This window comes from Delphinus delphis, chromosome 2, assembly GCF_949987515.2.
Source record: "Delphinus delphis chromosome 2, mDelDel1.2, whole genome shotgun sequence".
In the NCBI taxonomy this organism is placed as follows: domain Eukaryota; kingdom Metazoa; phylum Chordata; class Mammalia; order Artiodactyla; family Delphinidae; genus Delphinus; species Delphinus delphis.
The window spans coordinates 105,512,316-105,570,303 of record NC_082684.1 but is presented as its reverse complement, the minus strand read 5'-3'; the positions used below and the strand labels follow the sequence as shown (position 1 = coordinate 105,570,303).

General features: G+C 45.1%; 2 protein-coding genes and 1 non-coding gene across 12 annotated transcripts in view; 2 read left to right on the top strand and 1 right to left on the bottom strand.

Annotated features, from left to right (window-relative positions):
* The window catches only part of ZNF774 (zinc finger protein 774), a 6,751-nt gene extending 2,820 nt beyond the window's left edge, over nucleotides 1-3,931 (bottom strand). The window contains exons 1-4 of one of the 7 annotated variants that reach the window (XR_009518234.1): nucleotides 3,645-3,931; nucleotides 1,941-2,053; nucleotides 1,689-1,725; nucleotides 1-279 (exon numbers count right to left, since the gene is read on the bottom strand). The exon at nucleotides 1-279 is cut by the window's left edge and continues 96 nt beyond it. Coding sequence is in view for 2 of the 7 variants with exons in the window: in XM_060003619.1 (XP_059859602.1) it covers nucleotides 1,941-2,047 (107 nt within the window). In the remaining 5 variants the exon portion in view is untranslated. Of the gene's footprint in view, nucleotides 280-1,688; nucleotides 1,726-1,940; nucleotides 2,054-3,644 lie in introns of those variants that run through there. The other 6 variants (XR_009518235.1, XR_009518233.1, XR_009518236.1 and 3 more) reach the window with 6 other exon arrangements.
* A 9,466-nt stretch (nucleotides 3,932-13,397) lies between these two features.
* TRNAW-CCA (transfer RNA tryptophan (anticodon CCA)) lies at nucleotides 13,398-13,470 on the top strand. Its single transcript has one exon. It is a non-coding gene; the product is annotated as a tRNA-Trp (tRNA).
* A 17,390-nt stretch (nucleotides 13,471-30,860) lies between these two features.
* LOC132420705 (zinc finger and SCAN domain-containing protein 2) lies at nucleotides 30,861-51,182 on the top strand. Of its 4 annotated transcripts, none has more exons than XM_060005375.1 (4): nucleotides 30,861-30,945; nucleotides 32,993-33,505; nucleotides 48,452-49,910; nucleotides 50,465-51,182. In XM_060005375.1, the coding sequence occupies exons 2-3, from the start codon at nucleotides 33,103-33,105 to the stop codon at nucleotides 49,891-49,893; spliced, it is 1,845 nt and encodes a 614-aa protein (XP_059861358.1). In that variant the 5' UTR covers nucleotides 30,861-30,945; nucleotides 32,993-33,102; the 3' UTR covers nucleotides 49,894-49,910; nucleotides 50,465-51,182. The 4 variants fall into 4 exon arrangements, with proteins under 4 accessions (XP_059861358.1, XP_059861355.1, XP_059861357.1 ...); XM_060005374.1 differs by adding an exon at nucleotides 31,145-31,272 and having other exon boundaries at nucleotides 30,877-30,945; nucleotides 48,452-51,182; XM_060005372.1 differs by having other exon boundaries at nucleotides 48,452-51,182.
* Nucleotides 51,183-57,988: the final 6,806 nt, after the last annotated feature.

The following is a 57,988-nucleotide window of genomic DNA, read 5'->3' as shown; positions in this document are numbered from 1 at the left end:
CTCATTGTGGTAGCTTCTCTTGTTGTGGAGCACGGGCTCTAGGCATGTGGCTTCAGTAGTTGTGGCTCGCGGGCTCTAGAGCGCAGGCTCAGTAGTTGCGGCGCACGGGCTTAGTTGCTCCGCCGCATGTGAGATCTTCCCAGACCAGGGCATGAACCCGTGTCCCCTGCATTGGCAGGCGGATTCTTAACCACTGCGCCACCAAGTAAGCCCCATGTTTACTTTTTAAATTTTCCCAGAAGGGCAGGAGTCGGTATTGCCATGAGAAAAAGACAAACACTTGTAAGAAAAAACAAAAACAAAAAAATGGACAAAGAACATGAATAGGCAATTCAGAAAAGAAAGAAATACAAGCAGCTTATAAATATGTGGAAAACTTTTAACCTCAACATTAACCAAAGAAATTCAAATTAAAACAATGATACACTTAGGCAATATAGTGTAGAGGTAAAGAGTGCAAACTCAAGAGTCATATTGCCTGAATTTGAATCCTAACTCTGCCTCTTACTAGCTGTGTGACCTCAGGAAAGTTACTTAAACTCTCTGTGTCTCAGTGTCTTCATCTATAAATTAGGGATAATGATAAAACCCACCTTACAGAGTTGTCGTGAGGATTAAGTGATTAAGTCCTCAGTAAATGTTAGCTATTACTATTATTTTATCCAGACTCTTAGATTATGATACCTACCATGATAGAATATGAAGAAATGGACACTTTCATACAATGCTAACAGAAATAAATAGCTTGGTTCAATCTTTTTGGAAGGCATTTTTCAAAAACACCAAATACCTTAGAAATCTATTCTCAAACCCAGCAATTCTAATTCTGGGAATTCTAAGGAAATGAAAAAAAGTAAAAAAAAAAGAAAAGAAAAGAAAAAGAAAGAAAGTTGTGCAAAAGATATATTAGCTAATTATTAACTCATTATGCTTCAATAAACAATACTTTCAAAAAGACAATTAGCTAAGAGATCATCATCACAATATAGCTGAAAATTTGAAATAACCTAAATGTCCCTCAACGAAGAAATAATTACATTTGATTGAGCCATATGAAATTGGCAGTTTATAGGTAAAAAGTGGTCAAAAAATGGTCACATATATGGTTCAATTTAATGTAATTGCTGTATTCCATAAAACAAAATACTAAGTGGTTATTTTAAGTAATGTACAGATATTTATTGTCAAAATATATTCACAATACAATGTGTAAGAAAGTAAGATTTACAACTGAATATTCAGTATGATCCCAATTTTTTTCTTTTCTTTTCTTTTTTTTTTAATTGTATATATGCTTAGGAAAATGGCTGGAAGGATCGTAACTCTTCAGCAGTGGGATGGATGACTGTTGTTTTCATTTTGCTTGCCTTTTTTTGTGAGTACGTATCACTTGTGTATTAGATATGAAGTAAAGCAGGGAGAAGGCATTGCCATGGTATTTTTTCCCCCTTTTTTCGTTTTTTTTTTTTGGCCACACGGTGCAGCATGCAGGATCTTAGTTCCCTAACCAGGGATTGAACAGGCGCCCCCTGCAGTGGGAGCATGGAGTCTTATCCACTGGACGGCCAGGGAAGTCCTGCCACAGTATTTTAGAAAGAGCACTGGAGGGTTTTTTTTTTTTAAGTGACAGGAAAAAAGCCATGGGGAGAGCTCCCCCTTTTCCACAAAGACCTGGGTTGAACTCTCACCTCTGCCACTTAACTTTTTGAGTCTCAGGATCCTGAGCTGGAACAGGGGGATGAAAATATATCAAAGAGTTATGGTGAGATATCAGTAAGACAATAAATATCAAATAAATCTGGAAACTACTAAGTGCCATAAAAATGGAAGTCATTCTTTTTCTGCCAGGGAGGTAACAATTACTCTCACAGAGATCTGAAGCTCTAAGAGACCAACAACCCTCTCAAAATATCTAAGATAAAGGAGAGTAGCATCCTTACCCTTTGAGAGCCCATTCTTCTAACTGTGCTGGGTGGTATCCCTGAAGAGGACTCTCTAAGCAGTGTCCAGGTAATCCACTCGTCCCTGAAGTCCCCAGCCACATCATCAGTTCCTACAGCAAGAGACCTCAGTATGCATCAAGAGCTCTTTAGATATTCTCACCATTGTCTCAAAACCAAAATACAGCCACTATGGCCCCAACATACCTAAAGAAAACCCGCTGACCAGAATAGATAGCTCTGAGGTAAATGCTGTCAACCACAGAAGGGATGCTTTCCTTATTCTGTTTTAACATAACCTTTCCTTTGGCCAACTTTCTCATCACAAAATGAGTCCTGGACCTCCCAAACACATCTGCAGAACGCTCAGTCTTTTGGAGACATTAACTTTTTGAGGAACAAATTGTCCATGATGGACAAGATAAACAGAGGAGAGAGTGCACAGGTATAACTCAATTTCTGGAAAGCTTTGGATTCTCTCCAACTACATTTTCCTCAGCTAGGTAGGAAATTGCGGACTTCATTAGACTCATATTAGTTATGAGAATAGCTGACTTTTCCTGGCTTCTAGATTTAGTGTCAACTTCAAGGGACAAACTATGCAGAAGCCCAAAAGGAACTGCCCTAGGTATCATTCTATTTCAAGGTTTAATGCAGTCAGAAATGGGACTTAAAAAGACATGGATTTTAAAAAACAACATGGATAAGCTGTAAAATTAAGTGAAATTCAATGGCAATAAGCACAAAACAAAATGCTTGGGGGCTGAAAACAATCATTAACACATTAATAAAATTAACATCACTATCATGAAAAAATTATTTGGGGGGAGATGGTCAGGTTACTGGATGGATCAGTAATTTATTCAATAATTAATATTCTGTTAGGCATTAGGAGTCACAAAGTAATATAGGATAATGTTTGTTTTTTTGTTTGTTTTCCCCCTTGAAGAGTTTCCACTAAAAACAAATATAGTCAGCCAGCTGACTGAATAGATGAACCTTCTACAAAGAATTCTGCATTTCAGTGGAGGATGGATCATACCGGGGTGAGGAACTTTTACTCTTTCACATCTTTTGTCTCACCAATCAGAGCACCTGTGCATTACTAGAATACACACACTTTTCATGGAAACATTTATGCATTCACACATATTGCTATTGGTCACTTATAAAGTACTGGGTTTTTAGGAGCCTAAAAGCCGTGGGAATACATTTCATCTCTCTGGTTTAAAACCTTAACAAACAAAAATAATGACATTAGGAAGTGAAAACTGTAATGAGTTTTGAGCATACATTTTATTTCTCCATTCATTACAAAACCCAACAGCAGGGCCCACCTGCAGGAGACAGCGGGATGGAGAGTTCTCAGCCAAGGTTAGAGAAACCCTGTTTCCCACCCGGTCTCCTGCCACCCGGTCTCCTGCCCCCCCGTACAGGAGACCTCAAAGGCCCTAGACCGCTGAGGTGCTGTGACTAAGTGCCATTGTGAGAAGCACTAGTTTGTTCACAGGGTTTATTAATAGGAACATGACCGCACGGGTAGGGCCGACACCCATTCTCCTCCCTCGCGGTGCTGTAGGCCCTAATCTAGGTGCAGCGGTCAAAGGGTCGCAAAGCTAAACTGAAACCAGAGGACCACCACCGAGGAGCAAAAAAATTAAGAGGATGAGCTATCCCGACGCCGGCAGAGAAAAGCGCAGCTACCTCTCCCCACTCCTCAGCAAGACCCGCGGGCTCGGAAAGGCGAGCGCGAGGACCCGGCAGAGACAACGCCGGGGCGGCGGGCGAGCCCCATCCACGCCCCTCAGCGGCGCCCGGGCTGCAGCCGCAGTCTCCTTCCCCGGATCACTCACCGCCCCGGGGCCCAGCCCGGGATGGAGCACGAAGTGAGAGTCCTCCACCGCCGAGCCGCACCCGGCCCGCAACGCCGTGGCAGTCCCGCCCAGAACCCGACTGGGATTCGTGACAGGGCTGTGGGGACACAGGTGGGACTCTGGACAAGACAGCCAGCAGCCGGAAAATACCGCCCCCGTCCTCTTGCCATTGGCTTCTCAGTTTCTGGGATGAGAAGTCTCCCCCGTCCATAGGCTGATAGAGCTTTCAATCACCGCGGAGCCTTTTGGGAAATGTAGTCCTGAGCAAGACCTAAAAGGACTGGGAGTCCCGGGACACCCAGTTCCGAGCGGTGACAAGGGCTAAACCCAGTTCACCCGAGCTACCCGACCGCTGGAACCGCCTCTTCAGAGCTGAGAAGAGGATCCAAAGACTGTACACCCAAAGATGGATCTGCAGATGCGAACCTCCAGGCCTCACCTGACTAGCGCCGAGCAGCCTTTACCAACCACAGCATCTCCCGCGCTCTGGCACCTTCCAGAGCGTGGAGCAGCTCAGCGCTATAACCTTGCGGTGCAGTCGCCTCTGCTGGGTCCCCCGCCTTACCCCGGGGCGGCCAGAGCCGCGGCCAAGTTCCAGGTCAATTCAGACTGGGCATAACAAACCCCAATCAGGAGCCGTTAGTGGAAAACAGACGTTCTGCTTCCTTCTATTAGCAGCACAGTTCCCAGGCATATCCCTTTTCCATTATAGCCAGAGGAGGCCTGCGAGGGCGTCAAGTATTCTAGGAAATGTGGTGTTGGGTTCCAAACTGCGGAGACTCCTGGATCTTACGTGAGAGCCAGTGTTGGCTCTCTTTGCGGGAGTGCTGGGGCAGAACCTAAAAAATAATAAAAGCCTTTCCTCACAATGAAAAAAACATGCCTGTCTACTCTTGATTCACTCCAACTGAAAAAAGGAAAGTACATTTTGCGATGAACTGTAAAAAGCTTAGAATTACCAGCCAATGGGCTAATGTATTAGACTCCTTTGATGCCAATTCAACCATTCCTTCAACAAACATGTATGGTGCATCTTCTAACAAATATTCACTGGGAATGTTCTGTACTCAAGACTGTTCTGGGCACTGTGGTTACCCACAGGAATCACACGTGATCCTTGCTTTCATGAAGCTCACAGTCCAATAGGGGAGATAAACCATAAAAGACACTAAATATGAAGTAATATTTTGTCTTTTCTTCTTTTTTTTATATAACCAGTGGCGTCTCAGTATTTGCTATATAATTGTAGTCATCTGTGAGATAACCACAATCGCAGTTTAGGGAATTCTGTCCACTATAAACAAATGTCTGGTCTTGCTTTGCAGGAACAGCAAGGAACGTCCAGGAAACCTAGAGGTTTCCAGGCCTCATGTGACTGGAACATAGCTCAGGCCCTAGAGAATCAAAGGTATCTCTAGGCCTCTCAGAAATCTTTCTGGTATTCTGCCATCAGGGGAGATTCTGTAGTTCTTCAATCAATCAGCAGGGAATGTGGAGGGAAGATGAATGAAGAATCACAGAGTCTGGCTGATGCCTATCACCTGCCCCTTCTCTCTCTCTCTCTGGCTTATTTCTTTTGCCTCAGTCTCTTATTTACCATTATCAGGTGTGTGGGGAGAAGGTGGAAAGGGTGGGAAGGGGGGCAGAGAAGCTTGGTTTCCACAAGGAAGTCAGTAGAGAAAACAAGACCATGTACCTCAGGTGGCCACTTGGAGAGAGGACCATAACCTGTTTTTGTTTTGTTTTGATCTTTATTTTATTTTATTTATTTATTTTTACTTTTTTTTTTTTTTTTTAAGGACCATAACCTGTTGGGATTTGGGTGCTTAAGAGTGTGGCAGAGAGGAACTTCCTTAGTGGTCCAGTGGGTAAGACTCCGAGTTCCCAATACAGGGGGCCTGGGTTTGATGCTTGGTCGGGGAACTAGATTCTGTATGCATGTGTGCCACGGCTGGGAGTCTGCATGCCACAACTAAGAAGTCTGTGTACCGCAACTACGACCTGCCGAAGCCAAAATAAATAAATAAATATTTTTTAAAAAAAAAGAATGTGGCAGAGAGGAGGAAGTGGGGGAGGGAGCGAAACTGTGAAAGGACCTCCTGGAGAATGAAAAGAGAAAGATTTTTGGCAGGTGCTATAACTGAAATTTTTATGAGAGGGAGTATATTCGTTATCTTTTGTTGCATAACAAATTACCCCCAAACTTAGTAGTTTAAAACAACAAACATTTATTATCTTACAGTTTCTGTGAGTCAGATTAGCTGAGTGTCTCTAATTGAGGGTCTCTCATGAGGTTACAGTCTGGATGTCAGTTGGGGCTGCAGTTATCTGAAGGCCCTACTGGGGCTAGACCTGCTTCCAAGATCACTCATATGACTGTTTCCTCACGCAGGCCTGTCTTCATAACATGGCAACTGGTTTCCCCAGAGTGAGTGATCTATGAGAGATAGGAACCTCATCTTGGTAGGGATACGCCACCCCTCTGCCGTATGCTCTTGGTCACACAGACCAACCCTGGTACAGTGTGGGAGAGGGCTACACAAGGACATGAACACTAGGAAGCAAGAGTCATTGTGGCTGGCTCCCACAGGTCTAAAGCAGATTTTAGGACATTTTCCTTGTGACATAATGTCAAACTCCTGTGACACCTCTTTAATGAAACTTATAGTAGAGATCTATATGTATGGGGAACTTGGGGTTGGGGGGAGTCACAATGCATACACTATGAGCCAAATGTACAAAAATTTTAAAAATATCTCTATAATTGAACTTAGATTTCTCAGGAGATTCTCTTTACTGGGCAGTTCTTCAGCTTACCAGTTAACAGTCTCTTCTGGGTTAAAAAAAAAAAAGTCTACTTTTGGGTAAATCTTAGTCAATTTGAAATTCATATTCCCTCTGAAACTGTCTCCTCCAAAGATCTTCCCTCCACTTATTCCCTTCCCAAGATGTTATTTAGGTGCAAGGAGAAAGGACCCTAGTTCTCCAGCTGATCTTCTCCACCAGCTCCTGCTCACTCCACTTGAGGTGCAGCTCACGCCTAACCAGATCTCTGCTCTGGCCTCTGTACTGGTCGCATCCCCTCCTTCCCCATTCAAGCCTGGTGGTCTTTTTTCTCTGGTGCCTTCTTTGTCTGCTACCCAGAAGCCTTGGGTCACATGGTGACGCTTTGGGATGCTTCCTAGCTCCAGCTTCAGCTACTTCCATCCCTCTCACTGGGAGCTCTTAGGGACTTCTGGAACCCTTCATGCTACCTAGCATCAGAGAAGCCTTGGGTACTACCTCTAACCCTCTTTCTGCTCAGTTCAGCTGTGGCTGCCATTTCCACCCTGCTGTAACTGCCTCAGGTTGACTCAGGGATGCTTTATGGGTCAGTTTCCTTTAATAGTTCAAAAAAAAAATAGGCTGTACTTTCCATTATTTCGGTTTCCCTTTCAACCTCTCTGGGGTTTTTATCATCACTGCCATCCCCCTTCACTGATGATAAATTTCCTGGCCTACTTTTAATGGCTGCCTGGAAGTACATTTATAGGGAACAGCACTTGACCACTGTGGTTTAGCCAAATCAGGTGTTATTTTTCTCAGGTATCAAGAAGTGTAGGACTTCCCTGGTGGTGCAGTGGTTAAGAATCTGCTTGCCAATGCAGGGGACGAGCCCTGGTCCGGGAAGTCCCACATGCCGCGCAGGAACTAAGCCCGTGCGCCACAACTACTGAGCCTGTGCTCTAGAGCCTGCGAGCCACAACTACTGAGCCCATGTGCCACAACTACTGAAGCCCGCGCACCTAGAGCCCGTGCTCTGCAACAAAAGAAGCCACCGCAGTGAGAAGCCCATGCACTGCAACAAAGAGTAGCCCCCGCTCGCCGCAACTAGAGAAAGCCTATGCACAGCAACGAAGACCCAACGCAGCCATAAATAAATAAATAAATGTATTAAAAAAAAAAAGAAGTGTAGGGCTGGACTTCCCTGGCGGTCCAGTGGTTAAGACTCCGTGCTTCCAGTGCAGGGGATGCCAGTTCATCCTTGGTCAGGGAAGTTCCACATGCCCTGAGGTGCGGCCTAAATAAATAAATAAATAAACCAAAACCCAAAAAACAAGAAGAAGTGTAGCGCTGGTGCAGCGACTCTGAGATGATATCAAGAATCTAGGCGTCCTCTCTTCCTGCTCTGCCAACCTCAGTGTGTGGGTCTTGTCCTCATGGTCACTTCCAGTTGTCATGTTTGCATTCCAGAATAGAACACTATTCTGCCATTATATTCTATTATCATTGAAATTATGTTGTAGAACATGGAAAAATGAAAATTTTTTTATTAGTCACAAAACAGTTACTGAAATATAATCCCATTTGTATGTAGTGAGTATCTGTCATTTGTCTACCAGCACACTATCCTTCTAGGGACAATAGCACCCGATCTTTCTTTAGGAAACAACACCCAGTGGTTCAGATGGGAACTGCCATCTGATTACGTGACCGTCCCTCTGTCACAGGGTTTGGATTAGAGGTGGCCCTTGACCAACACTGAGGCAATCACAGAACTGGGCCAACTTGCCCATGACAATTTGTCAGGGAGTATGCGAGTAACCCAAGCTGAGCCTATCAGGGACCTTCCCGGGGACTTTTTAAGCTAGAAGCAAAGGAAAAAGACCTTTTCCTTCTTGGAAGTGAAAATGGGAAGAGGTGAAGCTGCAGGCTGCTGGCAGCCTTGTTTCCCACCAGCCGAACTGCAGTCTGAGAGAATGAGATGAACGCAGAGGAGGGAAGCAAAGAGCAGAAGCCAGGAGGCAGCCCCGAGAATACTTGAGTCTTTGGTCACTGAGGCCAGAAATAACCCTGACTTTTCTTAGGTTTGTTTTACAAGTCAATAAATATTCTTTTCTTGACTAAGCCAGTTTGAATGGTACAGTTCAGGCACTCAAAATTTTAAAATTCCCCACTAATGCACCATTTCTATTAAAAAACATATCCAAGCGTCTGTACGCACATACACACAGACACACACACGTGTATACACATAAACATAAAAATACTTTTTGCTCATCTGTATTTTAAATATTCCTCAGTGAACACGTTTTTTTAATGCCATATTTTAGAATGACCCATTTAAACTTAGTGAAAAAGGTTCAGATAACTCACATAAAAGGGAATAAAATTAGAAACAAAATGAGAAACTTAAATTAACTTTGTTAATAATAAAGAATAGTAAAAAAATTTTAAGCCCTTTTAAGCCGAATCACTTCTAGGATAATTAACCAATTCAAATCCTTGCTAGAGATTCAAAACAAAGCATCTAGTGCCTAGGTCTACGTGATAAAAAGGATCAGGCATGGATTCTCACCAATTGGTGTAATAATGGGGTAGTTCTCTTAAGAACCCGCTCTTTTACTGAAGATAGAGTTCAGCATGTCCTCATTTAGAGGGAAGCCTGAGATTTCTAGAGGGCCTCCCCACCCCACCTCCTGCCAAGATCTGGGAACCAACCTCATTTCCTGTCTCTGGTAACCCTACATCCCATATAAAAGACTTTTCTGTGTACTGTGAACCGTATGAGGAGGGCTTTGTTACCCTCAGAGGCCAATTTTTGCAAGACAGAAATTCGCTACTTAAAAATGTATGTTGAAAACACATATTCCATCATCATGGGGAGTTTCTTATTTCCTCTAACAAAACACTTTATTTTTATGAGTATATAAGTAATATGCATTCATTCATTTTTGAAAAACTAGAAATATAGATAATTAGAAAGAAGAGAGACATCCTATCACCCACTAAAAAACTACTGTTGATATTTTATTGCATGTCAGAGTGTGTGTGGGTGTGTGTGTGTGAGATAGAAAATTTTAGCTGGGCAGAAGCTAGAGTTCAGATATCTCAGGGGAGAAGAGGAGACTCCTCCCTTTCTTTCCCTACTCCATTGCTTATTAAGCGTGTGGGCATCTGGTGTCTTTTCCTTTTTTATTTGAAGGAGGAGAGAGGAGTGTTTTGATGCAGAGGTGCCTGGGGAGGAGGAGAAGAGAGGAAGACAATTTAGGGAATAGCGAGGTGTCTGCCTTATTTTTTCTGCCACTCTATCATGACAGTAGACTGAGAAACAGAGAACCATGTTCCACAGAGGCTGACCTTGACCTTGGCCACTGGCAGTGCTCTTCAGGGCACAGGAGAAGCCATACAATCCAGACCTGGAGCAAGGACGGTCCTCTCCTAACCCGTGGGCGATGGTAATGCTGCCTGGTGGAGCAGCTCTCTGACTCAGGGCTGTTGCAGACAGGCCAGGGGTAAGAAGGAGGACGTGGGATGCGCAAAACAAGTGAAATAGTGCCACATCTGGGGATTCTGAGGAAAAAAAGGAAGAGTTTTCCGGGTGAGGGTGGGGAAGGACACTGAGGTCTTGCAGTCAAGGAGATGGGATTTAGAGCAATGTTTTCAAACTTGAACAGGCATATGAATCACCTGGGGATTGAGTTTTTTTTTTTTCATTTTTAAACACCTTTTATTATTTTGATCATTTTTCCTTCAATGACGTTACGACAGCACTCTACTTATGGGGGAATTTTACTTTACATTCACTTACATGGAGGATCCAAAATAAATCCCAAAGGTTTCTAAGTTGTACTACTTGGGGAACAATAAATATCAGATGGCATTTCTTTCTAACATAATGATTTAAGCAGCATTTTCTTTTCCTATCCTGTGCGAATAAAAGGAAGCAATATATGATTTTTTTAAAAGGTTGCAGGCAATGTGCTACATTTGGCTTCATTTTTAACACTTTTTGGAGGTAAAATTTATGTAACATAATATTCAAAAAATTTAAGTGTACAACTCAGTGGTTTTTAGTATATTCACAATGTATAGTATATTCACAATGTATAGTATATTCACAACTATCACCACCACCTAATTCCCAAATATTTCCATCACCCCCAAAAGAAACCCCTTACCCATCAGCAGGAACTTCCAATGCCTCCTTTCTCTCATTCCCTAAGCAAACACTAATCTACTTTCTGTCTTATGGATTTGCCTATCCTGGACATTCATATGAATGGAATCATACAATCTGTGGCCTTTTGTGTCTGGCTGCCTTCACTTAGCATAACGTTTTCAAAGCTTATCCACATCACAGCATGTATCAGTACTTCATTCCTTTCTATGGCTGAATAATATTCCATGGTATGGATATACCACCATATTTTGTTTATCCACTCAGCAGTTGATGTGGGAGCTTGCATTTTATTTTATTTATTTTAATTGATTAATTTGTTTATTTTGGCTGCACTGGGTCTTTGCTGCGGCACGCGGGCTTCTCTAGTTGCAGTGTATGGGCTTCGCTAATTGTGGTGCGCCGGCTTAGTTGCGGCATGTGGGATCTTAGTTACCCGGTCAGGGATCGAACCTGGGCTCCCAGCAATGGAAGCACGGAGTCCTAAGCACTGGACCACCAGGGAAGTCCCCGTGAGCTTGCATTATTTTTAAATACATATTTGGATTCAGCAGGTCCAGAGTGGGGCCTGAGATTCTGCATTTCTAGCAATCTCCTGGGTGTTGTCCAGTACTGCTGGTTCAGGGACTGCACTTTGAGGAGTGAGGATTTAGTCTCTAAAGACTACACTTTAGAGCATCACAATTTGGGATGTTAATATAAACACACACCTGGAACATAATGGTTAAACACACTCATACACACTTTTAAAAAAAAAAGAGTGGAGTCATGTTGTCACACTTCTTTTGTCAAGGCTAATGAGGTATTTATTAATCTTTAGCATGGAGTTCTGCCTTCATTAAAGCCATTACTCACCATGAACACATGAAAGAACTTCTGTTTCACAGCTCGGACTTGACCTAAGCAAACATTTTCAGGCACGGATACCTATAAACAACGAATGGTCATATTAACCATAAGGACAGTTTATTAATCGACAATGGAAATTCGAGATCCCTGATTTATGAATTTGCTAATTGCTCTTCCCTGTTAAGGGTCTTTCCCATAGGAAGTGGGAGTGCCTCTTTTGTGAGAACATTTCTGGTCCCAGGGTATCAAGAGACGCATTGATACACATCAGCCTAAAGAAATTAATGTATTTCATCTAACCTGCCACTTATGTACTACCAAGAAAGGGAACAAAACTGCTAGTTACACTCAGACATGCTGTCAATTGTAAGACGCATCCTGATTTCAATGATGCTAAAAGGTTATAAATGTACATCCCAGGGTCAGTGAAATATGGCAATGTTCCCACCTGTATCAGACTCAGTTTATGTGCCATTACAAGTCCTGCATTTGCCTTGCTTTCTGGCCAGAACACTAACAATGAATGACTTGCTCTGTGGCGGCTGTTCCATGTTCCTCATGTGACATGAGGGCATGAAACAACAATGCCAGGCCTCATACCAGCATCTATGCTTCTATCCTCTGCCGTGTGGGTTCCCTACTGCTGCTGATGTAAGAGACCCAGGGGACCACCTCAGAATCCACGGATGCACACTGACTCACCTGCAGAGTGGCACTGGCCACAGAGCCTGACCCTGCTGTCTTGGGTTCTAGCTTTCTCTGTGGCTGCCCGAGTAGTGCAGCTCCACTCATAAGAGAGGAAGAGTTGACACAATGAGGGGCAAACTTTGACCAGTGGGAGACGGCAGCCTATCGATCAGTTTATCCCTCCTCCTTGCCCCTCCTCCACAGGGTGCCCCCCACAGAATGCTCAGAGATGCAGAAGCTTTACCTGGCTTCTCAAAGATGTCCTGTGATTCCCAGGAAGCAAACTGTGCTTGCAGAATCAGTGGCTAGTACGGCGCTAACACGTGCTCTTCTATTTGCTCTTCCTCGTTCCTTCACCCCCTTTCCCCTTCACCCCTGTTTCCCTGGGATACACACCCTCATAAGGTGCCGGTATAAAAACTTTGCCTCAGGCCCTGTTTTCTAAGGAACCCAGGCTGAGACACCATCTCAGTGTCAGTTGAGGGATGGAATTGAGGAACTTTGTGGGAATGGAGTCATGTGCCACTGTGAACAGGGAAAGAAGGAGGGTGTGAAAGGAGAGAAGTAGCAGAGGCATCCTAGAATTTTCCAAGAGGTCAGCACCAGGACTTAATGACTTTTTCCTCACAAAGGGCACAGATATAGATCTCTTTATGCTTAGGTGAACAGCTACTATCTGCCTTCAGAAAGGAAGAGTGGATCCAACATCTGACTTCTTAGAGATTAATAATAGTAATAATAATAATAAAAGATAATAATAGCTCCGTTGACCCAGTATTTCTACATCTAGGAATTTATCCTACAGACACACTTATGAATATGCACAAAGATGTGTATACTAGATAATATTATATTGTTTGCCATAATGTTTCAATTAACCAAAGACTAGAAACAACCCCAATGTCAATCAGTAGGAGATTGGCTAAAGGAATTATAAATCCCCAGACCAGGAAATACTATGTAATCATTAAAAATAACGAGGCAGATCTAAATGTTCTGGTGTGGAATGCCTTCCAAGATAGAGTATTGCATGAAAGAAAATGTTATCAGCAGAACAGAATGTGTAGTCTACTAACATTTATATTTAAAAAAGGATCAGTTGGGACTTCCCTGGTGGTCCAGTGGTTAAGACTCCATGCTCCCAATGCAGGGGTCCCAGGTTCAATCCCTGGTTAGGGAACTAGATCCCACATGCATGCCACAGCTAAGAGTTTGCATGCCACAACTAAGACCTGGCACAACCAAATTAATAAATAAAATAAATATTTTTTAATAAAAAAAAGATCAGTATACATATTCCTATAATTCACAGACTATCTCTAGAAGGATACACAAGAAACTGTTAAGAGTGGTTACTTCTGGGGAGGAGACCTGTGTCCTGAGGGATAGAGGTGGGAGTGAGATTTTTCTCCGTTCATTGTATTTCTACTTTTTAATCATGTGTATGATTACCTAATTGCCTACTTTATTGAGTGCTCACTAAGTGCTTATCTCACTCTATGAGGTGGGAAATATTATTATTCTCATTTTACAAGGAAGAAACTGAGGTGTAAGAGATAAAGTGACTTGCCCAGTGTCACACAGCTATAGCAGCTGAGCCAGGATTCAAAACCAAATCTAACTCCAAAACCTAGGGGGCACAACTCATCCTGATTTGCTTAGAATTTTCCCAGTTTGAGGAGTGATTATCCCCCATCCTGGAAAACTCTTAAAAACTATCCTGGTTTTAAAACTAAAAGCCCAAATTTTGGGGAAACCGGGAGAGGTGGTCCCCCTACCAGAATACCAGATCTTGGCTACTTCGCTCTGCTATCTCCCTGATGAACTAACATGTTCTATCAGATCCAGCATTTATAGGGCCTGTAAACGTGTAACTTGCAGCTGCAACTGTGGAGGCTTTTTGAGGCCCCTCCCCAGGTCACACCCTCCATCTCTGAGACATGCCCTCCCTGCTGCGGTGGGGCCCGGGAGCCAGTTATGCACCAGGGGATCGCATTTTTCCCTTGACAGGTGGCTGAACGGGGAGAGGATATTTGGTCCAGCTCAAGAACTCACTGGCCACGGTCGAATTCTCTCTCCCAGAAATACCACTTACCAGACTCCTACTCGAGGGTGCAAGAGGCCACAGAAACCCCAGGCGTGAGCTGAAGAAGCAGGCTTACCAAGGAGAAGAATGAATCAAGTGTCAGAAAGCAGCAGATTCAGGAGGCCAAGGAGGCTGGCTCTGGGGCCAGGCCACATGGCTTTTAGCATTTACTTCTAGTCCCCTGTGGGCCTGGTTTCATTGCTGCCGCGGGATGCTACCAGATTGCTCCTTCCTACCAAATCCTCCTTTGGTCTAGAGCTGTTTTTTTTTGTTTGTTTGCTCTTGGTCACCCGGCATGTGGGATCTTAGTTCCCCGACCAGGGTTGGAACCGCACCCCACTGCATTGGAAGCGCAGAGTCTTAACCACTGGACCGCAGGGAAGTCCCGGTCCAGAACTATTTTGAGTGGGTTTATATTGCTTGAAAACAAACATTCTCTAAATAAGTAAAACAATGGTAACTTAAAAAGCAAGTTAGAGGCACTTCCCTGGCGGTCCACTGGTTAAGACTCTGGCTTCCAGTGCGCGGTTGGGGTGGGGGGGGGAGTGCAGGTCCCATCCCTGGTTGGGGAACTACATGCCACATGCCATGTGGCACAGCCAGAAACTGAAGAAAAAAAAAAAAAAGGGAAGTTAGAAATACAGATACAATCTTTGCAATCTAAGGCAGAGGGCACTAATACTGCCCAACCTCAGGGGCCACAGGAATAATACTCAGCCCTTTAATTCATAGGGCTTTTTTCCCTTTTAAAGTAGATAATATATAACTATACTTTCATGGCCAAGGTCTCAAACAATACAGAAAAGATGAAGACCCACCCCCTGCCTTCAACAACGTTATTCTTTTCCTCTACCCCGAGGTAACCACTGTGAATGGTCTGGTGGATGTGTATCTTTTCAGACATTTTTTCTGTTTATATCTGTACTTTTCTCATACATACTACCCCACACTGGGGAATACAATCTGGCAGCTTGTAGGCCAAATGTAGCCTATAATGGGTTTTGTTTGACTCACATAGAATTTTTTTAAATTTGAAATAAGTTGTCAACATTTTAAATTGGGATATTTCATGAAAATCCTTTCTTTTTTTTTTTTTAAGATTTATTTCTATTTATTTGTTTAGGCTGGGCCGAGTCTTACTTGTGGCATGCAGCCTTCTTAGTTGCAGCATGTGAACTCTTGGTTGTGGCATGTATGCGGGATCTAGTTCCATGACCAGGGATTGAACCCAAGCCCCCTGCATTGGGAGCAAGGAGTCCTACTCACTGGACCACCAGGGAAGTCCCATGAACATCTTGAAAACCTGGAAGATAAGGCATCACACTTCTTCTACCGGGAAAAAATTGACTATCAGTGAGCAGTGGGCTGCCTCCTGCAGGTGGGATGAGCTCTCCTCTTCCCCAGTCTCCACTCTTCCCAGATGTCTTCCCCGCGCCCACCTCACCATTTTACATTACCTGCATGGCTCTTTTAAGCATTTGCTTTTTTCACCTTTATACATGTTGTTCTGAAACTCTTTTTTCACTTAAAAACATACCATGGGCATCCTGCTAAGCAAATACAAACTGATCTATCTTATTCTTTTTTCAAAAAAAAATTTTTTTGGCTGAGCCAGTGCAGCATGCAGGATCTTAGTTCCCCCACCAAGGATGGAACCTGCACCCCCTTCAGTGGAAGGACTGCCAGGGAAGTCCCTATCTTATACTTTTTAATAGGTACAGTTCATCCTCATTATCTACAGATTCCATATTTGTAAATTTGCCAACTCTTGAAAATTTATTTGTGACTCCAAAATCAATACTCATAGCACTTATGGGGTCATTTGCAGACACGTGCAGAGCTGCAAAAAATTTGAGTTGTTTGATGAGCGTATTCCCAGCTAAGGTTGAACAAGGCCATGCTCTGCCTTCCAGCTTCAGCTCCAGCTCTCGTACTGCAAATGAGTGTCCTTTGTGTGGTCTATTTAATGCCAGGTTTGTGTGTGTGTGTGTGTGTGTGTGTGTGTGTGTGTGTGTGTGTGCTTTTTGTTGTTGATTTCACTTTTTAAATGGCCCCCAAGCATAGTGCTATAGTGCTATGTAGTGTTCCTAGGATCAAGAAGGCTGGGATGTGCCTTATGGAGAAAACATGTGGGTTAGATAAGCTCCCTTCAGGCATGAGTCATAGTGTCCTTGGCTGTGAGGTCTGTGTTAATGAATCAACAATACCTTACACCTAGAAAAAGGAAGCGGAATTTGGCCAATCTGTACATGAGTCTGCTCCAAAAAGTGCTAAAGTATCATTTATAGTGTGTGATGAAGCTATGGAAAAGATAGACAAGTAGTTAAATTTATAGATTCATGAGATGACAAGCAATAAAATAGCATAATTGACAGCATTGTTGTGAGGCTTGAAAGACAAAGCAATTTATAGTCACGTTGAATCAGGAAAATGTTAAATCCTTTCAGCAAATGATGGCTGGTTGAAACATTTCAAAGGCAATAGGGCATGTTGCCTATTGCCTAAATGTTAAATTCACAGGCAAGGCTAGTTCTGCAGATCAGGAGGCTACGGAAGAATTTTTTAAAAACCTGCTAAATGTTATACAGCAAAAAGGTTATGTGGAAGAGCAGGTTTACAATGCTGATGAAAATGGCTTGTTTTACAAGGACGTTGGCAAATGAGCCCGTATAACTCAAATAGCCTCAAAAGCTCTGCCTCTAAATCATTGAAAGACTATGCAACCAATTATTTGTAAGAAATATATATTTAATAAGGTGTCTTTAAATAGAAACACACATAAAACAAGGTTATATGTTGATTAGTTGATGAAAATGTTGTGACTAGAGGCTCCAAGGAACCTAACCCTGTATTTCCGGTAGGAGAGATGGTTCTATATTTGCTAATTCAGTGTTTGCAGTGGCTTTTTAGAACATAATGACTGTTGTTAAGAAACAAAATTTGACTGAGTAAATCTTTTTTTTTTTTTAATTTATTTATTTTTGGCTGCATTAGGTCTTCCTTGCTGCGCACAGGCTTTCTCCAGTTGCGGCGAGCGGGGCTACTCTTTGTTGCGGTGCGCAGGCTTCTCACTGCGGTGGCTTCTCTTGTTGCGGAGCACGGGCTCTAGGCACGCAGGCTTCGGCTCCGTAGTTGTGACTCGCGGGCTCTAGATTGCAGGCTCAGTAGTTGTGGCGCATGGGCTTCCTTGCTCTGCGGCGTGTGGGAACTTTCCGGACCAGGGCTTGAACCCTTGTCCCCTGCATTGGCAGGCAGATTCTTAACCACTGCGCCACCAGGGAAGCCCTGATTGAGTAAATTTAAAAATCAAATTGGCTTTATTCAATGATGGATGAATCAAGCAGCATCCCATCTAGCAAACAGAAAGGAGCTCCAAAGAGCTGCTGAAAAAGAAAGGTTGTTATAGACAAAAGGGGGTAGTGACAAGGAAAAAAGTGGATGACCTTATCTTTCTCGGGGATGGAAGGGGTCTACCAGGAGATTACCACACTACTGTTGACCAGGAAATTCCAAGAATTAATTAAATTCTTAAGACTGACCAGTTAAGATGACATTTCCGTGGGAGACTGAAATTGCAGTTAGGTTTGGTACTAAGTTTTGGCTTGGTGACTTGGGCTTAGCACAAGTAACTCCATTTTGGGTCTCTTTTTTAATACTGTAAATAGTGAGAATCGACTGTACTTAGAATCAAACAATATGCCTCTATCATAATCAAAGTAATCACTCCACTATTGAACAATATTTAGGTGGATTCCAGTTTTTTTTATATTACATCCAGTTTGTACATGTCTTTATATGCATGAATATTTTCCTATGATACCGAGAAGTCCAAAGCTGATTGAAGGGTTCTGCCCATTTAAAATATTGATAGATACTTGCTAAATCATATTCCAAAGGCTCGCTCAATTTATACTTCTACCAACTGTCTATGAAAGTGCTTGTTGGGAGTTCCTTGGTGGCCCAGTGGTTAGGGCTTGGTGCTTTCATTGCTGTGTCCCGGGGTTCAATCCCTGGTTGGGAACTAAGATCCCGCAAGCCGTGTGGTGTGGCCAAAAAAAAAGTGCTTGTTTTTCTGAATCTTCATCAGACTGGGTATTACCAACATTTTTTTTTTTGTCCAATATTATTGTCACATAATGATATTTCGTTTTAATGTGTATATTTGGATTATTGGTGAATTTGCATATCTTTTCATATGCTTAGTGACAAATTCATAAGGCTTTACTTGAAAAATGTAATAGCTGGATTCTCATATAATATCCTGACATTACAGACATTATAATAAACCTACATATTTATTGAACCATACACCTCACCTTACCCAGGGCTGACATGATCTTGCATTGGTCTTAAGGAAGCTCCAAGTTTGGCACAAGCAGTGGCTTACTGATGTCATCAAAGACCTAGGTTCTTTCTATTTTTCTGCTCTGTCATCTCAGGCTGGCTTCCCCTTTTGCCACAACATGGCTGCAACAGTTTCATACATCACATCAGCTATAGAAAAGTCCATAGATAGAACGGGACCATCTCTCCAGAGTATGGAAACCGTTCCCAGGAGCCCCCATGCCGATTACATTTCTCATCTCACAGGTCAGAATTGCGTCACTGTTCACCCCTTAAACCAGTCGCTAGAAAGGAAAATAGGACCACCACAATTAGCTTAGAGTCTTCAAATAGGCCAGGCCCTTGCACTTACAGTCTTCTGCCTGGAATGCTCTTCCTTCAGATATCAGCAAGGCATGGTCCCTTTCCTCCTTCCAGTCTTTTCCCACTTCTCACCTTATCAGCAAGGCCTTTCTTGACCATCTTGTTCACAATTACACCTCCAGCACCCTCCATTTCTCTCCTCTGTTTTAGTTTATTCTAACATACCACGTGCTTTACTTATTTTTTAAAATTTATTGTCCATCTCTTTCAACCAGAATGTAAGCTCGATGAGGGTAGGGGTTTTGCTATTTTATTCATTGCTGAATCATTGGCACATCCTGGCACATATAAATAATACTCAATAAATATTTGTTTTGCAAATAGGTTCATCTGTACCATTTTTCTATATGCGTTAATATGAAATATTGTTTTTCTCTTTCTGACTTACTTCACTCTGTATGACAGTCTCTAGATCCAACCACGTCTCTACAAATGACCCAACTTTGTTCCTTTTTATGGCTGAGTAATATTTCATTGTATATATGTACCACATCTTCTTTATCCATTCACCTGTCAATGGGCATTTAGGTTGCTTTCGTGACCTGGTTATTGTAAGTAGTGCTGCTATGACTATTAGGGTGCGTGTGTCTTTTTTTTTTTTTTTTTTTGCTGCATGTGTCTTTTTGAATTATGGTTTTCTCAGGGTATATACCCAGTAGTGGGATTGCTGGGTCCACAGACACAGAAAACAAATGTATGGACACCAAGGGGGGAAAGAGGGAGTGGGATGAATTGGGAGACTGGGATTGATATATATACACTATTACGTATAAAATAGATAACTAATGAGAACCTACTGTATAGCACAGGGAACTCTACTCAATGCTCTGTGGTGACCTAAATGGGAAGGAAATCCAAAAAAGAGGGGATATATGTATACATAGAGCTGATTCACTTCACGGTACAGCAGAAACTAACACAACATTGTAAAGCAACTATACCCAATTTAAAAAAAAAAGGAAAAGAAAAGAAGCCTAGAAAAAGATAACTAAAAAATATTTGTTGAATGGGAGTAATCCATCTGAATGAACTCCTCCTGAATCCATCTCTCAATGAATGCTAAACTCAGGTGAGGGAAAGAGGGGAGTCGTTTACTGACCTCCCCCAAACTCCAGCAATAGTTACATATCAGCAGGATGGCTACACGGCCTCTCCATTGTCACCCACCAATCTTTGCCCCCCCCCAGCACTGCCATCTAGATTTGGGGTTGCAGCTGCTCCATGGATGGTGGCACAAGTCGGCTGAAGCACAGCTCCTGATGCGGGTTGTGCTGCCCCAACATTCCCCTCAAACTGATCTCAGGCGGCCTCGTCCTGCAGCAGCTTGAAGCAGAATTTTGGTTCCCAGCCAGAGATTGAAGTCAGGCCACGGCAGTGAGAGCGCTAAATCCTAGCCGCTAGACCACCAGGGCCCAGTGGCCAGTGACAAAGCCCTGGCCCATCAGCTGTGTAGAAATGAATTTCCACGTAGAGACAGAAAGTAGTGAAACAAGTAAAGTGTTTATTAGAAGGAAAAAGAGTATGTGTGGATAGACACATGGGTGGGCTCAGAGAGAGAGGCGTGCCCTCATGGTAGTTTGAATCACTTATAGGGGGCATTTCTTCCAGGTTTCCTTTGGCCAATCATCTTGCTTTGCCTGATTCTGAGTCCATATTTGATTTATGTCAGGGTCCTCCCATGTGTGCATGCATCTCTTAGCCAAGATGGATTCTAGCGAAGAGGCCTAGGGTAGGTTGACATCACTTACTATGGGGTGCTGCCACCTCCCTTTTGACCTCCAAGGAACCTTTCTGTGCATGTGTAGTCGGGAATGTCTCCCTGACCTCAAGAATGAAAAATATGTGCTCTTTTATCTCTTATCTGGGCAGGGGTCATCTCCTCTCTCGCTCTTCTTTTTTTTCAGTATCTGTCCACAGGGGAGAAACTCCAGCTGCTCAGCATGGGGCCCATCTATCTCCTGCCTCAAAATGACCACACCATGCCTGGGCGCCACACCTTAGCTGAGAACCTCTGCTCCTGGCCTCTCTGCGGCCTTCGCTGATGGCTTTGGGACCTGGCTAGCCGGCTCCTCTCATCCCAGTGTCTTGCCCTCATCCTCAGTGACCTCAGATGCATGTTGATGACATTTCCACCACCTGTGCTCATGGTCCCTTGGCCTCCACTGCTCCAGTGACTTCCACCTCCTTCTACTCAACCTCCAAAGGCCTGGCCGCATCGCACCCTGCTTCCAGTTCAGGACCTCACCTCCGTTCTCCTTATTCCATCTCTCCCCCACCCTTATGATAACTGGGACCTCTTTTGCTTCCTTGCTTATTGTTCCCTTGCTGCCTCTTACTCAGTCTAGACTCTGGTCGGCTTTTTAATCATGTTCTTGCTAGTGCCCTGGAATTCCTGTTTTTCAACTTTCTAATTCACCCACATGCAGGGGGTTTCCTGCCTTTACTTGTGCAGCTCTCAGTCTGGCAGAAGTGGCCTCCACACTGCCTAGCCAGAGGGGCTTGTCTTCCCACCCCGGTTCCATCTGTCACTCTTTTTCCTCCTGTTGTGCTGGGTTCTACCATCTGACTTGCCTGGGGAGTGGGACAGAGATGGGGAAGACAAGGGAGGGACAAACATCTGGGCCTAGTGCCCTGGGCTGTCCGCCTGGGGGGTGTGGGGGGAGAATCTCCTTCCTCCTTGAGGCCCATCTGATTCCGTTACATAAAAACTTTCACATCATTAGGGAAATTGCTTAATTTCACAAATGTTTTGAGTCAACTGGGAGCTCATTACTAGATATGAATGAAAATAGTGCTTGCCTTCCAGGAACTCCCCAACGGCTCACTAGAGTTTTAAGCCCTTGAGAAGAGGCTGGGGTGAGAAACAAAAAACAAACAAACAAACAAAAAAGACTACAGTGTATGGACTTCACCTTGTTTTATTGGAAATTTGGAAATGTACATGAATACATTTCTTTATGTTTTCTAAGCACAAGAAGGAATTCTAGCTTTTGGTGATGATTCATAGTTATGAACTGTTAAGTCTTGTCCTAGCCTTTTTATTTTATTTTATTTTATTTATTTATTTTTTGGCTGCGCAGCACGTGGGATCCTAGTTCCCTGACCAGGGGTGGAACCCACACCCCCTCCAGTGGAAGTGTGAAGTCTTAACCACTGGACCACCGAAGAAGTACCTGTCCTAGCCTTTTTAAGACTCAGTTTGACCTTGAAAATAAACTGTCTCCAGAATGAATCCAGGCCATAACCTATTAACCCATGCCTTGAATATGGGTGATGTTTAAAGATAATTTTTTAAAGAGGATGGGCTTCCCTGGTGGTGCAGTGGTTGAGAGTCCACCTGCCGATGCAGGGGACACGGGATCGTGCCCCGGTCCGGGAAGATCCCACATGCCATGGAGCGGCTGGACCCGTGAGCCATGGCCGCTGAGCCTGCGCGTCCGGAGACTGTGCTCCACAACGGGAGAGGCCACAACAGTGAGAGGCCCGCGTACCCCCCCAAAAAAAAAAAAAAAAAAAAATCAAAGACATGTACATCAAGGCATATATACTTGTTGAAACTCTTTGTCAAGCAGCATCTTTATTTTTTTTTATTAGATATCGGATCTGTGCCTTTCATTGTATATAAATTTTATCTCAGTTGAAAATATTTTTTTAATCTTAAAAAATTACAAATTGAGAAAACTTGTGGACATTAAAAATATTGTTAATAAAATTAAAAATTAAGCAATACACTGAGACTGGTGGGGCCTGAAAGGGCTGGAACTAAGAATGAAGGCTTGGGAGCTGGTAAAAAACTCCTGAGGGAGTGGAATCCCCTAACAGGCCTGTCTGAAGGACTGGCCTGCAGGGTCACCTTGGTGGGAACCTGCACGGGCATCGGAGAGCGACACCTTGTGGTGGTGAGGAGCAATTGCAGAAACAGCCACCATCCAGAGCTTGGGACGTCTGGGCTTTTATCCCACTGGTGTTAGCTTCCACAGGACTCCTTTGTCAGTTACATAAACCCCAAGGCCCTGGGCAGTCCAAGAGAAGGGGAAGCTCCAAGAAAGAGGTAATGGGCTAATTCAGTAGTTAAAGGCTAGAGCTAGTTTTAGTTTCATTTACTTTGGAAAATGTTTAAAGACATCCTGATTGGCCACATTCATATGTATAGAAAAAAGAATGAAAGGAAATCCACTACAACGGTAACAGGTTATATTTGGGTTGAGATTATATATCATTTTTATTACCTTTTTAAAGGTTTCTGTATCTTCCAAAATTTCAACAATAATTATATATCACTTTGCTTTTTTGTTTTGACAGAAATATTTATTTTTCTCATAGAGGGTGAACAATGGTATGCTACTATAATTTTTAAATTTTTTTAAAAAGTATTTATTTATTTATTTGGCTGCACTGGGCCTTAGTTGCGGCATGCTAGGGATCTTTTAGTTGTGGCATGTGGGATCTAATTCCCCGACCAGGGATCAAACCCAGGCCCCCTGCATTGGGAGTGCGGGGCCTTAACCACTGGACCACCAAGGAAGTCCCTAAATTTTAATTTTTTTTTGAAGACTTAATTTTCTAGAACAGTTTTAAGTTCACAGCAAAATTAAAAGGTAAGTGCAAAGATTTCCTGTATATGCCCTGCCCTCACACATGCATAGCCTCCCCCGTTATCAACATCCCCCAACAAAGTGGTACATTTGCTACACTTGATGAACCTACACTGACATACCATAATCACCCAAAGTCCATAATTTACCTTAAGTTTCACTCATGATGTTGTACATCCTATGAGTTTGGTTGTGTCCATCATTATAGTATCACACAGAGTATTTTATTTATTTCTTTTTTTTTCTTTTCTTTTTTGTTTTCAACACAAACTTTCTTTATTTAGGAAATAGATGGAATTGTTAAATTGCTGCTAGGATAGAATAAGATGCTTTTGGCCTCAAGTCGCAGAAAATATAACTAGCAGTGACTTTACAAAATAGATGTTTATCTTATATAACAGAATTCTAGAGGTAGTAAGTTTCCAGATGAGTCCAGCGACTCTGTGATGTCAAGTTCTTTCTCTCCTAATCCACCATCTGTGTTGACTTCTCACCTTCAAGCTTTTCTCCTTCACATGCCAAATGGCTACTGTAGCCTTGGGCATCCTATGACCTCACAGGACCACTTTCAAAGCAGGAAGCCGTGAGGACAAGCAACAAGAGAGCTTTCCTTCTTTGTCTCTCTCTTTACCGTTTGTCAGGCAGCATCTTTATTCTTTTTATTAGTTATCTATTTTATACATATAAGTGTATATATGTCTATCCCAATCTCCCAATTCATCCCACCACCACTTCCCCACTCCTCGATTTCCCCCGCTTGGTGTCCATACGTTTGTTCTCTACATCTCACACAGAGTATTTTCACAGCCCTAAAAATCTTCTGTGCCCCATCTATTCATTCCTCCCTGCCCTAACTCCTGTCAACCACTGATCTGTTTATTGTCTCCATAGTTTTGCCTTTTCCAGAGTGCCATATAGTTGGAATAATACAGCATGGAGCCTTTTCAGATTGGCTTCTTTCACTTAGTAATACGCATTTCAGGTTCCTCCACTGTCAACACTGCTGTGTATTATCACACATTTTCATGACTTGATAGCTCATTTCTTTTTAGCACTGAATGATATCCCATTGTCTGGATGTGCCACAGTTTATCCATTCACCTACTGAAAGACATTTCGGTTGCTTCCAAGTTTGGGCAATTATGAATAAAGTTACTTAAACATCTGTGTGCAGGTTTTTATGTGGACCTAAATTTTCAACTCCTTCGGGTAAATACCAAGGAGTGTGATCGCTGGATCATATGGTAAGACTATGTTTAGTTTTATAAGAAACCACCCAACTATCTTCCAAAGTAGCTGTACTATTTTGTATTCCCACCAGCAATGAATGAGAGTTCCTGTTGCTCCACATCCTCATCATTACTTTTATTTTAATACAAAAAGTTTTAAGAAGAAATAACACAAAATTCCTCAACATTTTTAGTGAAAAAAAAATAAATGCACACACATGGTAAAATGTCAAACATTAAGAAACTATAAAATTAAAAGTAAAAAAGTCTCCCTCCTGTTTTCTAGTAAATCTTGATAGAGCTACTCACCATTCACACTTCCTTGTATATGCAACAAGAAAAATTTCTGCATGTATAGTAAATGTTTCTTTCCTTTACATTTTTTTTCACAAAATGTATCATATTATGTGCACAGCATTTTGCACCTTGCTTTTTTCACCCACCTGGAGATCTTTCTATGTTAGCATATAGAGATAAATCTCATTTTTTAAAAGGCAATAGAATTCCAAGGAAAGATATTCCAAACATTATTTATCTAGGCCTCTGTCTAAAAACATTAAAATTATTTCAAACTTTGTTATATTCAGTAATAAACATTCTTGTATATACCTTGACATATTTTTATTATTATATCAATGGGATATATTCCTAGCAATAGAATTGTTGGTTCTCCTTCCAAAATGACTGTACCAATTTATACTACCACCAACAGTAGGAGAGTGAATTATTTTCCTCGCTGTCAACACTACTGTGTATTATCACACTTAAAATTTTTGCCAATACCATAGGAGAAAAATGGCATCTATATTTGTTTTGATTTGCATTTAAAAAATTATTAGTGGGGTTGAGCGTGCTCTCTCCCTCTCTCTCTCTCTCCCTCTTTCTCTGTGACCTGCTTATTCTTATCCTTATCCTTTACCCATTTCCCTATTGAGTTCTTGGTCTTTTTCATACTCATTTGTATAAACTCATAGTAAATTAGAAATTAACCCTTGGTTTGTCACATGCGTTACAAATATTTCCCCCACTTTTTCATTTCTTTCTGACTTCATTTACGGCCTACTATGCCTTGCAGATGTTTTTATTTATTTTTTAATAAATTTATTTATTTATTTTATTTTTGACTGCACTGGGTCTTCGTTGCTGCGCGCGGGGGCTACTCTTCATTGCGGTGCATAGGCTTCTCATTGCCGTGGCTTCTCTTGTTGTGGAGCACAGGCTCTAGGCACGTGGGCTTCAGTAGTTGTGGCACGTGGGCTCAGTAGTTGTGGCTTGTGGGTTCTAGAGCACAGGCTCAGTAGTTGTGGTGCACAGGCTTAGTTGCTCCACAGCATGTGGGATCTTCCCGGACCAGGGCTCGAACCCATATCCCCTGCATTGGCAGGAGGATTCTTAACCACTGTGCCACCAGGGAAGTCCTTCGCAGGTGTTTTTAATTTTGTGTTTTCAAATTTATTTTTCTTCCTGATTCTGAGTGCATTAGTTTTATAATTTACAAAAATTCAAGTTGGTTTTGTGTGTGTGTGTGTGGTGTGTGTGTATGTGTAAAGCATATCAAACACACAGTAGTAAAAGTCCATTAGGGGAAAGTCTATGGCACCAAACCATTCTCTGGGGATTTCTCTACCTCCCAGGCCATGTGGCTCAGTAGGTATCATAGTCGGTGGCTAAATAATTTTGTAAAGAAGTATCTAGGAGCAGCAATCTGATTTGACAAGCCAGTTAGACTCTGAATCCTCTTTTAGGTTCCAAGTGCATTGGAAGCTTTTACTAAAGGTCTCCAAAAAAATTTTTTTTTTCTCTTTCCAATGGTCAAGTAAGTATTTTAGTGATAATTTTCTTCCTATGAACTAGCCTAGGGATACACTAGTGTGTGTAGTGTGTGATGTGTGTATAGTATGTGGCGTGGTATGTGTGGGCACGAACATGCAGGTATTTAATTTTTTTCCTTTTTTCTTCCTGTTTTTTGTAATTAGTCTTTACTTGTAATAGCTTGGGGGACACTGAAGATTACGGAGCTAGATTTCCTCTAAAACACCTCTCAAGCCACCCCTGATGCCACCCGGGCCTCTGTGTCCTGGCAAGCACCACCCCACACTGAGGCCACCTCCCGAGTCATTATGTCCAGCCCAGAGCACACTTGTGTCTCCCCAGAAATATCCTTGAATAGAGCAGTTCAGAATAGGGCATGGGAACGGGCCGGAGGTTGTAAATCCATTTTCCTTCTTGGCACCAGCGGGCTAGAGGAGCCCAGGCCAGCACAAGACAGCTGAGAAAGAGAAAAGTCGGCATCCGCCGAGGGGCAACACAAGGTCCAGAGGGCCTCCCTCTGCCACACTAAATACAAACCATTCATAAAAAACAGGAAAAGATACTGGTCTTGGGGGTAAAAAAATTCCATTCTAAAAAAGAAAAAATCCTGCTCTAGCTCTTCTTTTTACACAGGTATGTGTCATGTGATACTTAATTTCACAATTGTTCAGTAACACTTCCTTGGACCGAGTTTCACCTTTCTCTCTTTAAAATAAAAATTTCCCTGATCCCCTTCTCTAGTTTCTCTTCCTGTCTGGGCATTCCTACGATGGAGCCCCTCTTTAGTCCTTTCTTTTTCTTTAGGCTGGTCTTACAGCATCCTACAACATTGTTCCTTTAAATGATCTTTTCCCAATCACACTCAGTGGCCGGGCTCTGTGGCCACTAAGTAACAATGAGACAACTAGCAAAAATGAGACACACCTTTCGCACAACCAGAGCAGTCTCCCTTCTTACTCTGTCACAGAGGACAGATTAAGCAATGATGGGGGTCTTGGGTAGGGGGAGTTACTTCCTGCATCCTCAAGGCCCAAAGGCCCCTCTGCCTCACCTGCTCAGGTGTCATTGGCCCTGCTTTTTTTATTATTATTATAAATTTATTTATTTATTTATCTTTGGTTGCATTGGGTCTTCGTTACTGCGTGGGCTTTCTCTAGTTGCGGTGGGTTTTCTCTAGTTGCAGTAGGCGTGGGCTACTCTGTTGTGGTGCACGGGCTTCTCACTGCAGTGGCTTCTCTTTGTTGCGGAGCACGGGCTCTAGGCACGCGGGCTTCAGTAGTTGTGGCTCCCGGGCTCTAGAGCGTAGGCTGAGCCATTGTGGCGCATGGGCTTAGTTGCTCGGCGGCATGTGGGATCTTCCCGGACCAGGGATCGAACCCGTGTCCCTTGCAATGGCAGGCTGATTCTTAACCGCTGCGCCACCAGGGAAGTCCCCACTGGCCCTGATTTTAACTAGGTGTTACAGAAAGCAGGATCTGCCCATCCCCATCTTTTTCACCTCCATCAACTTGAGATGAGCTGGGAGCTCCCAAAAGGCCTTAGGCCGAGCATTCCTTGGGGTGAGTTTCCTTCTCGCTCAACATCTAAAGACAAGTAGTGACACATGTAGTTTCTGCCTGTCCAGTTTTTCCTAGAGGCCTTCAATCTCCAGATTGGAGAACTCACCTTTGTGTGGGAGTAACAGTAAGGAAATCTAGGAGCCAGACCCAATCCTCTCTCCCCTGGTGGGTCCAGGGAGTGAGCATGTGACTTAGACTCAGCCAACCAAATACTCTTTCCCTGGTCTGGAACCTTGAGAAGAAGGCAGGCAAACAGAGATGGCTGTAGCATCACTAGGGCTCATGGGGTGGGCAGACTGGGCTGTTTGTGCTAAGAGGTTGTTGCTGTGGTTTGGGGGGCCTTACTCTCCTTTTCTTGGCCCCTAACTATTTTCAAGCCTGATACTTTACGTCCCATTTACTCTGTAAGTTCCCTGATATTCTTTCAATAAGTCCCTTTTAAGTTAGCCAGAGCTGTCCTTTGAAGCTTTTAGTCAAGAGTGCTCACTAGTAGAACAGAGCCTCTGTCATCCTTGTGGTTTGGTGGATGGAGAAAGGAATCACTTGGAGGACCAACCCTACTCACTGAACTGGGCTGTTTCCGGGCTTGCTTGCTGCCCCAGGCTGGTCTTAGGGCACTGGCTTGGGTACCAGAACCATTATGCCAGGAATTTGGTCTTAAATGTGACTTGCTCTCTATCTAAATGTAGGGAAGTTCACACTGGCCAGGACCAACTTCTCAGAGAATCAGGCACAGGACAGAGATGGCTGGGTCCAGGATTCTCCTGTGACAAGATGGTGCCAGTTTCTTGTGGTCATGAGTTGGCTTGGGATAGAAGCAGAGAAAAATGAACCCTTAGGCTGCTGGGAAGTTTCAGCTGTATCCCACCCTCTAACCCCCCACCCCAAGCAAACAAATATTTTCCCTTTTGTGTAAATTTCCATTCCTCATGAGGATGAAAAAGTGGAGAAACAAACTTTGTTAATATAAGATCATGTCCAAGAATTATCATCCTCAATCATTTTGGAGATCTTGCTTTCTAGGAATGCTGACCACTGGAGAGGTGGTGGCTGGAAATTCTGCATCCGGGCACTCAGTGCAGACTTCTTAGGCCAGCCTGGAGGTCGGGCTGTCTGCATGTCGTCACTTTGGGCTAATAAATTAAGATGCTACCCTACCAGGGATGTAGCATTCAACAGCTGAACCTCACTTTGCATTTTTATGCTTAAAGAGGTTAATTACTGAAAAATGGGTAAAATTCAAATAATCTTTAGAGTGGTGGACAGAACTTTCTAAGAGTGACACAAAACTCAGAAGCTATAAAGAGACAAGACTGACAAATCTGATGCCATAAACATGTCAAATTTCTATATTAAAAAAAACAGCAAAAAAAGCGAACAGCAAAGAGAGAAAACTAGCAGCAACTTCTATGACAAACAAAGGAATCATTTTCTTAATATACTAAGAGCTTTTACGAGTAAATGCAATTTAAAAAAAGGGAAGGAGATAGGAACAGTCAGTTCATAGAAAATGAGATTAAAATCACCAATAATCATGAAACATGTCTCAAACATTCATGAAATGAAATTTTCATGAAAATGAAATTTAAATGAAAATTAAAACAAATGTAGTCATTTAATTGTGCATGCCCCCAGTAATTGCTCTGTACAAAAATACACCACTGTTCTATCACAGGCCGTTAAAAGTATCTTTCTCTCTTTTCTTATATTTCTCCCTTGGCTTTCCAGGCAGTTACTCACCTGCTGTCATGGGACAGCCATTTCTTTAAAAGCGCCAACCGTGGGAACCCCACAGTAGAAGCCAATTTCCCACTCTCACCTCCCTGTGCTGACACTGACAATAAGTAACACTGGCTATGTATTGATACTAAAATGGAGACTTCGAGCATGTGTGCTAGGGGCGGTGTCCCTGCGAGGGAGGTGATGATGGGGCGGGTTCCATGCAAGAGGAGATACACGAAAGAATGGGAGTTCTGCTGCAGAAGAGGCGGGACAGGGCTTTCCTCCAGACCCTGAAACACCACGTGTGAAAACAAAGGGGTGTGCAAAAGCCAGGTGCAAGTGTGGATCTGCAAGCTGTGGGAGGGGCGCCGAGCTCGGCGGGAAGGGACTTCTCCCGAGCGGATTCCTTTCCTGCTCAAGGACTACTTTCGGCCGTCGAGGGGCCTGACAAAATTACTTGCCTCACAGTTCACGGCTGAAAGGGAGCGTCCATTCAACTTTCCCTTTTCATAGAGAACTATATGGAGGACTTAAAGAAGTGAAATGACCCATCCCAGGTCACAGCTCTGGCCCACACTGGGGTCCTGACTGCCAGTCGGCAGATTTTCCTTCCTCTGGCCCTACCGCACTGCACAGGGTATCAATCCCAAACTCTGCTCCGTGCCCCGCGGTCGGAGTCTGCTCGATGGACTACACCTCCCACAATGCCTTTGGCCCAGGCTCCCTCCCTCCGCCCGGCTGGGTCCGTATCCGCCAATAGGAAAGCAGAGTTTCCAGGTGCAGTTCTCGGTGGCCAATGAGCGCGGCGGAGGGCGGGCCTCTCCCGTCCATTGTTCTCGGTGCCCCTCGGGCTTGAGCCACCTTGACTCCGGAGGTGCCGGGCAGTGCTCGGGGGCGCTTTTGCGCGCGGAACGACAGCGGGATTGGCATCTGGTCTCTGGAGAGGTGAGCCCGGAGAGCCAGAGCTGGAGCCGCGCGGGCCGGGAGAGCAGCCCGAGGCAAGGGGATAACGGGCCTGGAGCCAGTGCGGGCAGCCCTGTTGGGGGAGGGGCGTCGGGGGCTCTGTCCCCGTCCCGCGGGCCCCCGCTACCCCGGTTTAGGCGCCCGGTTGGCTCAGCGACCGGACATGGACTCTTCTCCCTAGCGGTGAGCTCCGTGTACATCCAACCAGGGGCGCAGAGTTTAGACTGGAAGGCACAGTGGACGACATCCCGAGCAGCTCATTTTACAGATGGGGAAACTGAGCTTCAGAGGGGGCGTGGCTTGCCCCAGGTGAGACAGCAAATTAACTGACTAGGAACGGTTTTCCCGGGCTCCCAGTTAAGAGTTGTGTTATACCTGTGTTTCTTTGAGCCATTTGGTGAATACATATTGAGAGCTTCGGTGTTTCCACTAGCTTTTCTTTTTTGTTCTTTTTTTAAAAAGTTTTTCCTTCCCTGTTTTTTTTTGTGTGTGGGGGGGTTATCTGAGTCTACGATGTAGTGACGATTTTTAAAAATAACTTTTCATTGCCTTTTAGTCTTTATTTTAAATAATTTGTCATTTCATTGCTCTCAACATTTTGTAGAATTTCTGTCCAGGTTTTTTCTTTTCCTTGTGTATGTGTTCATTTTTAAAAGGAATTGGGGTCATACTGTGTCTATGGTTTTTTTGCCTTGCTGGTTTTGTTTTTATCCATTAATTTTCATATTATGAGGATTATTTTAAATAATTAATGATTAATAATTATTGTCAGCATAATTTTAAAATTTTAAAAAATACATAGAGCAGAGTGCACAAATCTTAAATTTCATATGTATGCTCTTATGCAACCATTGTTAAATCAAGATATAGAACATTTCCAGCTCCACTGAGCCCCTTCTCAGTAACGGTCCCTCAAAAGGTAGCCATTATTACATTAGCACAGTTTATTTAATTTTATTTATTTATTTGTTTGTTTATTTATTTTCGGCTGCGTTGGGTCTTTGTTGCTGTGCGCGGGCTTTCTCCAGTTGCTGCGAGCGGGGGCTACTTTTCGTTGCAGTGAGCGGGCTTCTCTTTGCGGTGGCATCTCTTGTTGGGGAGCATGGGCTCTAGGCGCGCGGGCTTAAGTAGTTGTGGCACACGGGCTCAGTAGTTGTGGCTCTCAGGCTCTAGACCGCAGGCTCAGTAGCTGTGGCGCACGGGCTTAGTTGCTCCGTGGCATGTGGGCTCTTCCCGGACCACGGCTCGAACCCGTGTCTCCTGCATTGGCAGGAGGATTCTCAACCAGGGAAGTCCCACATTAGCATAGTTTTTAATATATTTTACTGTATGAATGTGCCATAATTAACCATTCTCCTGCTGCTGGAATTTTAAGGTGTCAAGTTTTCTTTTTGCAATTAGAAACAATGTTATAGTTGTGTGTCCTTGCAAATAAATTTCTCTTTACAAAGATGGTTATTTTAAAAAATAAATTCCTGAGGGGCCAAGGCTGGATCTAAGAGTACAAACATTTTAAAACTTCATATTTTAAAATATGGTAATAATGCAGTTGAGGTATTTCCTTCCTTCCAGTGAGCGTCAAAGTGTCTTGACATCTGATCCTTTGCAAATCCTTGAGAGGTCCCCTTCAGATAAGAAGGATAGGTGTTATTATCTCTACTTATTAGGTGGTCAGTGAGGTTGTGTGACTGAGTTGTATGTTAGGTCAAGGTCACTCTGCAGCAAGTCTGAACTGACTTAGGGCAGGATAACTCAGTCCTGGGTTCTTGCGAGGACTTTGAATTTCTGTTACTCATGCTTTGGTCTTTTGGAAAGAAAAATACTCTATTTTTCGTGCTTGTGATTCTTCTTAACTTCTCTTGCCATAGAGATGTTTTCAGGAATAAGCCATTTTTCCTTTAAGAGGGACAGGAAACTTCTGTTGATTTGCGGATGTAAGAATCATTTGGTGGCCTGACCTGGGCTGCTGTGAGTTAGATTGTTTTAGGACAGTTTACTTATTGATTCTAGTTCTCTTTCTCATTCTTAGCCAGACTCCTTGTTGAAATTTGAGGAGGGTGCTGTCTTCTCAGAGAGCCTGGCTGGAGAAGACTGAAGGTCAAGGTTAGAAGCCTGAGTGATACCCCCAGAACGTGGATCATGGCCTCGGAGGTGCCGAGAGTAACCACTCCCCTGAGCCCCTTAGTCCGTGTCCCTCAAGAGGAAGATGACCAGGAGGAGGAGGTCGCCACCATGATCCTGGAAGACGACTCCTGGGTGCAGGAAGCTGTGCTGCAGGAGGATGGCCCTGAGTCGGAGCCCTTTCCCCAGAGCGCCGGCAAGGGCAGCCCCCATGAGGAGGTGGCCGGAGGGCCACAGGGTGCCCTTGGCCGTCTTCGAGAGCTCTGCCGGCGCTGGCTGAGGCCAGAGGTGCACACCAAGGAGCAAATGCTGACCGTGCTGCCAAGGGAAATTCAGGCCTGGCTGCAAGAGCATCGGCCCGAGAGCAGCGAGGAGGCGGTGGCCCTGGTGGAAGATTTGACCCAGACCCTTCGGGACAGTGGTGAGATGCAGAACCTCGTAGGGAGAGGGTGGGAGCAGCCCTCTGAGATGGAAGAGTGTGGTGTTTGCAGAGGAGGAGAAGGTGGTATCCAGGACTCAGTTCGGGTCAGCCCCATCCCTCTACTCTGTCTGCAGGTGATCAGCACATTGTCACCCCAAAATGCCCTGGTTGTGTGCAGTGACAGTTCCAGAATTTCGGTATAAGAGGGGCTTAGAGGACTATTCTCAGAGCCAGATTTACGTAGTTAGCACAGTTTTTTTGTGTGTAGTTGGAGCGGTTGGGAAGCTGATGGAGGTTATGGGGTGAGGGGCTGAAGACCCCCATAAACCACCCCTTGGCACTTTCACCCAGTTGTGCAATAAACTTCCAAATATTTAAGTTCCAGCAATTAGAAAAACCAAATCCTGTTTTAAAAAAGTGATTATTTTTGTGAAATCAAGGTGAATGACCAGCTAATAACTAGGGACTTATCTGTGGTATAAAGTCATCCCAGGCTCTTAAAAGAGTAATTCCAAACCTGAGCTTTTTGCAACAGTTAATATATTTGTCTCTTGTGTTATTAATACGTTGTGGGACCCATGCACGCCGTTCAACCACTCTGCCTCCATTCTGGTCTTCAGTTGTAAACTGGGCTGCCTTGCTTACCAGATATTTACTTCAGATCTACCTGTGCCCCTAGGACTGTTTCAGGACCCCCAGGAACCAATGGCTGCCTCTGTGGGAATGTTCAGGGAACGGAGTGGGGAGAGGAGAGGAGAGGTCAGAGAAGGCTTCACAGAGGATGTGGCACTTGAGCAGGAGTTGAGCTGGAGGGGGGTTTGGAAAGGCGCAGGGCAGGGGGAGGGTGTGGCATCCCAGTGGAGCTGAGGCTCAGAAGGGTGGACCGGTGTGGGATCGGTGGGATGACCATATAAGGAAGGCTGGCTGATTGGAGTGGAAAGTGTGTTTTTAGGAAGGGGTAGGAAATAGGGTCTGGGGGAAGGGTGGGTGAGGCTTAGACCAAATGTCTTTGGCCTCAGCAAATTCTAAACTAGGGCCCCAGGGGCATGGGAGGAAGCTGAACTTAGCAACAGGATGCAGGTTTGATTACAGGAGGGAGAGGCCAGAGTGAGGAGAGCAGCCAGGAAGCCGTCTGGATGCTGGATGGGCAGTGATAGGGGTGGGTCCAAGGTGGGGACTGCAGGGGAAGAGGAGGAGACTGGACGCATGTGAGAAAGAACTAATAGTAACCCTAGCCAGCACTGATGGATCCTTTTTGTGGGCCAGCCAGCGTGCCTAGCATCTGATATGCAAAACTCACGTAAACTCTCAGAGAGCCTGGCTGGAGAAGACTGAAGGTCAAGGTTAGAAGCCTGAGTGCTTCCCCCAAGAACGTGGATGATGGCCTCGGAGGTGCTGAGAGGAACCACTCCCCTGAGCCCCTTAGTCCAGGTCCCTCAAGAGGAAGATGACCAGGAGGAGGAGGTCGCCGCCATGATCCTGGAAGACGACTCCTGGGTGCAGGAAGCTGTGCTGCAGCTTGGAGACAAGCGGAATTATCATCACTGGGGAAGATAAGTGACTCCCTCAAGGTCGCGCAGCTAGTACGAGGCTGAACCAGGATGCCAGCTCAGGGGTCTGAGGACGTGGCTAATGTTCTTAAGCATTTCGTCACATCTGATGCAAAGTCATAGTTGCCGGTGGGATGTTGGAAAGAGGGGCTGCAGATGAGGAGTAAGACAAAGGTGACTAACTCAGAGGCATCTAGTCTAGAGGATTCAGAAGGCTGGAAAGGGAAGGTGGTTTGGGGACAGAGTTGTAACAATGCCCAGGGACTTGGGAGATGTGAGTATAAAGCTGTCCTTTGGAGAAAAGGGTGGTCATGGAGAGCCACCTGTGAGCCCAGGCCTTCACTGAGCACCTCACATGTCCATCTTGCTGATAATCCCGTGAGGTGGGTGGAACTGTCATTTTACAGATGAGGAAATGGAAGTTCAGCAAGGTCAAGCTCTTCCTTGAGGTCACACAGCTGGTTAGTGATGGAGCCAGCATTCAAACTCCAGTCTGTTTGCTTCCACGTGTGTTTGGTAGATCCCAGGTTTTATTTGAAGCAAAATACCTGATTTTCTTTGGCCCTGAAAAATAGCTTTTAATTTTACTCTTCCTACGTAAAAAAGAAAAAGCCTCTCATCCTGTTTAAAAACCTGTTTACTATGTAACGCATTTGTGATGAACCTCAGGCTCTTCAGTGAGATGCTAAAGAGAGGCCAGAGGGGTGGAAGGCTGAGGAGAAACCTCTGGGGTTACTGTTCAGTTGGGGAAGTCACAAAGCAGGGCGTCAAGTCTCATCAGGTGTCTCTGAGGCAATGACAGGCTCCCACTGTGACAGCCCTCCCCACCTGGCTTGCTGGAGGGGCTTTGTGCCTTTCATCTTTCACGGAACATCCCGGATGGGGAATGTCCCAGACTGAGTGGGCTTGTCAGTGCTCTCATTTCTGCCATTGAGATCGTCTTTGTTGGTTTTCATTTGTCTAACACATGCTCCTGACCTGCCTTATGATTACTCAGAGGAACCTCTTCAGTGATCTCCATCCCTTCTCAAACATTTACTCAACATAAGACCACTTGATCTCTAGTCTGTTTGTCTAGCTCGGGACCTTTGGTCACATTTACCCAGCACATTTTCAAGGCCTGGTTAGACAGTGGTTGTTTAATATTTGACTAGCAGGCACCTCTAGGTGTTCACAGTTAAAATATCTTAAAATTCCAGTTGAGATTGGACCTATATTAATAGTTTAAGTGGTAAAGCTCATCTCTCTTTGTGTTTCCCAAGGGCATTTTGATCCCCATACCCAGCCCTATTTCAGGCTCTTGGTATTTCACCTGAACTCTCGCAGCAGCCTCCAAAGGGGACCTGCCTTCAGCCTCTTTCCCCTGCATTGCTCCACTCCTACCTGAGTGATCGGGCACTCTCCTGCTTAAAAATCTTCTTGAGTTCCCCAGTGTCTCCAAATCAACCATGACCTCTTTGTCCTGCTCGCAGCCCGTGGCCCTGTGTGACCTGGCCCAGGTGCCCATGGCTGGTCCTCCTCTGATCCCCTTGCCACAGCTCTTGCTTCATTCAGACCAGATCTTGCTGTTTCTTGAACATAATCTGTATTTGCTGGCATTCACCTGTGCTCCTGAGTTTTGACTTGGAGTGGCCTTGTCCATCCCTGTGTGATAAAATCCTGGTCTTCCTTTGAGTGCACACCTTTGGAGACCTGCTCCATAAAGCTGTCCTTCCGGCCCCTGTTTCCTGTCCCCAGTTCCACCCGCCTGAGAGCATCTCTGATCACCTCTGCTAGAAGTCATCTCCCCCAGAACATATGGATTCTCCTCCTCTTTTGGCTTTGTATCGTATTCTGTCTTGTTTTCTATTTGTATGAATACTTATCTTATTTCTTCTAGGAACCTATAAAATCCCCAAAGTCAAGGAACCTATCTTTTTCTTAACCTTTTTCTTTTTTTTTTTTTTTAAGCTCTCACAGTACCCAGCACAGTGCCCTATACATAGTGGGGACCCAGTAAGTATTGTCGGGATGAGGAAATGAATCCTTCGAGCCTCCCTGCAGGTGTGGAGAAGCTCACCTGCTGGGTCCATGAAGGAGGCAGATAGCTGCTTCCTTCCAGGCTTATCTGCCTCTCCTTGAGAAAGCCAAGCTAAGGTTTGTTTTAAAACAAAATGGGGTCGGGACTTCCCTGGCGGTCCAGTGGTTGGGACTTCGCCTTCCAATGCAGGGGGTGCAGGTTCAGTCCCTGGTTGGGGAGCTAAGATCCCACATGCCTCGTGGCCAAAAAACCAAAACATAAAACAGGAGCGATACTGTAACAAATTCAAAGACTTTAAAAATGGTCCATATCAAAAATATCGTAAAAAAAAAAAAAAAAGGTCAAGCCCAAAGTTGGCAGAACGTAGCCAGGTATATTTCCAAATCTAGAAAGGGAGACTAGGTAGGACTGCAGCTTAGACCTGGGAGAATTCTTAGGCTGGTAGGCAAGTCAAGCAGCTTAGTCCAGCAAGAGAGCACCTACTCTTAGGTTTTCATTCTTGGAAGCTCTGTATTAATCCTTTGTTTATATTCAGCAAACTCAGTGAATATTATCATATTTATGCTGTTAACCAAGATGTTTATAAACATAGAGAACATGTTTCTGAGTATGGAGGTGGGTACTATTGCCATTTCTCAGATTCCAGAGGCTCAAGGATATCTCCCTTCATGGCCTGAGAATAAACCAGTAGGTGGCCTTTTTCACCTGTTGTTATCCAGCCAAACTGGTAGGAGTAGTCCATGGGACTGGCAGCATTTACTTGAAGGGACAAGCTTTGGATTTGGAAACCTAAGGTATGGTGAATCCACACCCCAGGGAGGACAGTTGCCTGGAGGTCTCTTGCACCGGGGAGCTGGTCTTGGATGTGGCCACCAGCGCACAAATGCCAGAGAAAATGAAACTGTTGTGGGCTGGACGTGGAAGCCGCAGTAGGGCATCACTGGTCCTGTGGAGACCATCCATCCAGTGATGTGCTCTTTCTTTTTATTTTTTAAAAAATAAATTTATTTATTTGTTTTTGGCTGTGTTGGTTCTTCGTTGCTGTGTATGGAGTTTCCCTAGTTGCGGCGAGCAGGGGCTACTCTTCGTTGCGGTGCATGAGCTCTAGGCGCGCAGGCTTCAGTAGGTGTGGCTTGCAGGCTCTAGAGCGCAGGCTCAGTAGTTGTGGCACACGGGCTTAGTTGCTCCGCGGCATGTGGGATCTTCCCGGACCAGGGCTCGAACCCGTGTCCCCTGTGTTGGCAGGCAGATTCTTAACCACTGCACCACCAGGGAAGTCCTGTGCTCTTTCTTTTTAGATGAGATTGGCCCACATGGTTCACGCCTGGCAGCTGTGTTTTTAGCCTGTTTCACAGGCCTGTTGAAAGACCATTTATGAAAAGCACTAGTTACCTGTGTTTCTGGTTACAAATTACTGATGTAAAACCCAATACACTTCCTTTTTTTTCTGGTGACTTGGAGAATGAGAACCCCAATTTTCCAGGGCAATCTTGAGTATTTGTCCTTGTAAAGCATCAAAATGTCTCAAATTCCAATAGCTGGCAGCCAAACCATACCTCTCAGAATGTCTCACATCGGTCTGTAAGAGGCCTGGGCCCTGGGGCCAGAAGTCGTTTCTCAAATTGTATGGCCTCATTTTCGGTTCAGAAAGTATAGTCACTAGAGTTGAGACAGCTTGTCCTTGAACTGTTCTCTAATTGCTCTACCCACCCTCATCTCACTTTCTGTATGAAGTAAGCGGAAAAATACCTTTAGAGCCCGGAGACCAGTGGACTCATGCCGCAGCAGCCTCCCCAAGATAACCCCAGACCAGTGTGGTTGCAGCATCAGGCTGAAAGGGGAAATGCTCCTCTCCTAACAGATTCTTTTTTTTTTTTTTTTTTTTTTTGGCTGAATAGCACGGCTTGCAGGATCTTAGTTACCCGACCAGGGATCGAACCCAAGCCCCCTGCAGTGGAAGCTCGGAGTCTTAACCACTGGACCGCCAGGGAAGTCCCTAACAGATTCATTTTATCTCATAGAAGCCCCACCACCCGAAAAAGAAACTGCTGCCATCAGAGGGGAGCAAAGGGGAAATTATGGGGCTCAAAATTGATAGATTCGTGACATATAAATCCTCTGACCATTAGTGTGGGGTCCCTGTGCCATCAGCATCATCTGGAAGTGTGTTAAAAATGAAATCCCCGGGCCTCCCTTCAGACCTACTGAACCGGAAACTCTGGGGGCGGTGTCCAGCACGTGGGTTTAACAAGCCCTCCAGGTGATCCTGATTCAGCCACCAGTTTGAGAACCACTGTGCTAGGCCTATGGTTCTCAGACTTCTCATTGGGGTCCTGGAACCCACTCCAGGGATTCTGATTTTCTGATTTAGTTGGCATGGGGGTGTGGCCCAGGCAAGGGAGTTTTGAAAGCTTCCCAGGTGGTTCTAAGATGCAGTGAAGTTTAAAAACCACTGCTCTAGAGCCTTGTTACTCAGAATGTGGTCCATGCACCAAAAACATAGGTGTCACCTGGGAGCTTGCTAGAAGGGCATACCTCAGTCTCAGCCCAGCCCCACTGAAGCAGAATCTGCATTCACCAAGATCTCCAGGTGATTTCACATGCACTGTGAAGTTCGAGAAGCACTCCTCTAGACTAGTCAGGAATGGAGATTATCAACTTCAAACCTACTCTTGTCCAACAGGTGAGCTGAGAGTCACAGCTGACCTCTCCAGCCATCCTCTGCATCACATCTGGCTTTTGGTGGGCACAGGCAGCAGCTTACCTATCTTGAGCTTGCTGGCCCAGCAAAAATGCTCCCTTGGTGACAGCAAATGAACAAATACTTTCATGTTTGTTAATAAGGGGAGTGAAGAGCGGTGCAGGGTTGTAAAGGTATATGTCTTTTTAAAGCCACAATTCTCAGTTTCAAGACAAAAACACTTTCAGTTCACTTAAATATTTGAAGTGTATACCATACAGAACTCTCAGAGAGATGTAACATTAACATATAACCGTAACTGTTTGGCAATCATTCATTTAAACCAATAACATCTCCTTGCTGTTTTGACCAGCGCTTTGTCTTTCAGGCAGTCAGAGTTCAGGGGGAACAACGGTCTCAGTCACTCAGGCGCTATCAGGTTCCCGCCAGTCTTGCCAGGGCAGCGCCCCGATAGGGAGAGCCCCACTTGGGCATCAGCTGTATCAGAATTACAGACCCACTTCTGCATTTTAGACCAGTGGCTCTGACCATGGTGTTGAGACACAGCGGTATGTCACAATCAGGGGGGAAGGACCTTACAAGAATTCTGAGCTTAACACACATTAAAGCACCAAAGTTTGTGACCAGTTATGTCATTGTTATAGATAAATTACAGCAAATTCAGGCTTATCCCCATATTGACAGCAATTTTCCTTACACTTATTCTGGTACGCTTTGTAGCATGGGAGAGAAAGCAGAGGCCTCTGACCAGGCAGGAGGACACACGTGGCCCAGTTCAAGGACAAGCATTCCATGGGAATGTGCTGTGCATGTGAGTCTAGAGCCCATGTCAAGGGCAGGAAAATACAAGATCCATTGATTTAGACCGAGCTGCAATTGTCTAGTAACCAATAAGGGCCCTATGGCAATTCAGGAATCATTCAGTGGATGGACCGTTCAGTGGATGGTGTTTGGACAGTGTTCTGACCCTTTGAAAAAACTAAAACTGGATCTCTACTTCACAAGTTACACAGAAATCAATTCCAGATGAGTTATAGATCTATACTGTAAAAGATCTGGAATCAGCTATAGGAGAGGATTTTTGTAATCTTGCAGTGGGGTGGGACTTCTTAATCTTAAACAAGACAGAAATCGTCAAAGCTAAATTGAACTCATGGAAACAGAAAAAGTCTTTTATGTTAAAAAGATACTGTGGACACTTCCCTGGCGGCGCAGTGGTTAAGAATCCACCTGCCAATGCAGGGGACACGGGTTCGAGCCCTGGTCCGGGAAGATCCCACATGCTGCGGAGCAACTAAGCCCGTGTGCCACAACTACTGAGCCTGCGCTCTAGAGCCCGTGAGCCACAACTACTGAGACCGCATGCTACAACTACTGAAGCCCGCATGCCTAGAGCCAGTGCTCCACAACAAGAGAAGCCACCACAATGAGAAGCTTGAACACCGCAACGAAGAGTAGCCCCTGCTCGCCGCAACTAGAGAAAGCATGTGTGCAGCAACGAAGACCCAACACAGCCAAAAATAAATAAGATACTATGAACAAAGTTCAACGAAAATGCACAGACTGGGAGGAAATATCTGTAACAAAGTCTGCAGTGTAGCAGATAAGAGTCAAAATCTTGCTCTGTAAGAGCATCTACAATTCATAAGAAATTGTCAACCCAGTAGAATAGAAGGTAAAAGATATGGTCCGGCAATTTAGAAATGAATAAAAACAAATTATATCCATATGAAAAGATGTTCAACCTTACAAATTACCAGGGAAATACCCATTAAAGCAAGATACTCTTCTTTTGCCTGTTAGGCCATCAGAAATTGAATAGTGTTTCTAAGAATTCTCTGCCTTTTTGAGCATTAACTTCATCTTTTAAAATTAATTCCAGAATTTTTCTAGTAAGGTATCAACTATTTTAAATTTGCTAAGAGTACATAAAATGATATATAAGGGCCATAAATTCTTTTTTCTTGTTATGGTGGTAAAATATATAACATAAGATTACCATTTTAACCATTTCTAGGTGTACAGTTCAGTGGCATTAAGTACATTGACATTGTTGTGCAGCCGTCACCACCATCCATCTCCAGAAATTTTTCCTCTTCCCAAACTGAGACTCTATACCCATTAACAGTAACTCCGGGCTTTCCTGGTGGCACAGTGGTTAAGAATCTGCCTGCCAATGCAGGGGACACGGGTTCAATTCCTGGTCCAGGAAGATCCCACATGCCGCAGCGCAGCTAAGCCCGTATGCCACAACTGTTGAGGCCCGCGTGCCTAGAGCCCATGCTCCGCGACAGAAGAAGCCACCGCAATGAGAAGCCCACGCACCGCAACAAAGAGCCCCTGCTCACTGCAACTAGAGAAAGCCCACGCGCAGCAACGAAGACCCAACGCAGCCAAAAATAACTAAATAACTAAATAAAATCTATTTAAAAAAAAAAAAACACTAACTCCCCTTCTCTCCCCACAACCCCTGGCAACCACCATTCTGATTTCTGTCTCTATGAATTTGCTCTAGTAGTTTCGGGGGAGATCAAAACATTTAGCAAATGAGACCCCTTCTTTCCTGTTTCCTTAATGCCTGACTCATCTCTGAGTTTTCTCTACTGGAGATCTGGCCGTCCAACCGCTTGCTCACAAGCCTGCTTCCTCAGAAGCCTGCCTCCCTGTATCCAGTCTCATCCACAAAATATGCTCATTTTGAAATAGCAAACACTCTTTCTACTGGTGAAGTTCCTTTTTAAAGAAAATTCCCAGCTCCTACCATCTCATCCCATCTCTACCCATTAATATGTTGATGATATTCCCCTTTTATCTGACCACATCAGCTTCTGAGTTTTCACTTTCTTAATTGACCACCCACAAAAAAAGAGAATTGCCCACAGTTGAATGTACTCTATACTCTTGATTTCACCAGTGTCACCTTTTCTTGAGGAGGAGCTTGGGAGGAACCAGGATCCCTCATCCTTCCCAGCTCAGTGATTTTTTTTTCCCATTTGGAGGCCCTTGTTAAGTCAGATCGCCCGAAGGGTGCTCTTTTCTGTCCTTTAGAAAGGCTCCCGTGCCTCTGTGTTATCAGAGACCAACCTTAAAAGAACTCTCAACCTTCCTTTGGCCTTCCCTGGAGTATAACAGTCTTGAATCTTTGCGTAAAGGAGGATAGGACTGGTCCTTAAGCAGCAGACAGTGAGGGGCTTATTGGGTCAGGATTCTGCTCAGATGGGCCTCTGCAGTGAGGTGGCAGAGGAAGATAATCACACAAATTAAGCATCATGTCTAAAGGCTCCCACATTATAAAGGAGTTCTCTCATATTCTTGTCTAATAGTTCAGTACTAATTTTTTTCCCTTTAAATCTTTGATCTATTTGAGATCTGTCCTAGTATGGGTCCAACTGAAATTTTTCCATTTGACTTAACTGATTGTTCCCAGCATCATGAATGCTGGTGTCTTTTGGATGTGGTGTCTTTTCTCCATGGATTGGAGAGGCTACCCTTATATTCAACATATGTTAAATTCCCATGGTCATAGAGATGATTTTTTTCTGTTCCACTGGTCTGTCTATTCACGAGCCACCTGAATTAAGTTCTGAATTCACATGTATTAAATTCTGAACTCACATGTCTACTGAGTCTATTTCTGGAGGTTTGGTTTTGTTTCATTGGTCTGATTGTCTATTAATGTTTTAATTACAGTAAGTCCCCTACATACAAACAAGTTCTGTTCCGAGAGCATGTGCGTAAGTCCAGTTTGTTCATTAAGTCCAACAAAGTTAGCCTAGGTACCCAACTAACACAATCGGCTATGTGGTATTGTACTGTAACAGGTTTATAATACTTTTCACACAAATAATACATAACAAACAAACACAAAAAATAAAACATTTTTAGTTTGAAAGTACAGTACCTTGAAAAGTACAGTAGTAGAGTACAACAGCTGGCATCCAGGGGCACGTTCATGTCTTTGAAAGTTCGTAACTTGAAGGTTCGTATGTAGGGGACTTACTGTATTGAGATTTTATGTTTTAACATTTGACAGAGATAGTTGCTCCCTGCCTTACTCCCCTCATTTCAGTCAGTAATCTTATCTACAATAATGTTTATTTTTGTACTGTTAAAGACTCTTATACTTCAGTTACATGATTTGCCAGTTTTAAATGATAACCTTTGGACGCCCAGGTATACAGATGAGGCAGTTAATGAATATATCCTATATCCCAGTTTCTTCCCCACAACCCCAATTTTGGTTAGCATGTCATTTCTACATGTCTCTGTAACATTGACATTCTCTTTTTTCCCTCTAATTGCCACAGTAGTTTTAGACGTTGTTCTAAAGTTAAATGTATCTGTTCAGCCCCAGTCCTTTTGCTCTAGCATTGCCTTTGTCTCGTGGTTGACCGAAATTCATCTCCCAATAGTTTCCTCAAGAAGGGTCATAGGAGCAGTATTCTGTGAACTTGTGTATATTCAAAGCTGTTGGCCTGTAAACTTTATGCTTGAAGGACAGTTTTGTTGAACGTAAAATCCTTCACATCCGTTTTCTTTGCTTGCATGTCTTGTAGCTCTTGCTGTATGATCTGCAGGGATTGAATGTTTCCGGAGAGAAATTTGAGACTGGTTGATTTTCTTCCCCCATATAAGTGATTCGATCTTTTTACCTTGTTGTCCCCTGTCTCATTAGTAACCACCCTGGGTTAGTTTTCCTTGGCACACAGTGTTCCTCTGTCTTTTTTTTTTTTAAATGTATTTAATTTTTTGACCATGGGGTACATGGGATCTTAGTTCCCCGACCAGAGATCGAACCTGTGCCCCCTGCATTGGAAGTGCAGAGCTTTAACCACTGGACTGCCAGGGAAGTCCCATCAAGGGTTCTTCTATCTTTATAGATTATACTTGAAGGATTTGTTCTATTCCTTTGGCTTAGTTTCCTTTTTTGAGAACTCTAGTTACATATTTATTGATTCTCCTTTTATCTCACTTTGGTTTCTGTCATTCTCTTTAATCTTTTTTTTGAACTTTTTTTTTTTTATACAGCAGGTTCTTATTAGTTATCTATTTTATACATATCAGTGTATACATGTCAATCCCAATCACCCAATTCATCCCACCACCACCACCCCGCTTTCCCCCTTGGTCTTTAATCTTTCTAACTTCTTTCTTTGTTTCCATCTCACTTCAAATCTCCCTTTCCCTTCCTGTGCTTTCCAAGGTGCCTATTTTCCGTTGAGTTCCTCCCCGTTTTGTCTTCATTTCTCTGGATTTTTTTCCCTTCTTCCCAGATCACATTTCCTCTCTTCCTGTTGTCTCTTCTCAACTTCTACTTTGTGGTCTTCCTTCACAGAGGCGGTTGCTTCACTTAACATTTTTTAGGGATGAAAAATGGTCATTTTTCTCAATAACAATAATTCCTGTGATTCACTTGGGAGAGTCAAGGCTCTCTCCGCTGCTTTACAGAAACAGAAAGCTTCCTGCACACACAGCTCATCTGTGTGATTCTGTATAATTGTAGCCTCACCTCCCTTGCTTCTCTGAACCAAAGAAGCCAGCCCTGCTCACCCCAGTTCCCAAATGTACCGATGTACTTGAGGGTGAGTCCCTGACCCTCAGGAGGAAGTGATTTTCTGCCTGAGCTTTTTGAGACACTGCCCCCAAGAGCGCCCACCTCCTGCTTTCCATGCTTGTTCTCTTCACGTTTTCCCTCCTTGGCTTCTGCCCGGTCTCTGCTGTTTTTGGAAGCCCTTACATGTATTTTGTTGTCTGCAAATTGATCTCCCTCCTGATCTCACTGAAAATGAAGTCTGAGTTTTTGTTTTTCCTGTTGCTTCTGAGCTCAGCCTGGAACATACCAGTTCTGATTTTAGGGCAATGAAAAACCTTATTAACTACTGTCCCTATTTGGAAGAGAACAACTACAAAGGTCATCACGAAAGGGTTTTGGGTCATGTTAGCTTGAAGAAAATGAATCAGGGCCTCAGCCTGGAGGTTCTTATAGAAGAGATGATAGCAGAGCTCTGTGATAGAAACTTGCAAAAGAGCAGTCTTGCAGGATGTTGAGGAAGCACAGAATTTCTGGCCCTAGCCAGGCAGGAGCTTGCATGGTGCCCCTCATTCCTGTATCCATCCCCTGGAGATCTGGGGGAGGGGGTCCCAAGGGCAATTATAGGAGTCCACAGATTACCAGCAGCATGTATGTCAGTGTGAGCATGAAATGTAATTATATGCTTAATTGCAAGTTTAAGTAGATCTTATTTTGACTAAAGACATGAGTGGAACCTAGGTTCAACCTGAGAGATGTAGGCCACATTGTATCATGTTCATATACGGAAATTTACATTAACTTGTAGAGACTAATAATCACTGAATTGAGCATCTAACCTTAAACAGTTTATCAGCATTAACAGTGGAAATGTCACTAGGACTTTGTGTAATTATTTTGCTAATTGTCTTCCTTGCTATGAATGGAACTACTTTCTTATGAGGTCTGATGTGTGATGTTAGGTCTTAGTAATAATCAGGCTATCACCTTTATCAGTAAAAGCATTGACTGACTTCTGTATACTCTATAGAATTTTTAAAAAGGGTTGAAGATACCTTACAGAAATAGAGCACAAAGAAATTATAGTAAAGAAGAAAATATTGGGAAGGAAAAAATGAAAGAACACAAGTTGCATGCTGTAAAAACATCCAGTATTCCTGCTCTGGGCTTTTGGCTCCAAGCTTCCAAGCAGGCAAGGCAGAGAGGGAGCCACAGTCAGGGGCGTGAGGCAGACACAGATCACTCAGAAGAGAAGCTCCTTTTGATACTTCCATCAGAGAGAAATTTCCTCCTCTGGCCGATCGAGAGGATATTGTGTGGTATAAACAATGTCGTCAACAACTTCCTGGCAGCATTAATGTTCCTGACAGCTGCTGACTTAAAAAAATGCACAATGTGAGAGTTGAGGGTTAAGTTTTATTTGGGAGAAAATGAGAACTATAACTCGGGAGACAGCATCTCAGGTAGCTCTGAGAAACTGCTCCAAAGACGTAATGGGGGAGGTCAGTATATATGTGATTTTGGTGAAGGGGGAGTATACACAATCAAGCACATATTTTTTTGCAGAAGGTTTCTGCTAGTCTCGTGAAGGTTACTGCTAATCCCGAGGAGCAGACGTCACCATGAAGGAATTGAGTGCTTTTCTAGATACGAGGAGATGCAAGAATTGGGCTCATAAAATGGTCTCCTGAAAATATTAACTATCTGAAGACCTGTTCTGCCAGTTTTTCCCAGAGCATGGAGGGCCTCATTTCTGCTCTCCACCCTGAACTCCTTTCAGGGGGAGTTGAAAGTCAGCAGCTGCAGCAGCATGTGATTTAGTCCTTGTAGAGGTAGATGGCAAGTGCCAGTTTGTAGCTGACACAGCCATTAATTTCTTTCTTTCTTTTTTTTTAATATTGATTAACAATGTAATGTTAGTTGATAGAAGTTCATTTCTTTTTAATTTTTTACTTTTTGGCTGTGCTGTGCAGCATGTGGGATCTTAGTTCCCTGACCAGGGATCGAACCCGTGCCCCCTGCAGTGGCAGCACGGACTCTTAAGCACTGAACCACCAGGGAAGTCTGTGATTAATTTCTAATGACCCTTCTTAGAGTGTTCATCAGTGTCAGCCAGAGTCATTAAACCAACACACAGTTCAGTGAACACAGTTCTGCCAGTGTCAGAGCAGTGTGATCCAGGCCCACAGCTCTGCTGGCTTAATCCTGGGATAGACTTTAGAGTCTCTCATTTGAGGAAGGGAATGCATGTTCTTCCAGCAGTCCTCCCTCATGATTTGTTTCACCCAAATGTTTGATAAGTATTGGGCAGTAGTTTGGCAAGTTTCTGGAAGGTAGATATTTTGTATTACCGATAGGAGATCTATCTGTAGACTCTCACTGCAGGTAAATTTGAGGGCTCTTTTTTTTTTTTTTTTTTTTTTGGCTGCGTAGCATGTGGGATCTTAGTTCCCTGACCAGGGATCAAACCCGTGCCCCTATAGTGGAAGTGCAGAGTCCTAACCACTGGACCGCCAAGGAAGTCCCCAAATTTGAGGGCTCTTTTAACTGCCCACTTACTTGTTTCCAGTCATGTGTATAGACACATAGAGTCCTTGTTGCTGGTGCCCTGTCATCTTGTCTGTATCTTACTTAAATGCCAACTAATAAGACTATAAGCATCAGACATTTTAATGCACAGAATTATTATATAAGCTCCATTTGAAAGGAGACTGAGCTTTAGGGGAATATCTGTGGTACCAATAAGAAACTCATTCATTCATTCATCAAATTTAATAGAGCACCTACTAAGCATTGAGCACCATGGTGAGTATTGGGGACTGTGTACCCTGTTGCTTTCCTTTGATCAGGAATTTGAAAATTCCCACCTGATCTCATTTCTCAGTGGAGAAACAGGTAGAGACCTGAAACCCACATCTTTAAGACTTAGAAATTCTGGGTGATCACCATAAAGATATGAGACCTGGCAACTGGATAACCAGTTAGAAGGAAATAAACCTGTCTTTTTTTTTTTAAGTTTTGAGGGTTCTCTAGCTTTTTTATTTTCACTCGAAGTTTAATTCATTTTAAATTTCCCCTTTGGTTTTCTTTTCTCATCATTACAGGAAATTGAGTACAAATTGTACAATTTTCTTCATTGTTTCAGATTTTGAGATCCAGAGTGAAAATGGGGAGAACTCTAACCAAGACATATTTGAGGATGTTGAATCACATGAAATGTTCTCTGAAATGCCTGAAGGGGAAGGCATTCCACAATCTGACTGGGAAAGTGACTTGGAGAGAGACTGCAGCTCCCGGGGGCCCCGGGGAAACACCCCGGGGAAGGACCATGGGGAGGTGCCACCCCAGAGCAGAGAAGTTGGACAGCTCATAGGCCTTCAGGGCACCTACCTGGGTGAGAAGCCCTATGAGTGTCCCCAGTGTGGGAAAACCTTCAGCCGGAAATCCCACCTCATCACGCACGAGCGGACCCACACAGGAGAGAAATACTACAAATGCGATGAGTGCGGAAAAAGCTTTAGTGATGGTTCCAACTTCAGTAGACACCAAACTACTCACACCGGGGAGAAACCTTATAAGTGCAGGGACTGTGGGAAAAGCTTCAGCCGGAGTGCAAACCTCATAACCCACCAGAGGATCCACACGGGAGAGAAACCCTTCCAGTGTGCTGAGTGCGGCAAGAGTTTCAGCAGGAGCCCCAACCTCATCGCCCATCAGCGGACTCACACGGGGGAGAAACCGTACTCGTGCCCCGAGTGTGGCAAGAGCTTTGGAAACCGGTCCAGCCTGAACACGCATCAGGGGATCCACACGGGAGAGAAGCCCTACGAATGTAAAGAATGCGGCGAAAGCTTTAGTTACAACTCCAACCTCATCAGGCACCAGAGGATCCACACAGGAGAGAAGCCGTACAAGTGCCCCGACTGCGGGCAGAGGTTCAGCCAGAGCTCGGCCCTCATCACCCACCGGAGAACTCACACGGGAGAAAAACCTTATCAGTGCAGCGAGTGCGGGAAGAGCTTCAGCCGCAGCTCCAACCTGGCCACGCACCGGAGGACCCACCTGGTGGAGAAGCCCTACAAGTGCGGGGAGTGCGGGAAGACCTTCAGCCAGAGCTCCAGCCTGATTGCACACCAGGGGATGCACACGGGCGAGAAGCCCTACGAGTGCCTGACATGTGGGGAGAGCTTCAGCTGGAGCTCCAACCTCATCAAGCACCAGAGAATCCACACGGGTGAGAAGCCCTACAAATGCAATGAGTGTGGGAAAGGCTTCAGCCAGCGCTCCCAGCTGGTGGTGCACCAGAGGACCCACACGGGTGAGAAGCCCTACAAATGCCTCATGTGCGGCAAGAGCTTCAGCCGGGGCTCCATCCTGGTCATGCATCAGAGAGCCCATCTGGGAGATAAGCCATACAGGTGTCCCGAGTGCGGGAAAGGCTTTAGCTGGAATTCAGTCCTCATCATACACCAGCGAATACACACCGGGGAGAAGCCCTACAAATGCCCCGAGTGCGGCAAAGGCTTCAGCAACAGCTCCAATTTTATCACACATCAGAGAACTCACATGAGGGAGAAACTTTACTGAAGGGGCAGAGAGGGAAGGTGAGGGACTGGCCCAGGAGGGCACTTGCCACGCTGCCCCCAGACAGGGATGTGTCTGTAGAAGAGCCATTCTTCCTAAAGGCTTGTTGGGGATCTTTGCCAGAATCTTACCCCTGCTCACCCTCATTTCTAGGATCCCATCATCTTAGTGGTCAGAGTCAAACCCCGAGAACAGAGCGTAGGAATGGAAGGTCGGAAAGCTGGGGCTTTTTCTGTCACGTTTCTCGACTTGATTGGCTCCTTCTCTCTCCATCCTCTGTGCCCCAGTTTCCTCTTCGGTAGAACAGGGGGGATATTTCTCTGTGTGGAACGGAAGACAGCATGGCCCACATTTTAGAGAAATACCAGAAACCTGTTGGTGTTGTCTGGTCGTTCTGCTGCCAGTTGTTGGGCTAAGGTGCCTTCACCCGAGCTGCTAGCATCCCAGGGCCCCTGCCGTGGCAGAACTGGCCCTTCCTGCCTTTGTGTCCTGGGGTTTGATTTCGGGTCAAGGTGGAGGGGCTTCTCCCATTCTGAGTCATCCGCATGAAGCTAAAGCCCTTTTCTCGTTCTAGAAAGTGTCAGGAACACCGGAACACGAGGGAGTCTGGCCCAGAACCAGTGTCCCAGTACCTTCCCATTGATAGGAGTTGCCCGGGGCCTGCCAGGGAAGGCATAAATGGAGGAGATGTATGTGTTTGCTCTTGTCTCTGCTTACTGTCCTGGGGTAAGTCGGCTGTGGGTCGGTGGGGACACATTTATTCTTGCAGGGTTTTAGTTTTTGAGTGTGAGGTGAAGTCAGAGCCGCCAGCTGCCTCCCCCTGGTGGATGGTATTTCTGTCTTCTTCAGGGTGAAACAGTCCTGCACTCTGCAGGGTTGCCTTGTGTCTCTACCCCCCAGATACATGGCCCTGTAATCATCACTCTGTGCACTTGTCGTTTTTATCTTATATATGCAGATCTAGAATTCTGTCTGGTAGCTTTTGTATACAAAGAACGTTATTTTTAAGGAAGTGTTGATTTTGAGGACACATCACCTGTACCCTGGAGAGATTTGGGCTTGAATCAAGAGTTGTCCTACAGATGTCGCCCTTGATCTTGGGATGCTACCAGGGCTTTGTTCTTGGGTCCTTGAGCTATGAAACAGTAAAGACAGGATGATAGCAGGTGAAGGGCTTTGTTAGGAGGGAAGAGGAGGGTAAATAGGCTTTTCTCTCCTACACGTAGGGCCTGCCTTCAGAACGCACCTTGGTTCTTACAGGGTGGATGCTCCAAATTGCCTAATAAAGTACAGTCCCACTCTTTTCCTGAGTCTGTCTTTTCACATGTGTTAAAAACCCGAACTTGACAAACCCATACCTCACTTCCCCACCCAACTCACCTCCTGCCCCAGGCTGGAAGTGGTCCAAGACCTTTAGGGGGAAAGAAATCACTTGCTTCAAAGAGCACACCTTTGGGTGAACCTAGTCCTGTGTGCTTGACCAGTGCACCCACCTCTCCACTGCTCTTTGCTATCTCTGCATCCAGTCTGTCAGCCAACACTTGGAGAGGCAGCTTTGGCTGAGGTGCCAGATGATTCCCAATGGTCTCCTTGGGAGGCCGTCTCCATCCAGAATCAACTAAGTTAGACACAAGGAAGCTCTGGGCAGTAGCAGTTGTTACACCAAACCACGTAGGCTGTGAAATCCCCGTCACCGATTCCATTCCTTCACTTACAGGGCAAACGTTTACTGAGGGCGTGTGTACCATCACCATGCTAGGTGCTGGAGAAAGGTTGTGAACAAGAAGTTCCGTTACCCGTCGTCATGCCGCTTTACTAGGAGAAAGATTTCCATCTGTCTGGGAAGATACAAGAGCTGCCCTGCCTGTAAGGGAGAGTGGACAGGCGGGTGTCCTAGGTGGCATTCAGTTCTGGAATTTGGGTTGTAGAAATGGTGTTTTTTCTCTTTCCCTTAAGCTCAACTTGAGAAAAGAATTGGTATTAAGGTTTTTAAACCTTTCTAACTAAGTTTCTTTTTTTATTCCTCCCTACCTGGTATAAACACAAAATGTCCTGGAAAGAAAGGAAGCCAGATTAGCTGAAATTGCAGAATTAGACTGGAACCAGGTTGGGGAAATGACAAATGGTGGTTCTAGAAAGGTTGAGAGCCCATTGCTTCCTGTCCTGCTTGCACCTAGAGGGGGTCTGCAGAGGCAGGGAGGGGTCTTCATGCCGGATGTGTTGGATGGAAGGACACGGCCTTCTTCCCCTGAAAACAGTCAAGAAGCCCCAGCCCCCTCGGCAGATCTGCCTCTGCTACATCTTTGTTCACAACTCAATTACACCTGTGTCTCTGTAACAAAGACTATTTCCCCTTCAAGGTACATATATTTAGGGACCGAGTTTTTGTTACCAGTTTGTTTCTAAGTTCATGGGAACAGCCTTGGGACCATTAAAAACCTACAGTAAATGGGTTTTTTTTAAAGGCATCTTCTTTACCCTCAGTGTGGCCCCCAGGCCCACCTCAGCAAGTCTTTCACGTGACTTTGGTCACTTCCCTCTCCCCGGCCCCGCAGTGGCCGCCCTGTACCCATTGCCCCTCAGACCCACGCCAGCCCCCAGGCTCTGCTCACCTCTGAGAACCTTGAGACTGCCAAGCGTGGCCTCCCTCAGTGTCCCAACCAGCAAACTTCTGTGTATCAAACCCTGTCACTTCCTTGCCTCCGGGCTCAGCCGAGATGTGTGCTTTTGGTTTAATAGTCATCTATCTCCACCTGTCACTTGCCTCCACCTCCCTCCAGGACCCAGGACCTTGCTCATCTGCTATTTCCTCTCTCGATTTCCAGTCTCTCCCTCTCTACTGGCTTCTTCCTGCAACTTACTCACCTCCTGCCCTTGTTCCTAGAGCCTCAAACTTGCATGTTCAGAACTCAAGTCCCCCACCTGCCTCCCTTGATCAGGGTGCTGGTTCCACAGGTGTGTTTCCTCGTTGTGAGTAGCACTGCCATCCACTCGGTGTTACCCAACCCAAAAACCTAGGAGTCGTCCAAGACTCTTCTTCCCTCGAATCCCTTAGAGCCGTTTGGAAACCAAGCCCTTCTCAACTTTTCCCAGACCCGACCCCCCTGGCGTAGTTCAAACCCCTGCCCGACACTGCAAAAGCCCCCTTCCTGGTGCCCCCCAAGCTCCCTCTGGCCCTGCTTCCCGCTGCTCCATCCTCTGTTGTAGCCAGAGTGAGCGTCCTTCCACAGCAAAGAACTGAACCTGTCACTACCTAGCTTAAACCCTCCGGGGCTCCCCCATCCCCCTAAGGAGGGCAGATGAGGTCTTCCTGATGGGGGCCTTCCTGATGGCCTTCCTGATGGGGGCCTCTGTGGAACCTTACGTTCATACCTGGCCTTGCCCTCGTCACCACACCTCTATGCCCTTGACCATCCTCGCCCCCTGGCAGCTCTCCTCAATGAGCCCTGCTGGGCCTCGTCTCTCTGCTCCCTCTGCTCCCTCTTGTGGATTGCTGGGCTGCCCTGTCTGCCCAGGGCACACCTGCACATCTTTGAAGACTCAGCCTGGGTACCGCCCCCTTCGTGAGGTCTTCCCTGCACTTGCCTGGCGGACGTGATCCCGCCCACCACACCCCTGAGCTCTCCAATTTCGGTGCCTGTGACTCTCATTGCATTGACCTGTTTCGTGATTCTGCCCTGTCCCTCTTCGAGTTTTTATGCTCACACCCCTACTGAGGTTCCAAACTCTCTCTCCAGCACTCAGAGCAGGGCCTGGCATGTGATAGGAAGTCAATAAATATATGCCAGTTGGGTTCTCTCCATACAGTTGTATGTAAATGCAAGAGGCGGATGGAGCCCAAAATTCTGACCTGGAAAATGGGTTAGGTTTCCTACACTTCCCTTTGGTAAGATGATTAAGTTATTTTTAACTTCAGTGACCTTTCACCTCAGTTACAATTTATTGGTATCAGTGAATGGAGACACAGCGAAAGACATTTATAAAAACCAACCCACCAACCAGAATCCTAACGAAAAAGCTTTTGTTTTCAAAATGTCACAGATCATCAAAAGTCAGTGAAAAACATGCATCCCCTTTCTTATAGCTAACTCCGTAGTACACCATCTATTTCTCTTCTCTCTGGGCAAGCAGTGAAGCTTGGAGACTTTATCTTACTCTCACCCTTTTAATCCCAGGGTATTCGTATAACTATATCCTGAGACAGTTCTTGTTTTAACTTTTTGTTGAAACATAACACACAGTGACTTCCCTGGCGGTTCAGTGGATAAGACTCCATACTTCCAATGCGTGGGGCACGGGTTCAGTCCCTGGTCAGGGAACTAAGATCCCACAAGCTGCCCGGCACAGCCAGAAAAAAAACCGAAATATAACACATAGATAAGTGTACAGCTCATATAATTTTTACAAACTGTATACACCTGTGTAAACAGCACCCTGGTGAAGAAACAACTTAGCAACACCCCGAAGTCCCCCCATCAGGTCCCCTCTGGGTCAGTAATTTGTCTCCTCCTGACCCTGTTCTGGAGTTTGCAGTGGGGCAGGTGGAGTGTTGGGAGCTGAACCGACCTGGCTCTAGACACACTTGTGCCACTTGTGTCACTTTTAATAGAGATTTTCCATTTTGAGGCAGGTCATCATGAGACTTCCTCTTGTTTTTCATGGAATTTTATTTCCTTTTGGGTTGCATTTCTGGTTTACAATAAGCCATAGTAGCTTAGTGTAACACAATTTATGGTTCAGTATGGACCTTGCCCTGCACCTGTGGCTTAACACGCTGCTCCTGAAGTCAATTAACCCCGCTGCATTATTACAGCCACGAGAAACACCTAAGGAACCAATGGAGAGAATAACAAAACACTAAAATAAAAACAGCATGTTGGCTACTCCCCTAGTATCAAGATGATCCACAACTGTAACTGGTCCTTCCTCGCACGTGACTGGTGGTCGCCCTCCCCAACCCTTTATCCCTGATGGGAGTCCTGTCTCATAACCAGGGAGCTGTGCAGGGGCCCGGTGTGCTGGGCTTGCCCGTCCCACAGTCTTTCACAGACAGACCTGGAGTTTTTCAAAGGCAGGGCCATTTTAACCTCCCTGCTGCCTGGCCCTGTTAAGCTATTTCAAATCTCTGGACAGAATATTAGAGTCTTTCCTTTCTCTCACCCTCTTGACTTGATAAAATAGCCCGTGGCCACAGAGGAGGTGAAGGTGGAATCGCACGGATGATTCTCAGGTCGTGAGACAGAAGGTTGCAGAGCCCGGTGGAGAGTAGGGGCTGTGGTTAATTCCCTTTGGTGCTCCACCCAGCCACTGGTGCAACTGAGCTCTTGCCTCTGGCATCAGCAGAGGCTGTGGCTCCTGGGCCTACCTGACCCTCACTCCCTCTCCCCTGCTCACTCTTCCCAGTGTCCCAACTCTGTGAATTTTCCATCCATTCAAAGGCGCACCGCAGCTGTAGAAGAATGGCTTCTGGGAGGAGGAAGGTCTGGCTCCGAGGAAACACTGCCCAGGCCCGTCACAGCTCACAGGCCTTGGCAGGCACAGTGTGTCTGCCGTCTGTTTACACTGTCGGTGTCGGGGCAGGAGGCCTGCCAGGATGCCTCAGGCTGGCACATCTTGGCAGATTTACCACTCACGAGTTCCAGTCCCCAAGTTTCATGGTGCAGGCACCCAGAGATGACCGGACACTGGGTGGGAGGCTCCTGGTAACTAAATTTCCAAGAAACCAATATTCCAGAAGCCCAATTATTATTCATGTACTTGGGGATCTCCAATCCCAAGCCACTTTCAGAGCACCCCTTGTTCCTGGTCTCCAGGGACGGAAAACTGAAATGGTGGCTTTGGGATCAGACAGTGGCTGGTGATGGGCACGGATTGAAAGAAAGGGGTCACGTGACGCACCCCCCTCAGGTGATGAATGCTGCACTTCAAAATCCCCTTCTCTTCCCTGCCCCCCCAGCGCTGTCGCCTCCGTCCCCAAGATTGCCTCGTTAACTTTTTTTTTTTTAATTTTATTTTTATTTTTGGCCGTGTTGGGTCTTTGTTGCTGTGCGCGGCTTTCTCCAGTTGCGGCGAGTGTGCGCTGCTCTTCGTTACGGTGCGCGGGCTTCTCATTGCGGTGGCTTCTCTTGTTGTGGAGCACGGGCTCTAGGCACGCGGGCTTCAGTAGTTGTGGCTCGCGGGCTCACTAATTGTGGCTCGTGGGCTCTAGAGCACAGGCTCAGTAGCTGTGGTGCACCGGCTCAGTTGCTCCGCGGCATGTGGGATCGTCCCAGGCCAGGGCTCGAACCTCTGTCCCCTGCACTGGCAGGCGGATTCTTAACCACTGCGCCACCAGGGAAGCCCTCGTTAACACTTTCTTCCAGGTTTCCCTGATGAACACTCCCCCTTCCAAAGACAGGTTAGTGTCACTGGTTAAGTTGGAGTTAAGTGGACGATACGATCCAGTGGGCTTAGGAGACAGTGGTCTCCACTCAGTACACGTGCTGTAATTAGTTGAATTCTTAGAGCATACGCTTATTTCTTTCATCTCAAAATCCTTGTCTCCTTACACACTGCTTGTAAATCCCTCTGTGCCATGTTTTTCTAAACATATCAGTGGTCTAGAAACCACCCTCTTGCTGAAGTTTCAGCACTATTGTCACTTGCCTCTCTCAGCTGTCCCATGTGATGCCGCCTTTCTGAGTCACTAGCTCCTGCCTGTCTCCCTCCTGTTCCTGTCCTGAGATCTGTGGTGCAGCGGATGGGGTATTGGGAGCCAAAGAGACCTGACAGGCCTGGTTCTAGACACACCTGTGCCCCTAACTAGCAGCATGACTAGGGCAAATCACTTCTGGAGATCTCGTTTTGCCTCACCTGCTCAGCTGATGCCCGTACTTGCCCATCCCATTCCAGAAGGCTGCTCGAAATCACTCAGTGTGGCGGTGAACGTTGAAATCCTACTGTCTGTGGTAATATTGATAACTCAGATCGAATGGAACCTGCTTTCACCAAAGAATGGACCTTTCTAGGTTTCTGAGACCAACTGTCCTCTGAGGAACCAGAAAGCTTTAGCTGGGAAAACATCTCATCTGTGTAGACTCTTCGGGGGCCTCTAGTCCCAGTCCTTGGGGAGTGTGGCTTGCAGCTCGAAGGCACATATGCAAGTCTTCTCCTTTGGAGGACTGGATGTGGTTTTGACAGTGAAGGTGATAGGAGCTAGGTTTGGGACGACCCTTTCCAGGTTTGATTTTGCTTCCAGTGAAAGTTCCATTGGCTCAGGAGATCCCTGAGTTAAGGGAGTGGCGCATGGAATACTTGGATTAGTCATTTTCCATTTTCTTTTTGTAACAGTGGAACCACTTTTTCAAGTGAAACCTTGAAATAATAGAAAACATGTAAAAGCAGAGATGCTCTGGTGACTGGATGGTGAGAACCCAAAGCGCTCTCCCGGGCTGGGTCTTTGCCCCACCTCACTGGTCCCTGAGGCAGCTCTCTGGAACTTCTGGGCTGGGCTGGTTTGAAAGCTAGCTGTGTGTGCATGCTGAAAGCGCTGGCCCGAGTTTTCCACATTAGCCCTCTTGGAACTAAAATCAAGAGGCTAGAAGGAATCTCCATGGCCCAGACTTGTAACTGGATTTAGGACTCTACGGAGAGCCCCTCTTGTTGTTCTGTCCTTCCCTTGCCCCACCGCACGCTGCCCCTCCTGGGGGGGAATTGTAGCTTCACCCACCTTCTGTTGAATTTTAGACCTTTTATCTGTTAAATAGGGAGTGAGACCTAACTAGGCAAAATTTGTTGTCAGAAGCAAACCAGATAAAATATGCAAAAGTGAAGTATAGTTTCCTGCCCCCTTTCCCTGAGGGTGCACCTTCTTTCCTCCTGGGCTGTCCCAGCTGCTCTCCAGTATTTCCTTCCAGTCATTTACTTTGAAAGCACCTCCATTTAGCACTTACCACACTGCATTGGAGTTGTTCACCATTTCATTTTAGAAAATGCATCCTCTGCCAGACTGCACTCCTTAAGAGGAGTGCAGAGCAGGGGCTGCACTAAGAGGAGGAAATTTTTCACTTGTCCCAAAGTATATGCTCTACAATTGATTGTTAAATGAATAAGCGTCAAT

Coding starts and splice junctions, on each gene's coding strand:
- LOC132420705 (XM_060005375.1), top strand. CDS start 33,103: ATGGCCTCGGAGGTGCCGAGAGTAACCACTCCCCTGAGCCCCTTAGTC. Junction 33,506..48,451: donor CCAGACCCTTCGGGACAGTG/GTGAGATGCAGA, acceptor TCATTGTTTCAG/ATTTTGAGATCCAGAGTGAA.